Source organism: Electrona antarctica, assembly GCF_951216825.1.
Source record: "Electrona antarctica genome assembly, chromosome: 15".
NCBI classification, from domain to species: Eukaryota; Metazoa; Chordata; class Actinopteri; order Myctophiformes; family Myctophidae; genus Electrona; species Electrona antarctica.
Genome location: NC_136796.1, coordinates 58,061 through 130,149, shown reverse-complemented (window position 1 = coordinate 130,149; position 72,089 = coordinate 58,061). Strand labels below are relative to the sequence as shown.

The window sequence follows — 72,089 nt, the reverse complement described above, 5'->3', positions numbered from 1 at the left end:
TAATGTTGGTGACTAAATACACCTTAAAAAGTAAGAGGGACTGCAAATCGTACCGGCTTCGTGGAATGACTCACACACACACACACACACACACACACACACGCACACACACACATACATACATACATACATACATACATACATACATACATACATACATACATACATACATACATACATACATTAGGACCTAGCCACCACCCTCACCATGCAACATCCCTCTGCACACAGATTTCCCCGTAGACCCACATATGCCCAAGTAGCTAGACCACCCTTCACCAACAGATATCCCCCTATACCCCTGTCTTCACATACCCCTACTACACGACCCCATCACCCTGTACCTAACAGCCAGCCCCCCCTTGGTCACCCTCCCGATGAAGCCACTAGGCAGACAGCCAAACTGTATTTTAAATTAATTCAGGCTGTACACCATGGAGAGGTGGCTGAGAGGGCGCTCCGGACAGGGTCCTTCCCTGTTGGGATGATGAGACAGGTGAATAAACTCACCACCTTCATCAAGCCTGCCTGCCCCACTGAGACCACCACCACGCAGGTGGCCCACAACACACACCACTGGATGAACACAAACATGCATATATTACAAACACACTACACAGACACCATAGACACACTCACACCAGACATACACCCACATAACCCTATGGCCTATACCATAGCCATAGGATGGGCACATAAACGATACACCCAGAGACTGACAAATGCAACCCTAACCCGGGTTAGCAACATACTACAGATACAGACACCCACACAACACACACAGCCAACCACACAACACACACAACACACACAGCAAACCACACAACACACACAGCCAACCACACAACACACACAACACACACAGCAAACCACACAACACACACAGCCAACCACACAACACACACAACACAGACAGCCAACCACACAACAACACACACAACACACACAGCCAACCACACAACACACACAACATAGACAACCAACCGCACAACACAGACAACATGCACCGACACAACTCCATACACAGCAACATTTCACACACACAAACCGTTACAACATACATACACAAGCAAACACATTCTCAACAACACACACCGCCCCCCCCTCCACCTCACTCGAGACCTCCCAGTAGCTCTGCTAGTGCTCGGCCTGGCCTTCTCCCACACCCTAGGACCCCAGCCCAAGTGTTCCCCCCTCCTTTAGGCAGGAACACTTCGCCGCCAGCCTTACTCCCAACGCCTTCCATCCCACCCCTTCTCACCATCCCTACAACCAGGCGGCCGGCCATTCCACCCCTCCTCAGGACCCCCACAGACAAGCGACCTGTCATCCCCAGTGCCCCCCGCCCACTACCCAGACCCATATGCTCGCTGTCCCTGGGGAGGCGTCCGGAGGCCTTTCCTCTGGCGCCCCCCCAGCCACAGAGAGCAAAACCCAATAGGACCAACTCCCGGTTTACCCCTACAACCCCCCTCCCCCCGGTCCCGGAGGACTCTACACTGCCTTCCTCTTCTGCACCCGGACCCCCTAACAGGGTTCGGGAGGTGGAGGTGGCGGGCAGCTCACCCCATCCCCTCCCTTCTGCCTCCTCGACACCCAAGCCTACCCACAGGACCACTGGAACCTCTCCCCGTTTCCAACCCATAGATTACTCCACCTGTGAGGAGTCCACAGCCCCAAGCCCACTCCAACCCACCTCACTGGTCCTTCCCACCACACCCACCACTCCCCAGCACACCCCAACATCAGTCATTTAATTAAATTCCATTTCCCTTTCCCCCACAGGAGGCGCCGGTGTGAAGCGCGAGATCGGTACCCTATCCCGGGTAATGATGAGTAGGCCACTATACGGCAACAACCGTGACCAAACAGGCCCCTCTGAACCCTGTCAGAACCACCCGATCCCGCAGCCTCTCACTACTGGCGCCTCACAGCCACACACGTCACCACCCCCTCCGGCCCCAGCACTTCCCTGCATACCTACATATCACAAGGCCAGGCCTAAGAGAAAGGTGCAGGACTGGAACATTTTGGTCCGAAAGCCGGTGGCCCTCTTGGGGGACTCCAATTTAAATAGAATCCCACCATCACACCACACTATTATGCAAATAGACAGCTACCCTGGGGCGACCTTCAACCACATGACCAAGGTCTTTGAAAAGGCGGAGGTTCACCCCAGGGTGGAAGAAGTGATTCTCTCGGTGGGCATCAACTGCAAGGACAATGATACGGACCAGACCTCCTATAGGCAGCTGAATGGAATGCACAAGGAGGCACAACGGACTTTTCCGAACGCAACCATCCGTATTCCCCTCATCAACTTCTCCCAGTTCCTAACACCCAACCAGAAAAAGAACATCACACTCATGAACCAGTACATATCAACACATTTCCAATACATTCCACCAGTTGACCCCGGCCAGTTTCACACAGAACCCGACAACATACACTGGACACACAGCAGTCACAATTTTTAACCATTGGTGCACACAGTTAAATTTTCCCTAAACAGGAGCCGAAACCTGGATTCCTGTCCTACCTCTCCTCTCCCTTTGGTACCTACCTTGTTCCCAACAGGCTCCCCTCCTCCTCCTCCCTCTCTATCTCCCCCCCTCCCCCCTCCCCCCTCTCCCACACCGCCCATCACCATTCTTCCCCCCTCTTCCTCTTCCTCTCAACCTCCAACAGCCATTCAGTCCCTCCGACTAGCACCTGACCCCCACTCCAATGTGTTGAACCTGTCCAGGTCTGTCCGTCTCACGGCCGCACAGGCCCAGTTGCTGGAGAGGGGCCTCGCCTACATTCCTCGACCTACAAGGACAGACTGGGAGGCACTTCGAAGGGACACCCACAGATACCATAGGAGACTTAAATTAATAGACTTTTTCAAAGACACACAGACAGACGGACATACACCTTTTGTCCTGCCCTCCACCTGGGAGCCAAAACTCTCCCAGGTGGACGGCAGGATACGAGGCCTCATACAGCTAGATAACCATACACTCAATCAGTACCACCCATCACCAGACAGACCTGACAACCTGACCACAGACGAACGGAACAGCATCACAACACTGCGGAACAACACACAAATAGTTATTAAACCAGCTGACAAAGGCTCAAAAATAGTAATTTTAGATAATTTCCAATACACATATGAAGCCAACAGACAACTATCCAACACAAGATACTACACTCACATAGCAGCCAGCATACAACCACAGACTCAGGTCAAATTCAGACAAATCATTACAACACTCTATCACCAAAACTACATCACATCCAAACAACGCGACTTCCTCTATGGACCGGATAACCCCAGACCTAGAATATTCTATTTACTACCCAAAATCCACAAGGATCCCCAGACTTGGACTATTCCCTTCGAGGTGCCTCCCGGCAGACCTATAGTGTCAGACTGCAGCAGTGAATCTTACCACATAGCACAATACATAGACCACTTCCTCAACCCCCTCTCCACTATACACGCCAGTTATTTAAGAGACACATATGATTTCCTAGAAAAAATCAAGCCCATAGCCGTGCCACCACACACATACATTTTCACCATAGACATTGACAGCCTTTACACCAACATACATACAGCCACTGGTTTACAGGCAGTTAGAAATCTTTTCCAGACACACCCGGACAACACTAGACCAGACAATGCCATTTTACAACTATTAGAACTCAGTCTCAATTGCAATGATTTTACCTTTAATAACAAACACTACTTACAGATGGAGGGCACGGCTATGGGCAAGAAATTTGCACCCGCTTATGCCAACATCTACATGAGTGAGTGGGAGAGAGAGGCCTTGGCAAAGTGTCCACTACAACCCACCATGTATTTCAGATTTTTAGATGACATCATAGGGCTCTGGCCACACACCTTACAACAGTTTGATGCATTTTTACAGATTTTGAACACACACCATGCTGCCATAACCATCAAACACATCATTCATCCAACAGAGATTAACTTCCTGGACACCACCGTATTTTTTCATACAATAGATCATACACATAAACGACTACTGACAAAAATATATTTTAAGGACACAGACACACACGCACTACTCCATAAACACAGCTACCACCCAAAGCACACCTTTGCAGGAATCATCAAATCACAAATCATTCGGTTTTTCAGGATTTCATCCAATAGGGAACATTTTAATCAAGCCACACAGACACTTTTCACAGTCCTCAGAAGGAGAGGCTACAGCAAGAGGTTCTTGCGTACAATCAGGAGCAATGCCCTGGCCTCTCTCTCCCCCACCCAGTCACTCTCCACAAACACTCTGCCACCCACCCCTAACCCTCCCACCCCTAATTCTAACCCTAACCTCAGCCCTAGCTTTCCTCCCCAGCAACATCAGAGCATGCAACAGGAGCAGAGGCCTCTCTCTGGCGCGGGGACAGGGACGGACCTGGACGGGGCCCACGCATTACCCTCTCCTCTATGTCCTCCTTTCTCCAACTCTTCTTCTCACTCTATACAGTCCACCGGCTCCTCTACCACTACAACACTAGTCCCATTAATAACTACATTCTCACATACTCTCCAACCACTACACCATAAATTCAAACAGAACTTCGCCACTACACAACAATCCTACCCCCCATTACAAACACATCAGGTCATCTCTGCACTCAGAAGGAACAGGAACCTGGGAGACCTCCTTGTGCATTCCACATTCTCCACTTTACCTCCCAAGCCCCCACAGCCACATACACTCCATTTTAAGCCCCGCAAATTCATCAACAACCCCCATAGTCACACTTCCTCCCCCATTCAGGATCCCCTGTCTCTGACCACCCCCAATATAGTTTATATCATCACCTGCACACAATGTCATAAACATTACATAGGAGAAACCAGTCACACATTAGAAACACGCCTCAAACAACACCTATATCACATCAAACGAGCAGACCTACACACTACCCTGTACACACACTTTCAATCCCATCCCATTGCTAACCTCATCGTTTCAGGTCTGGAATGTGGAGTCCGATGGACCAGTGGACAGCGGAAACTAATGGAGCATAGATGGATTAATAAATTGCAAACAGTAACACCCACTGGTCTAAATGAAAGAAGCTGACTATCAAACACCCACATAGTACACTCACACCTCATTCATTTTTATGTTCATCTTTCTGTTCAATTAAATAAATTGTATCCAGGCCTTGCTGTGAACTTTTACTCTTTTAGGTTGTTTTATTAATGTCCATTTTTTACCAAGTATATCCATTTTACCATTGTGTTTTAGAGGATGGGTTCGGACCATGGTTTAGGTATGCGGTCTAGTCTAACTTGGACTCAGGGGGGTGGACGCCTCTGCCTTGCATAGTCCCCAGTGAATAGGCAGGTTGCCCTTCACTGGTAACCTTACTTTGGATTTTAAATATATTAAGGTATTGTAGGCTGGGATTTTACAAAAAAGCCCCCCTTTTAAATACATACAGACATACAGACATACATACATACTTATAAGGTATGCCATCTGGTGGCTAATGAACCAAACACACATTCTCAGAAGTTGGAGCAGTTTTAGAGGACCCACTTTTAGGCCAGTGCAACAGAGCATGCTTTTGCCTTTTTTAAAACCTTACCCATTTTAACCAAATACATAAGGCCAGTGCCACTGGGGGTCTCTTTTTAACTGTTTTAACAAAACCTGTTTTATTGTGTGGTAGCACTATTTTAGGGATGTGTTTCCGCTGTCCACTGGTCCTATAGTGGACCAGGGGCCCACTGAGGGAATCCTGGAGTCCCCCCGGTTGGACACATAAGGCTGAGGATCAGCCGTCCTCACTGTACACACGGAGCATATTCGGGAGTGTCTCGAGTACCCCCTCTGTCATAACCCTAGATTTTGCCTGTCTCGTTGTCCTACAGGGGGCTCCTCTGATGGGGTGCCCTCAAATAGCCCTCTCTCCAGGTCATAATAATACTCCTGTTCCATGGGTATATACCACTAACCCTCTGCCTTTCTCCATTCCTTCCCTTTATTTTATCCATTATTAATTGCTTTTATCATTATTTTATTATTTTATTATTTTATTATTTTATTATTTTATTATTTTATTATTTTATTATTGTATTATTTTATTTGTTGACTTTATCATCATATCTTATCATTGGGATACAGTACAGCTATACTATAGCCCTTATATTATTTCTTCCCCCATAAACAAACCCCCACCATTCCCCCCCCCCCCCCCCCCCCACTTTCATATCCACCCCCCCATCCTCACTCCCAGACCAACCATACCATGGCACCACCACCTCACCACCTTGGACACCCCCACACTTAGCTCCACCCACAGAACACACCACCCTACTTCTAACTTCCTTAGGGTGTTGGCTCTCTCTTTGCCCCAAACTCCTCTGAAGAAGCTGCAAGACAGCGAAACGTCAGGACCTTTTAGAGTAGACCCTTTTATTGTTTTCTTTGCTTTTAAGTCTTGGTTGCACCTTTTAATCGATAAATTTGATTTTAAATACAATTTTTATATGGGGGGCCCAAACCTGGTCTCAACTACATGCCGTAGTTGAGACGGCTTACCATCTCCACCACTGAGCCCTCAGATCCAGCAGCCGTCAACACCTGCAGGAGCAGCTGTCCAACCCACAGCGGGAGAGGCTCCAGTGTCCAGTCGCATCCAGCGAATTTTTGCACCAATTTTTAACCATTGGTGCACACAGTAAAATTTTCCCTAAACAGGAGCCGAAACCTGGATTCCTGTCCTACCTCTCCTCTCCCTTTGGTACCTACCTTGTTCCCAACAGGCTCCCCTCCTCCTCCTCCCTCTCTATCTCCCCCCCTCCCCCCTCCCCCCTCTCCCACACCGCCCATCACCATTCTTCCCCCCTCTTCCTCTTCCTCTCAACCTCCAACAGCCATTCAGTCCCTCCGACTAGCACCTGACCCCCACTCCAATGTGTTGAACCTGTCCAGGTCTGTCCGTCTCACGGCCGCACAGGCCCAGTTGCTGGAGAGGGGCCTCGCCTACATTCCTCGACCTACAAGGACAGACTGGGAGGCACTTCGAAGGGACACCCACAGATACCATAGGAGACTTAAATTAATAGACTTTTTCAAAGACACACAGACAGACGGACATACACCTTTTGTCCTGCCCTCCACCTGGGAGCCAAAACTCTCCCAGGTGGACGGCAGGATACGAGGCCTCATACAGCTAGATAACCATACACTCAATCAGTACCACCCATCACCAGACAGACCTGACAACCTGACCACAGACGAACGGAACAGCATCACAACACTGCGGAACAACACACAAATAGTTATTAAACCAGCTGACAAAGGCTCAAAAATAGTAATTTTAGATAATTTCCAATACACATATGAAGCCAACAGACAACTATCCAACACAAGATACTACACTCACATAGCAGCCAGCATACAACCACAGACTCAGGTCAAATTCAGACAAATCATTACAACACTCTATCACCAAAACTACATCACATCCAAACAACGCGACTTCCTCTATGGACCGGATAACCCCAGACCTAGAATATTCTATTTACTACCCAAAATCCACAAGGATCCCCAGACTTGGACTATTCCCTTCGAGGTGCCTCCCGGCAGACCTATAGTGTCAGACTGCAGCAGTGAATCTTACCACATAGCACAATACATAGACCACTTCCTCAACCCCCTCTCCACTATACACGCCAGTTATTTAAGAGACACATATGATTTCCTAGAAAAAATCAAGCCCATAGCCGTGCCACCACACGCATACATTTTCACCATAGACATTGACAGCCTTTACACCAACATACATACAGCCACTGGTTTACAGGCAGTTAGAAATCTTTTCCAGACACACCCGGACAACACTAGACCAGACAATGCCATTTTACAACTATTAGAACTCAGTCTCAATTGCAATGATTTCACCTTTAATAACAAACACTACTTACAGATGGAGGGCACGGCTATGGGCAAGAAATTTGCACCCGCTTATGCCAACATCTACATGAGTGAGTGGGAGAGAGAGGCCTTGGCAAAGTGTCCACTACAACCCACCATGTATTTCAGATTTTTAGATGACATCATAGGGCTCTGGCCACACACCTTACAACAGTTTGATGCATTTTTACAGATTTTGAACACACACCATGCTGCCATAACCATCAAACACATCATTCATCCAACAGAGATTAACTTCCTGGACACCACCGTATTTTTTCATACAATAGATCATACACATAAACGACTACTGACAAAAATATATTTTAAGGACACAGACACACACGCACTACTCCATAAACACAGCTACCACCCAAAGCACACCTTTGCAGGAATCATCAAATCACAAATCATTCGGTTTTTCAGGATTTCATCCAATAGGGAACATTTTAATCAAGCCACACAGACACTTTTCACAGTCCTCAGAAGGAGAGGCTACAGCAAGAGGTTCTTGCGTACAATCAGGAGCAATGCCCTGGCCTCTCTCTCCCCCACCCAGTCACTCTCCACAAACACTCTGCCACCCACCCCTAACCCTCCCACCCCTAATTCTAACCCTAACCTCAGCCCTAGCTTTCCTCCCCAGCAACATCAGAGCATGCAACAGGAGCAGAGGCCTCTCTCTGGCGCGGGGACAGGGACGGACCTGGACGGGGCCCACGCATTACCCTCTCCTCTATGTCCTCCTTTCTCCAACTCTTCTTCTCACTCTATACAGTCCACCGGCTCCTCTACCACTACAACACTAGTCCCATTAATAACTACATTCTCACATACTCTCCAACCACTACACCATAAATTCAAACAGAACTTCGCCACTACACAACAATCCTACCCCCCATTACAAACACATCAGGTCATCTCTGCACTCAGAAGGAACAGGAACCTGGGAGACCTCCTTGTGCATTCCACATTCTCCACTTTACCTCCCAAGCCCCCACAGCCACATACACTCCATTTTAAGCCCCGCAAATTCATCAACAACCCCCATAGTCACACTTCCTCCCCCATTCAGGATCCCCTGTCTCTGACCACCCCCAATATAGTTTATATCATCACCTGCACACAATGTCATAAACATTACATAGGAGAAACCAGTCACACATTAGAAACACGCCTCAAACAACACCTATATCACATCAAACGAGCAGACCTACACACTACCCTGTACACACACTTTCAATCCCATCCCATTGCTAACCTCATCGTTTCAGGTCTGGAATGTGGAGTCCGATGGACCAGTGGACAGCGGAAACTAATGGAGCATAGATGGATTAATAAATTGCAAACAGTAACACCCACTGGTCTAAATGAAAGAAGCTGACTATCAAACACCCACATAGTACACTCACACCTCATTCATTTTTATGTTCATCTTTCTGTTCAATTAAATAAATTGTATCCAGGCCTTGCTGTGAACTTTTACTCTTTTAGGTTGTTTTATTAATGTCCATTTTTTACCAAGTATATCCATTTTACCATTGTGTTTTAGAGGATGGGTTCGGACCATGGTTTAGGTATGCGGTCTAGTCTAACTTGGACTCAGGGGGGTGGACGCCTCTGCCTTGCATAGTCCCCAGTGAATAGGCAGGTTGCCCTTCACTGGTAACCTTACTTTGGATTTTAAATATATTAAGGTATTGTAGGCTGGGATTTTACAAAAAAGCCCCCCTTTTAAATACATACAGACATACAGACATACATACATACTTATAAGGTATGCCATCTGGTGGCTAATGAACCAAACACACATTCTCAGAAGTTGGAGCAGTTTTAGAGGACCCACTTTTAGGCCAGTGCAACAGAGCATGCTTTTGCCTTTTTTAAAACCTTACCCATTTTAACCAAATACATAAGGCCAGTGCCACTGGGGGTCTCTTTTTAACTGTTTTAACAAAACCTGTTTTATTGTGTGGTAGCACTATTTTAGGGATGTGTTTCCGCTGTCCACTGGTCCTATAGTGGACCAGGGGCCCACTGAGGGAATCCTGGAGTCCCCCCGGTTGGACACATAAGGCTGAGGATCAGCCGTCCTCACTGTACACACGGAGCATATTCGGGAGTGTCTCGAGTACCCCCTCTGTCATAACCCTAGATTTTGCCTGTCTCGTTGTCCTACAGGGGGCTCCTCTGATGGGGTGCCCTCAAATAGCCCTCTCTCCAGGTCATAATAATACTCCTGTTCCATGGGTATATACCACTAACCCTCTGCCTTTCTCCATTCCTTCCCTTTATTTTATCCATTATTAATTGCTTTTATCATTATTTTATTATTTTATTATTTTATTATTTTATTATTGTATTATTTTATTTGTTGACTTTATCATCATATCTTATCATTGGGATACAGTACAGCTATACTATAGCCCTTATATTATTTCTTCCCCCATAAACAAACCCCCACCATTCCCCCCCCCCCCCCCCCCCCCCACTTTCATATCCACCCCCCCATCCTCACTCCCAGACCAACCATACCATGGCACCACCACCTCACCACCTTGGACACCCCCACACTTAGCTCCACCCACAGAACACACCACCCTACTTCTAACTTCCTTAGGGTGTTGGCTCTCTCTTTGCCCCAAACTCCTCTGAAGAAGCTGCAAGACAGCGAAACGTCAGGACCTTTTAGAGTAGACCCTTTTATTGTTTTCTTTGCTTTTAAGTCTTGGTTGCACCTTTTTAATCGATAAATTTGATTTTAAATACAATTTTTATATGGGGGGCCCAAACCTGGTCTCAACTACATGCCGTAGTTGAGACGGCTTACCATCTCCACCACTGAGCCCTCAGATCCAGCAGCCGTCAACACCTGCAGGAGCAGCTGTCCAACCCACAGCGGGAGAGGCTCCAGTGTCCAGTCGCATCCAGCGAAAGGTGGTAAGGGCCCAACCCTGGGCAGCACACACTACAGCTGCTCACCTCGTATGACATTGTGTTTTTAATTTTAATTTGTTGATTGAAGTGCTTCCTCACTTAACCCCATTCCCTTTTGTTAGGACCTAGCCACCACCCTCACCATGCAACATCCCTCTGCACACAGATTTCCCCGTAGACCCACATATGCCCAAGTAGCTAGACCACCCTTCACCAACAGATATCCCCCTATACCCCTGTCTTCACATACCCCTACTACACGACCCCATCACCCTGTACCTAACAGCCAGCCCCCCCTTGGTCACCCTCCCGATGAAGCCACTAGGCAGACAGCCAAACTGTATTTTAAATTAATTCAGGCTGTACACCATGGAGAGGTGGCTGAGAGGGCGCTCCGGACAGGGTCCTTCCCTGTTGGGATGATGAGACAGGTGAATAAACTCACCACCTTCATCAAGCCTGCCTGCCCCACTGAGACCACCACCACGCAGGTGGCCCACAACACACACCACTGGATGAACACAAACATGCATATATTACAAACACACTACACAGACACCATAGACACACTCACACCAGACATACACCCACATAACCCTATGGCCTATACCATAGCCATAGGATGGGCACATAAACGATACACCCAGAGACTGACAAATGCAACCCTAACCCGGGTTAGCAACATACTACAGATACAGACACCCACACAACACACACAGCCAACCACACAACACACACAACACACACAGCAAACCACACAACACACACAGCCAACCACACAACACACACAACACACACAGCAAACCACACAACACACACAGCCAACCACACAACACACACAACACAGACAGCCAACCACACAACAACACACACAACACACACAGCCAACCACACAACACACACAACATAGACAACCAACCGCACAACACAGACAACATGCACCGACACAACTCCATACACAGCAACATTTCACACACACAAACCGTTACAACATACATACACAAGCAAACACATTCTCAACAACACACACCGCCCCCCCCTCCACCTCACTCGAGACCTCCCAGTAGCTCTGCTAGTGCTCGGCCTGGCCTTCTCCCACACCCTAGGACCCCAGCCCAAGTGTTCCCCCCTCCTTTAGGCAGGAACACTTCGCCGCCAGCCTTACTCCCAACGCCTTCCATCCCACCCCTTCTCACCATCCCTACAACCAGGCGGCCGGCCATTCCACCCCTCCTCAGGACCCCCACAGACAAGCGACCTGTCATCCCCAGTGCCCCCCGCCCACTACCCAGACCCATATGCTCGCTGTCCCTGGGGAGGCGTCCGGAGGCCTTTCCTCTGGCGCCCCCCCAGCCACAGAGAGCAAAACCCAATAGGACCAACTCCCGGTTTACCCCTACAACCCCCCTCCCCCCGGTCCCGGAGGACTCTACACTGCCTTCCTCTTCTGCACCCGGACCCCCTAACAGGGTTCGGGAGGTGGAGGTGGCGGGCAGCTCACCCCATCCCCTCCCTTCTGCCTCCTCGACACCCAAGCCTACCCACAGGACCACTGGAACCTCTCCCCGTTTCCAACCCATAGATTACTCCACCTGTGAGGAGTCCACAGCCCCAAGCCCACTCCAACCCACCTCACTGGTCCTTCCCACCACACCCACCACTCCCCAGCACACCCCAACATCAGTCATTGAATTAAATTCCATTTCCCTTTCCCCCACAGGAGGCGCCGGTGTGAAGCGCGGGATCGGTACCCTATCCCGGGTAATGATGAGTAGGCCACTATACGGCAACAACCGTGACCAAACAGGCCCCTCTGAACCCTGTCAGAACCACCCGATCCCGCAGCCTCTCACTACTGGCGCCTCACAGCCACACACGTCACCACCCCCTCCGGCCCCAGCACTTCCCTGCATACCTACATATCACAAGGCCAGGCCTAAGAGAAAGGTGCAGGACTGGAACATTTTGGTCCGAAAGCCGGTGGCCCTCTTGGGGGACTCCAATTTAAATAGAATCCCACCATCACACCACACTATTATGCAAATAGACAGCTACCCTGGGGCGACCTTCAACCACATGACCAAGGTCTTTGAAAAGGCGGAGGTTCACCCCAGGGTGGAAGAAGTGATTCTCTCGGTGGGCATCAACTGCAAGGACAATGATACGGACCAGACCTCCTATAGGCAGCTGAATGGAATGCACAAGGAGGCACAACAGACTTTTCCGAACGCAACCATCCGTATTCCCCTCATCAACTTCTCCCAGTTCCTAACACCCAACCAGAAAAAGAACATCACACTCATGAACCAGTACATATCAACACATTTCCCATACATTCCACCAGTTGACCCCGGCCAGTTTCACACAGAACCCGACAACATACACTGGACACACACCACAGCAGTCACAATTTTTAACCATTGGTGCACACAGTAAAATTTTCCCTAAACAGGAGCCGAAACCTGGATTCCTGTCCTACCTCTCCTCTCCCTTTGGTACCTACCTTGTTCCCAACAGGCTCCCCTCCTCCTCCTCCCTCTCTATCTCCCCCCCTCCCCCCTCCCCCCTCTCCCACACCGCCCATCACCATTCTTCCCCCCTCTTCCTCTTCCTCTCAACCTCCAACAGCCATTCAGTCCCTCCGACTAGCACCTGACCCCCACTCCAATGTGTTGAACCTGTCCAGGTCTGTCCGTCTCACGGCCGCACAGGCCCAGTTGCTGGAGAGGGGCCTCGCCTACATTCCTCGACCTACAAGGACAGACTGGGAGGCACTTCGAAGGGACACCCACAGATACCATAGGAGACTTAAATTAATAGACTTTTTCAAAGACACACAGACAGACGGACATACACCTTTTGTCCTGCCCTCCACCTGGGAGCCAAAACTCTCCCAGGTGGACGGCAGGATACGAGGCCTCATACAGCTAGATAACCATACACTCAATCAGTACCACCCATCACCAGACAGACCTGACAACCTGACCACAGACGAACGGAACAGCATCACAACACTGCGGAACAACACACAAATAGTTATTAAACCAGCTGACAAAGGCTCAAAAATAGTAATTTTAGATAATTTCCAATACACATATGAAGCCAACAGACAACTATCCAACACAAGATACTACACTCACATAGCAGCCAGCATACAACCACAGACTCAGGTCAAATTCAGACAAATCATTACAACACTCTATCACCAAAACTACATCACATCCAAACAACGCGACTTCCTCTATGGACCGGATAACCCCAGACCTAGAATATTCTATTTACTACCCAAAATCCACAAGGATCCCCAGACTTGGACTATTCCCTTCGAGGTGCCTCCCGGCAGACCTATAGTGTCAGACTGCAGCAGTGAATCTTACCACATAGCACAATACATAGACCACTTCCTCAACCCCCTCTCCACTATACACGCCAGTTATTTAAGAGACACATATGATTTCCTAGAAAAAATCAAGCCCATAGCCGTGCCACCACACACATACATTTTCACCATAGACATTGACAGCCTTTACACCAACATACATACAGCCACTGGTTTACAGGCAGTTAGAAATCTTTTCCAGACACACCCGGACAACACTAGACCAGACAATGCCATTTTACAACTATTAGAACTCAGTCTCAATTGCAATGATTTCACCTTTAATAACAAACACTACTTACAGATGGAGGGCACGGCTATGGGCAAGAAATTTGCACCCGCTTATGCCAACATCTACATGAGTGAGTGGGAGAGAGAGGCCTTGGCAAAGTGTCCACTACAACCCACCATGTATTTCAGATTTTTAGATGACATCATAGGGCTCTGGCCACACACCTTACAACAGTTTGATGCATTTTTACAGATTTTGAACACACACCATGCTGCCATAACCATCAAACACATCATTCATCCAACAGAGATTAACTTCCTGGACACCACCGTATTTTTTCATACAATAGATCATACACATAAACGACTACTGACAAAAATATATTTTAAGGACACAGACACACACGCACTACTCCATAAACACAGCTACCACCCAAAGCACACCTTTGCAGGAATCATCAAATCACAAATCATTCGGTTTTTCAGGATTTCATCCAATAGGGAACATTTTAATCAAGCCACACAGACACTTTTCACAGTCCTCAGAAGGAGAGGCTACAGCAAGAGGTTCTTGCGTACAATCAGGAGCAATGCCCTGGCCTCTCTCTCCCCCACCCAGTCACTCTCCACAAACACTCTGCCACCCACCCCTAACCCTCCCACCCCTAATTCTAACCCTAACCTCAGCCCTAGCTTTCCTCCCCAGCAACATCAGAGCATGCAACAGGAGCAGAGGCCTCTCTCTGGCGCGGGGACAGGGACGGACCTGGACGGGGCCCACGCATTACCCTCTCCTCTATGTCCTCCTTTCTCCAACTCTTCTTCTCACTCTATACAGTCCACCGGCTCCTCTACCACTACAACACTAGTCCCATTAATAACTACATTCTCACATACTCTCCAACCACTACACCATAAATTCAAACAGAACTTCGCCACTACACAACAATCCTACCCCCCATTACAAACACATCAGGTCATCTCTGCACTCAGAAGGAACAGGAACCTGGGAGACCTCCTTGTGCATTCCACATTCTCCACTTTACCTCCCAAGCCCCCACAGCCACATACACTCCATTTTAAGCCCCGCAAATTCATCAACAACCCCCATAGTCACACTTCCTCCCCCATTCAGGATCCCCTGTCTCTGACCACCCCCAATATAGTTTATATCATCACCTGCACACAATGTCATAAACATTACATAGGAGAAACCAGTCACACATTAGAAACACGCCTCAAACAACACCTATATCACATCAAACGAGCAGACCTACACACTACCCTGTACACACACTTTCAATCCCATCCCATTGCTAACCTCATCGTTTCAGGTCTGGAATGTGGAGTCCGATGGACCAGTGGACAGCGGAAACTAATGGAGCATAGATGGATTAATAAATTGCAAACAGTAACACCCACTGGTCTAAATGAAAGAAGCTGACTATCAAACACCCACATAGTACACTCACACCTCATTCATTTTTATGTTCATCTTTCTGTTCAATTAAATAAATTGTATCCAGGCCTTGCTGTGAACTTTTACTCTTTTAGGTTGTTTTATTAATGTCCATTTTTTACCAAGTATATCCATTTTACCATTGTGTTTTAGAGGATGGGTTCGGACCATGGTTTAGGTATGCGGTCTAGTCTAACTTGGACTCAGGGGGGTGGACGCCTCTGCCTTGCATAGTCCCCAGTGAATAGGCAGGTTGCCCTTCACTGGTAACCTTACTTTGGATTTTAAATATATTAAGGTATTGTAGGCTGGGATTTTACAAAAAAGCCCCCCTTTTAAATACATACAGACATACAGACATACATACATACTTATAAGGTATGCCATCTGGTGGCTAATGAACCAAACACACATTCTCAGAAGTTGGAGCAGTTTTAGAGGACCCACTTTTAGGCCAGTGCAACAGAGCATGCTTTTGCCTTTTTTAAAACCTTACCCATTTTAACCAAATACATAAGGCCAGTGCCACTGGGGGTCTCTTTTTAACTGTTTTAACAAAACCTGTTTTATTGTGTGGTAGCACTATTTTAGGGATGTGTTTCCGCTGTCCACTGGTCCTATAGTGGACCAGGGGCCCACTGAGGGAATCCTGGCGTCCCCCCGGTTGGACACATAAGGCTGAGGATCAGCCGTCCTCACTGTACACACGGAGCATATTCGGGAGTGTCTCGAGTACCCCCTCTGTCATAACCCTAGATTTTGCCTGTCTCGTTGTCCTACAGGGGGCTCCTCTGATGGGGTGCCCTCAAATAGCCCTCTCTCCAGGTCATAATAATACTCCTGTTCCATGGGTATATACCACTAACCCTCTGCCTTTCTCCATTCCTTCCCTTTATTTTATCCATTATTAATTGCTTTTATCATTATTTTATTATTTTATTATTTTATTATTTTATTATTTTATTATTGTATTTTATTTGTTGACTTTATCATCATATCTTATCATTGGGATACAGTACAGCTATACTATAGCCCTTATATTATTTCTTCCCCCATAAACAAACCCCCACCATTCCCCCCCCCCCCCCCCCCACTTTCATATCCACCCCCCCATCCTCACTCCCAGACCAACCATACCATGGCACCACCACCTCACCACCTTGGACACCCCCACACTTAGCTCCACCCACAGAACACACCACCCTACTTCTAACTTCCTTAGGGTGTTGGCTCTCTCTTTGCCCCAAACTCCTCTGAAGAAGCTGCAAGACAGCGAAACGTCAGGACCTTTTAGAGTAGACCCTTTTATTGTTTTCTTTGCTTTTAAGTCTTGGTTGCACCTTTTAATCGATAAATTTGATTTTAAATACAATTTTTATATGGGGGGCCCAAACCTGGTCTCAACTACATGCCGTAGTTGAGACGGCTTACCATCTCCACCACTGAGCCCTCAGATCCAGCAGCCGTCAACACCTGCAGGAGCAGCTGTCCAACCCACAGCGGGAGAGGCTCCAGTGTCCAGTCGCATCCAGCGAAAGGTGGTAAGGGCCCAACCCTGGGCAGCACACACTACAGCTGCTCACCTCGTATGACATTGTGTTTTTAATTTTAATTTGTTGATTGAAGTGCTTCCTCACTTAACCCCATTCCCTTTTGTTAGGACCTAGCCACCACCCTCACCATGCAACATCCCTCTGCACACAGATTTCCCCGTAGACCCACATATGCCCAAGTAGCTAGACCACCCTTCACCAACAGATATCCCCCTATACCCCTGTCTTCACATACCCCTACTACACGACCCCATCACCCTGTACCTAACAGCCAGCCCCCCCTTGGTCACCCTCCCGATGAAGCCACTAGGCAGACAGCCAAACTGTATTTTAAATTAATTCAGGCTGTACACCATGGAGAGGTGGCTGAGAGGGCGCTCCGGACAGGGTCCTTCCCTGTTGGGATGATGAGACAGGTGAATAAACTCACCACCTTCATCAAGCCTGCCTGCCCCACTGAGACCACCACCACGCAGGTGGCCCACAACACACACCACTGGATGAACACAAACATGCATATATTACAAACACACTACACAGACACCATAGACACACTCACACCAGACATACACCCACATAACCCTATGGCCTATACCATAGCCATAGGATGGGCACATAAACGATACACCCAGAGACTGACAAATGCAACCCTAACCCGGGTTAGCAACATACTACAGATACAGACACCCACACAACACACACAGCCAACCACACAACACACACAACACACACAGCAAACCACACAACACACACAGCCAACCACACAACACACACAACACACACAGCAAACCACACAACACACACAGCCAACCACACAACACACACAACACAGACAGCCAACCACACAACAACACACACAACACACACAGCCAACCACACAACACACACAACATAGACAACCAACCGCACAACACAGACAACATGCACCGACACAACTCCATACACAGCAACATTTCACACACACAAACCGTTACAACATACATACACAAGCAAACACATTCTCAACAACACACACCGCCCCCCCCTCCACCTCACTCGAGACCTCCCAGTAGCTCTGCTAGTGCTCGGCCTGGCCTTCTCCCACACCCTAGGACCCCAGCCCAAGTGTTCCCCCCTCCTTTAGGCAGGAACACTTCGCCGCCAGCCTTACTCCCAACGCCTTCCATCCCACCCCTTCTCACCATCCCTACAACCAGGCGGCCGGCCATTCCACCCCTCCTCAGGACCCCCACAGACAAGCGACCTGTCATCCCCAGTGCCCCCCGCCCACTACCCAGACCCATATGCTCGCTGTCCCTGGGGAGGCGTCCGGAGGCCTTTCCTCTGGCGCCCCCCCAGCCACAGAGAGCAAAACCCAATAGGACCAACTCCCGGTTTACCCCTACAACCCCCCTCCCCCCGGTCCCGGAGGACTCTACACTGCCTTCCTCTTCTGCACCCGGACCCCCTAACAGGGTTCGGGAGGTGGAGGTGGCGGGCAGCTCACCCCATCCCCTCCCTTCTGCCTCCTCGACACCCAAGCCTACCCACAGGACCACTGGAACCTCTCCCCGTTTCCAACCCATAGATTACTCCACCTGTGAGGAGTCCACAGCCCCAAGCCCACTCCAACCCACCTCACTGGTCCTTCCCACCACACCCACCACTCCCCAGCACACCCCAACATCAGTCATTGAATTAAATTCCATTTCCCTTTCCCCCACAGGAGGCGCCGGTGTGAAGCGCGGGATCGGTACCCTATCCCGGGTAATGATGAGTAGGCCACTATACGGCAACAACCGTGACCAAACAGGCCCCTCTGAACCCTGTCAGAACCACCCGATCCCGCAGCCTCTCACTACTGGCGCCTCACAGCCACACACGTCACCACCCCCTCCGGCTCCAGCACTTCCCTGCATACCTACATATCACAAGGCCAGGCCTAAGAGAAAGGTGCAGGACTGGAACATTTTGGTCCGAAAGCCGGTGGCCCTCTTGGGGGACTCCAATTTAAATAGAATCCCACCATCACACCACACTATTATGCAAATAGACAGCTACCCTGGGGCGACCTTCAACCACATGACCAAGGTCTTTGAAAAGGCGGAGGTTCACCCCAGGGTGGAAGAAGTGATTCTCTCGGTGGGCATCAACTGCAAGGACAATGATACGGACCAGACCTCCTATAGGCAGCTGAATGGAATGCACAAGGAGGCACAACGGACTTTTCCGAACGCAACCATCCGTATTCCCCTCATCAACTTCTCCCAGTTCCTAACACCCAACCAGAAAAAGAACATCACACTCATGAACCAGTACATATCAACACATTTCCCATACATTCCACCAGTTGACCCCGGCCAGTTTCACACAGAACCCGACAACATACACTGGACACACACCACAGCAGTCACAATTTTTAACCATTGGTGCACACAGTTAAATTTTCCCTAAACAGGAGCCGAAACCTGGATTCCTGTCCTACCTCTCCTCTCCCTTTGGTACCTACCTTGTTCCCAACAGGCTCCCCTCCTCCTCCTCCCTCTCTATCTCCCCCCCTCCCCCCTCCCCCCTCTCCCACACCGCCCATCACCATTCTTCCCCCCTCTTCCTCTTCCTCTCAACCTCCAACAGCCATTCAGTCCCTCCGACTAGCACCTGACCCCCACTCCAATGTGTTGAACCTGTCCAGGTCTGTCCGTCTCACGGCCGCACAGGCCCAGTTGCTGGAGAGGGGCCTCGCCTACATTCCTCGACCTACAAGGACAGACTGGGAGGCACTTCGAAGGGACACCCACAGATACCATAGGAGACTTAAATTAATAGACTTTTTCAAAGACACACAGACAGACGGACATACACCTTTTGTCCTGCCCTCCACCTGGGAGCCAAAACTCTCCCAGGTGGACGGCAGGATACGAGGCCTCATACAGCTAGATAACCATACACTCAATCAGTACCACCCATCACCAGACAGACCTGACAACCTGACCACAGACGAACGGAACAGCATCACAACACTGCGGAACAACACACAAATAGTTATTAAACCAGCTGACAAAGGCTCAAAAATAGTAATTTTAGATAATTTCCAATACACATATGAAGCCAACAGACAACTATCCAACACAAGATACTACACTCACATAGCAGCCAGCATACAACCACAGACTCAGGTCAAATTCAGACAAATCATTACAACACTCTATCACCAAAACTACATCACATCCAAACAACGCGACTTCCTCTATGGACCGGATAACCCCAGACCTAGAATATTCTATTTACTACCCAAAATCCACAAGGATCCCCAGACTTGGACTATTCCCTTCGAGGTGCCTCCCGGCAGACCTATAGTGTCAGACTGCAGCAGTGAATCTTACCACATAGCACAATACATAGACCACTTCCTCAACCCCCTCTCCACTATACACGCCAGTTATTTAAGAGACACATATGATTTCCTAGAAAAAATCAAGCCCATAGCCGTGCCACCACACACATACATTTTCACCATAGACATTGACAGCCTTTACACCAACATACATACAGCCACTGGTTTACAGGCAGTTAGAAATCTTTTCCAGACACACCCGGACAACACTAGACCAGACAATGCCATTTTACAACTATTAGAACTCAGTCTCAATTGCAATGATTTCACCTTTAATAACAAACACTACTTACAGATGGAGGGCACGGCTATGGGCAAGAAATTTGCACCCGCTTATGCCAACATCTACATGAGTGAGTGGGAGAGAGAGGCCTTGGCAAAGTGTCCACTACAACCCACCATGTATTTCAGATTTTTAGATGACATCATAGGGCTCTGGCCACACACCTTACAACAGTTTGATGCATTTTTACAGATTTTGAACACACACCATGCTGCCATAACCATCAAACACATCATTCATCCAACAGAGATTAACTTCCTGGACACCACCGTATTTTTTCATACAATAGATCATACACATAAACGACTACTGACAAAAATATATTTTAAGGACACAGACACACACGCACTACTCCATAAACACAGCTACCACCCAAAGCACACCTTTGCAGGAATCATCAAATCACAAATCATTCGGTTTTTCAGGATTTCATCCAATAGGGAACATTTTAATCAAGCCACACAGACACTTTTCACAGTCCTCAGAAGGAGAGGCTACAGCAAGAGGTTCTTGCGTACAATCAGGAGCAATGCCCTGGCCTCTCTCTCCCCCACCCAGTCACTCTCCACAAACACTCTGCCACCCACCCCTAACCCTCCCACCCCTAATTCTAACCCTAACCTCAGCCCTAGCTTTCCTCCCCAGCAACATCAGAGCATGCAACAGGAGCAGAGGCCTCTCTCTGGCGCGGGGACAGGGACGGACCTGGACGGGGCCCACGCATTACCCTCTCCTCTATGTCCTCCTTTCTCCAACTCTTCTTCTCACTCTATACAGTCCACCGGCTCCTCTACCACTACAACACTAGTCCCATTAATAACTACATTCTCACATACTCTCCAACCACTACACCATAAATTCAAACAGAACTTCGCCACTACACAACAATCCTACCCCCCATTACAAACACATCAGGTCATCTCTGCACTCAGAAGGAACAGGAACCTGGGAGACCTCCTTGTGCATTCCACATTCTCCACTTTACCTCCCAAGCCCCCACAGCCACATACACTCCATTTTAAGCCCCGCAAATTCATCAACAACCCCCATAGTCACACTTCCTCCCCCATTCAGGATCCCCTGTCTCTGACCACCCCCAATATAGTTTATAATATAAACGGAAGCGTAGTTATAATATCTCCCGCAGATCGATTGAATAGTCTCACATAATACGTGACGTATTCCAATGTGCATCAGTGCATGCAACTTCTCAATCTATCGTTGCTGAAAAGGCAGAGCTACAAGCTCACAACGCAGTGCAACCAGACGCGGTGTGAGCTTGTAGACTGGCTATTTTTGGTGCGTGACACCAACGTTCGATGATGTATACAATTACGCATTTAAAGTGACGGTACACAATTAACAGTTCCCTCTGTCAAGGTACGTACTGTATAAGGCCCTAGTAAAATGTAGTGCAAAGGGATGCCTTGGTTGGTTAAAATAAAGAGAAGATTATTAAAATATAATAAGCATATATATAATGTGTGTGTGTGTGTGTGTGTGTGTGTGTGTGTGTGTGTGTGTGTGTGTGTGTGTGTGTGTGTGTGTGTGTGTGTGTGTGTGTGTGTGTGTGTGTGTGTGTGTGTGTGTGTGTGTGTGTGTGTGTGTGTGTGTGTGTGTGTGTGTGTGTGCTTGCATGCAAAGTGGAACATCACCAGGGCTAAACTTCACGTTATTCTACGTGATAACGCAACCAACATGAGTACATGTACTTTACACTTTAAAAAAAAAAAAGCACTGGTATCGGTATCGGTATCGGCTAACACATAAATTGTTGGATCGGAATCGGATCGGAAACGAAAAAAGGGTATCGGGACATCCCTAGTTTATATCATCACCTGCACACAATGTCATAAACATTACATAGGAGAAACCAGTCACACATTAGAAACACGCCTCAAACAACACCTATATCACATCAAACGAGCAGACCTACACACTACCCTGTACACACACTTTCAATCCCATCCCATTGCTAACCTCATCGTTTCAGGTCTGGAATGTGGAGTCCGATGGACCAGTGGACAGCGGAAACTAATGGAGCATAGATGGATTAATAAATTGCAAACAGTAACACCCACTGGTCTAAATGAAAGAAGCTGACTATCAAACACCCACATAGTACACTCACACCTCATTCATTTTTATGTTCATCTTTCTGTTCAATTAAATAAATTGTATCCAGGCCTTGCTGTGAACTTTTACTCTTTTAGGTTGTTTTATTAATGTCCATTTTTTACCAAGTATATCCATTTTACCATTGTGTTTTAGAGGATGGGTTCGGACCATGGTTTAGGTATGCGGTCTAGTCTAACTTGGACTCAGGGGGGTGGACGCCTCTGCCTTGCATAGTCCCCAGTGAATAGGCAGGTTGCCCTTCACTGGTAACCTTACTTTGGATTTTAAATATATTAAGGTATTGTAGGCTGGGATTTTACAAAAAAGCCCCCCTTTTAAATACATACAGACATACAGACATACATACATACTTATAAGGTATGCCATCTGGTGGCTAATGAACCAAACACACATTCTCAGAAGTTGGAGCAGTTTTAGAGGACCCACTTTTAGGCCAGTGCAACAGAGCATGCTTTTGCCTTTTTTAAAACCTTACCCATTTTAACCAAATACATACATACATACATACATACATACATACATACATACATACATACATACATACATGCATGTCCGTCCATCCATCCATCTCCAAAATAATCTAATCTGCAGTAACAGTTACACACCTCCACCAGGTGGCGTAGCCATGCTTGAAAACACTTTGACCCGGAAATAAAAGTTAGCGTGTTGTGTTGTTTATTTTGAGCAGGCAGCACACAGTCGCTCCAAGTAGGAACAGAGAGCTTGGTGGAAACTGTAAAGTATCTCCTAAAGGAGGTAAAATGGAGTCTGTACGGCTGTCCATACATGAACACATGACGTCGGTGGGAGAGGAGATATTGCTTGTTTTGGAAAAGCAGCTTGCTGTTGATGTTTGTACCGTGAAGCTTAATGTCAGAGTGTTTGTGTTGGAGCGCCTCAGTGCGGTGGGAGAATTCATGGTCAACCTCTTCCAGAGAGAGATGGAGACACTAGAAACTCTGCTGGAGAAACGGAACAAACTGCTGGACGCGATGCTACAGCCACACATCACTCTACACAGAGCAGGTAGGTTCACGCTTCAAAAAAACACATGTTTTACATACGTTGAACACAGTTTAGCTACAAGCATAGAGGCAAGTAGCTTTAGCTACAAACTTGCTATAGTAGCCCCTTTCATAGCAGTGTTGCCAACTCTTGTGAGAGAAATAAGCCAACCCACCTCCAAAAACAATCTAAATCTTGGGAGAGAAATGAGCCAAATGCCACCTCGAAAAACAAGCCAAATCAAGCCCAATAATATGGCCATATATTCCTAATAATACAATATTATGCATATATCATTACAATTGCTATGTCGGTCTATAATACTAATTCATTTTTTGGTTATTTATTATAACATTACATTACACACATACATTAGCCCAGGGCTTAATGAGTAGAGACACCAGACCCATTCTGCCACTCAATGTGATTCATTTCACACTCCCTCAAACATGGGGAATTATAGATTATACATCAAATAAATGTTGGCTTGTTCGATTTGCCAAAGAAGCCACAGCATTTTTAAAACCAGCCCAAAAAACCTAACCCCTCCTATGTCCAGCTTTGAGGGCTGGTGTAAACACAAACATTGTGTAAACACGACGAAGGTGAGGACGCAAATTGTGATTGGCCGGAATGAGATGATGTATGATGATAATGATAAGCGCACCCTCACTTCACATGGGTGTGATTCTTTTTTATAATGGGATGAATCTATAGTTACTCTCCATTGACAGCCCATTGACCCAAATCGCGTTTCCGATCTGGTTCTGAGCTGTAGGGCAAGCTTGAATTATCCTCTGTACTTGCACAAGCAGAGTGCGGTCAGTACTGCGATCGGCTGGGTATGTATGTATGTATGCCGGTGTCCTCCAACAGCCAATAAGGGACCACCATTCTTGGTTACGTAACTATGGTACATTTCAAGGTTGGTATAGGATCAATAGCGGGTCTAAAGGATTTAGAATGGCTCTAGGACTCCGAGCAGCAGTCGTACCCGGACAGAGAGCTCTATAGAGCGTCACAGTCCCGCCCCCTTTCATGACGACGCCAGGCCCAGGAAATCATTCCCAATGCATTTGTCCCATAGACATTTCAAAACGTATTTATTTAAAGACCTTATAAGCGTCGTACAAAGCCAACTCGAGTTGTGACAAATCATGACAACAAACACAATATTTTGGACCAAACAAATAATTACAAAGAAGAAAAACAAAACAAAAAAAGTGTTGTAACCTGCCGTTTTCTTCTTCTTTCTAATAATTTGTTCGGCCCGAAAAATTGTGTTTGTTGTCATGATTTGTCACGACAAGAGTTGGCTTTGTACGAGGCTTAAAGGTGGTAGGGGGCGGGACTGCAGCGCTCTATTGAGCCTACGGAGTCGTGCTGCTGCCTCCTGCATTATGTGCAAATTCAAAAACAGGTGGTACGCAGGCTAGAGCCGCTCAGTGACTTTGACGAGCGCTTCCTAACTCCAACACTAATAACTAAAAAAATGCATCGCATGGATGCACCTGGGACGTACATAGAGCTATGAAGGATAGAGACCGGAGCGCTAGCCCCGCCCCCAAGCTATTCATTTCAGTGGAAGTTGCTCAGTGGCGTTTTGAAGCACCCGGAAGACTGCCGGAAGGACAACTATAACTCAATGGCTCAAGCGAGCGGAAGTTTAGCCTAGCCTATAGCCAGCCTAGCCTAGCCCCGGGCCTCAAATTTGAGGTCCGGGCTTACGCACGTGACGTCATGAACGTCCGTCCACATCCATTAAAGTGCTGCAATTCCACATTTCGCCAGTAGGTAGTGGCATCTTCAACGTTGGATAGCCTTACTGGGAGCTTGGGGACGTATCCTCAGTGATGTATCCCAAGGTCATCGGGGTCCCTTGAATTGTTAAGCCAAAAGGAAAGTTTTCCTTCATTTCTAAAATGTCTGAGACCGGATACAGCAACGTGCAGGTAGCCAATCGTGGAGCTAGATTTAAAAAATCACACCTGTGTGAAGTGAGGGGCGCTAATATATTAAAGTCTAACTCATGTTGATTAGGTGATGTAATGGTCATGTAAAACAAACGGTGCCAACACAAACATTAAACACCATTAACAATAAAGAGACGATATGACATAATGAGGCACATTATGACTTAAATGTTCCCTTCATTGTCAACGGCGTTTACAAAACAAACATTGAACTAAAGACAAACATTAAACCTGTGTATAGGAGGGGCTGACGCCCCTCAAACATAGATAAAAAACACACCTGTGTGAAGTGAGGGGCGCTCTTATCATCATACATCATCACATTCCAGCAAATCACAATTGGCTTCTTCACTTTTCTGTCCTCAATACATTAATTTCTCAGCCAATCAAAGTATTGCGTGCATGGTGGTACTCATTACCCATGCTGCGACCGAGGCTAGGATAGATCTATGGTTTTTAAATGGAGCACTAATTTACAGCATACGTTACTCCAACTACCACACCTATGAAATTGAGTTAGTTAGCACTTCAGAAACCTTTCATGGTTTGCTGTCATTTGATCTTTTCTCTAGGCCTCCTGCACCTCACTGTGTGTAAAGAGGAGGTTTCCCCTGAAGAGGAGAGGAGCCCCTGTCGAGTCAAGGAGGAACCAGAGCCTGCACAGATTAAAGAGGAACAGGAGGAACCAGAGCCTGCACAGATTAAAGAGGAACAGGAGGAACCAGAGGCTGCACAGATTAAAGAGGAACAGGAGGAACCAGAGCCTGCACAGATTAAAGAGGAACAGGAGGAACCAGAGGCTGCACAGATTAAAGAGGAACAGGAGGAACCAGAGGCTGCACAGATTAAAGAGGAACAGGAGGAACCAGAGGCTGCACAGATTAAAGACGAGCAGGAGGAGCCAGAAGAGGTTAATAGGCCAATGTTGACATTATTAGCAGTGAAAAGTGAAAATGCTGATGGCGAAAACAGAGACACAGAGCCTGTAGCCGGCACCTCAACTGAACTTGTGAAAACACAAGCTGATGTAGAGGACTGTGGAACATCACAACCAACCAGGGATGACCAGCACCTCTCTTCACACTGTTCTGAATCTGACATTACTGAAGACAGTGATGAGTGGGATGAGACCATGGACGACCAGCCAGGTTTAACCACACTGAAATCGCACAGTACACAACACATGGGAGGAAATGGTATATCTTTGAGCAACAAGCTGCTCCATGACCTCAAATCACCAAAACAAAGTCACTCCATGAGGAGTCACACAGGGAAAAAATGTTTTCGTTGTGCAGATTGTGGCAAAATGTTTAATTATGAGGGACATCTGAAGATGCACACAATGATTCATTCTGGAGAAAAGCCATTTGCTTGCACAGTGTGCGGAAAAGGCTGTCGGACAAAAGGTAATCTAAAATCACATATGAGGACTCATACAGGGGATAAACCCTTTACATGTACAGTTTGTGGCAAGGGCTGTAGTCGTAATTCGGTATTAAAATTACACATGATGACTCATACAGGTGAAATGCCCTTAACTTGTACTATTTGTGGCAAAGGCTTTAGTCAGAAGGGTCATCTAAATGTACACATGAGGTCTCATACGGGAGAAAAACCCTTTACGTGTACAATTTGTGGCAAGGGCTATAGTCGTAATTTTCTATTAAAATTACACATGAGGACTCATACAGGGGAAAACCCTTTACATGTACAGTTTGTGGCAAGGGCTTCGGTCAAAATGGGGAATTAAAAGTACACATGAGGACTCACACAAAGGAAAAAGGCTTCGAGTGCAAAGTTTGTGAAAAAGGTTTTAGTCAAATTGGTAGACTAAAAAGACACATGAAGACTCACGAAGAGTAAAAAGCTGTTAAATGATGAGTGCTTTATTTGAGAGGCGCTGATACTGATGTAAAAATACACTGATTCTTCTCAGTGTTTGTCCATATTTGTCAGGAATTAAAATGTCATATTTTATTCATTAATATTCATGTGCAAGTGTATCTCGTCCATGTGTGTTGTTTGGACTATCATATTATCATAGTGTGTTTTAACGACTTAGTTGGATCATTTGTTTAGATTCTCTGTAGTATGTTGTCTTCATAGAATGCCTTGTAACGGAAAAATCACACCCGTGTGAACTGAGTGGTGTAAGGTATTATATAGCCTGATCAGGCTATAATGTCTGACGTAATGAAATCACACCCGTGTGAACCGGGTGACCATAGCAACCATGCTCATTTTTTGAGCACAGACAGACTAACAAAGCCAGTTGTAGGAGTGGTTTACACCACTCAAAAATATATACCAGTTAAAACACTGTCCGTAATGTCTTCTTCAAATAAAGGTTTGACAGCTACAGATCCTTTGTGTCTGTTCATTACAGAAAGCACGTGTTTCACCTCCTTTAAGTATGGACATCTTGTACTTTGATCAATACAGTGACAATTAAGAACTGCCTAATCTTACATCCTGCATACCAAACTGTTACTAAAAGGAACAGGATAGGAGTATTAATGTAATTAATTCCTACACACCTTGTACTCAAACTATTGCTACATTGAGCATGACAGGAGTAAGTGGTACACTGCTTATTAGCATGTTAGCATATTAACATGTCCCAGTCAGCTTATCATGACAGGAGTAAGTGGTACACTGCTTATTAGCATGTTAGCATATTAACATGTCCCAGTCAGCTTATCATGACAGGAGTAAGTGGTACACTGCTTATTAGCATGTTAGCATATTAACATGTCCCAGTCAGCTTATCATGACAGGAGTAAGTGGTACACTGCATATTAGCATGTTAGCATATTAACATGTCCCAGTCAGCTTATCATGACAGGAGTAAGTGGTACACTGCATATTAGCATGTCCCAGTCAGTAAGTGGTACACTGCATATTAGCATGTTAGCATGTCCCAGTCAGTAAGTGGTACACTGCATATTAGCATGTTAGCATGTCCCAGTCAGTAAGTGGTACACTGCATATTAACATGTCCCAGTCAGTAAGTGGTACACTGCATATTAGCATGTCCCCCAAGTTGTCCTTTAAGCACGACCCAATTACTACTTTGTCTTATGAATAGTCAAACTAGCAGATCTACAACCTCACAATGTGATGCATCGCAACATACTGTGTCTGTGAACAGGTAGATATGCTACTTTCGCTATATATTATAGGCTATAGGCTATATATATGTTTTGAAAATGTAAAAAGAAAAAAAATAGCGACACTATATCGAAAGTGTTTAAAAGCATAGCATCATGTACCTGTAAACTTTGCTGCGTGTTACCATTTTGTTTACATAACAAAACAACATATAATGTACATTTTTAGCCATGGTTTGAGCTATGGACCAGAGCTAGGTTTGGCTGTAAGGTATTATATAGCCTGATCAGGCTATAATGTCTGACGTAATGAAATCACACCCGTGTGAACCGGGTGACCATAGCAACCATGCTCATTTTTTGAGCACAGACAGACTAACAAAGCCAGTTGTAGGAGTGGTTTACACCACTCAAAAATATATACCAGTTAAAACACTGTCCGTAATGTCTTCTTCAAATAAAGGTTTGACAGCTACAGATCCTTTGTGTCTGTTCATTACAGAAAGCACGTGTTTCACCTCCTTTAAGTATGGACATCTTGTACTTTGATCAATACAGTGACAATTAAGAACTGCCTAATCTTACATCCTGCATACCAAACTGTTACTAAAAGGAACAGGATAGGAGTATTAATTTAATTAATTCTTACACACCTTGTACTCAAACTATTGCTACATTGAGCATGACAGGAGTAAGTGGTACACTGCTTATTAGCATGTTAGCATATTAACATGTCCCAGTCAGCTTATCATGACAGGAGTAAGTGGTACACTGCTTATTAGCATGTTAGCATATTAACATGTCCCAGTCAGCTTATCATGACAGGAGTAAGTGGTACACTGCTTATTAGCATGTTAGCATATTAACATGTCCCAGTCAGCTTATCATGACAGGAGTAAGTGGTACACTGCATATTAGCATGTTAGCATATTAACATGTCCCAGTCAGCTTATCATGACAGGAGTAAGTGGTACACTGCATATTAGCATGTCCCAGTCAGTAAGTGGTACACTGCATATTAGCATGTTAGCATGTCCCAGTCAGTAAGTGGTACACTGCATATTAGCATGTTAGCATGTCCCAGTCAGTAAGTGGTACACTGCATATTAACATGTCCCAGTCAGTAAGTGGTACACTGCATATTAGCATGTCCCCCAAGTTGTCCTTTAAGCACGACCCAATTACTACTTTGTCTTATGAATAGTCAAACTAGCAGATCTACAACCTCACAATGTGATGCATCGCAACATACTGTGTCTGTGAACAGGTAGATATGCTACTTTCGCTATATATTATAGGCTATAGGCTATATATATGTTTTGAAAATGTAAAAAGAAAAAAAATAGCGACACTATATCGAAAGTGTTTAAAAGCATAGCATCATGTACCTGTAAACTTTGCTGCGTGTTACCATTTTGTTTACATAACAAAACAACATATAATGTACATTTTTAGCCATGGTTTGAGCTATGGACCAGAGCTAGGTTTGGCTGTATACCAGCAGTTGTTATCAGCCACTGGAGTAGTGTGGTGTTTGTTTTGGTGGTCCAAAAACATCCCCGTCTACCAAAACAAAAGGGGAAAACTAAAACACCTAAATGCGGTGATGAATGATAGGGCAGTGTCTGCAGGTAAAACACTCCTTTGGCTGATGAATGCTGGTGTAAACATACATGTATTTAGTGTTTTGTTATGTAACACGGGTTCACAGGTTTGTTTTTGGCCCCTTGGAGGGGAGAAACGGAAACCCCCTCATCCTCGCAACCCGATAAGCATATATACATTTACAATATTACATTTTTAGATGCCATTGGAACTATTTGTAAAATCCTTTCAATCTCAAAGGCATTTCATAGTCAAACAGAAACACTTACAGAAAAAGAAAAGAAAAAAAGAAAATCTGAATTACTTCGTGGACCCCCTGGCTATGCGTTTTTTGAGAACCGTGGTTGTATCATACAGGGAGAATTTACTATACTGTTCAGGGGTAGAGTGGCTGGATGGTAACCGCAAGGTTGCCAGTTCGAACCCGGGCTCGCCCAGAGTTAGTGTCGAAGTGTCCTTGAGCAAGACTCTGAACCCCTAATTGCTCCTGATGTGCTGGTTGGTGCCTTGCCTTGTAAAGGTGTGTGAATGTAATGCACAATCTATGTAAAGGTGTGTGAATGGGTGAATGTAATGCACAGTCTATGTAAAGGTGTGTGAATGGGTGAATGTAATGCATAATCTATGTAAAGGTGTGTGAATGTGTGTGTGAATGGGTGAATGTAATGCACAGTCTATGTAAAGCGCCTTGGATAAAGGCGCTATATAAATGCACCATTTACCATTTCCTTTAAAGGTGTGCTTTTGCACATTTTTTTAATGTGTAAAAAACAAGTGGAATGTCCTGCCTCCAATAGAACACATGGGCCTGTTAGGGCAGTGGAATGTCCTCCAATAGAACACATGGGCCTGTTAGGGCAGTGGAATGTCCTCCAATAGAACACATGGGCCTGTTAGGGCAGTGGAATGTCCTCCAATAGAACACATGGGCCTGTTGGGGCAGTGGAATGTCCTCCAATAGAACACATGGGCCTGTTGGGGCAGTGGAATGTCCTCCAATAGAACACATGGGCCTGTTGGGGCAGTGGAATGTCCTCCAATAGAACACATGGGCCTGTTAGGGCAGTGGAATGTCCTCCAATAGAACACATGGGCCTGTTAGGGCAGTGGAATGTCCTCCAATAGAACACATGGGCCTGTTGGGGCAGTGGAATGTCCTCCAATAGAACACATGGGCCTGTTAGGGCAGTGGAATGTCCTCCAATAGAACACATGGGCCTGTTGGGGCAGTGGAATGTCCTCCAATAGAACACATGGGCCTGTTAGGGCAGTGGAATGTCCTCCAATAGAACACATGGGCCTGTTAGGGCAGTGGAATGTCCTCTAATAGAACACATGGGCCTGTTGGGTCAGTGGTTCCCAAACAAACAAGGCATCAGGACCCGGGGGGGGGGGGGGGGGGGGGGTCCACAAAAGATGTTGAGGGGGAGGGGAGGGGGGGGTCCCCAGATGATGTGCAACATGCACTCAACAGTAAAACAAAACAACAAGCTTGTTTTTCCCCGCTGTAGTTTCAGTAGCACCGAAGAGCCGACTTTAGGACGGTACCCCCCCCCCCCCCCCCCCCCCCCCGGACCTCATATTACATCACATTGTAGGTGAGTATGAAGTCGCGCCTTAGACTGTCGGGGCCGGTTCCGAGTACAGAGTATGAGTACTTGAGGGTGGTATCGGCCCGAGGGAACAACTCTACATGGAACTGACTCATGAGTCAAACAAAATTAAATGCCTCAACTCAATTCCAAGTTGCTTGCCAGGGTAGGGAGTCCCCAGATAAATTAGGATTGTTTTTTTTCGGGGGGTCTGAGAAGTTCGGGACGTGCTAGTGTTAATGCCCTAGCTATAGGGTCCAGTGTTTCTCAAACGTTTTCATGTCATGGACCCCCAAATTGATTTATATTTGGCCGCGGCGGACCCCCCCATCTGAAAATGTTTTGTGCCAGGGAGGGAGGACCCCCAGAAGAAAAGATGTGTTAAAAAATTAAAACATTTCAGAATACGTGGAACAGGGTCCGTGGCCCAATAGAGATAATTCTGGGAGTCCTTGACATGAAAATGGTTGAGCACCACTGACATAGAAACATGGGGTGTTCAGAAAAATGTTAGGATTTAGAAGCCTTTTTTTTTAACCGACCTCAGTCCAAAATGGGTTAAAGATTTTTCAAAATATATATAAATATATATAAACTCAGCACAAAACGTTCGGAAACTCAACTTTAGTCGGTTACTTGTCCCCTTTAGTAATACCAATTGGTATTGTATTTTATATTGTTTTCATTGTTGATTAGCCACCATCACGACGAGGTATAGTTTGTGAGGATCGGGCGTTCGTGGAACAAGCAACGCAGCTAAACGTGGGTGTAGCGCCTCCAAGAAATGTGCCAAAATGGTTGGTATTCAACCTTTGCTTTGAGCTGCTTTAGTGGATTGGATGATTGCACTCTCCCACAGTAATAATGGAAAAAACAACACGTATCGGCCATTTTTACACTTTATTAATTTTACACTCTGTGTTAGGGAACTCAGTAGTGTGTGGAAGATCCATACACAGTCGACCAGTGTCCCAAACCTTTTTTTGCTGAGTTTATCCCATTTTGACCTGAGATCAGATTCTAAAAATGTCTTCTACATCCTGACAGTTTTCTGAAAAAAGCTATGTTTCTATGTCAGTGGTTCTTCGATTTTTCAAAAATAGCAGACCTACAAGCTCGTAGCGCGCCACTCGGTGGCGCGCTACGAGCTTGTAGATCTGCTATTTTTCAATAGCTAAAGCATAACATAATGCTAACACCAAAAGGGGTTCCCGCCCAGAATGGGTTATATACACATCAGATGTACAAGCTCACAGCTAGCCTGTGCATCTGCTATTTTTGAATAGTCAATGTACCTATAAATATAAATTAGGGGTGCACGATGATGAAATTATGACCGATATCCGATTATTTGCAGGGTCATATCTGTCGGTACCGATTCTGACCGATTCCCATATTATCGGAGCCTATAGGCCCTATCGGGGCTTGGCCCAAAGTCTGTTAAAAGTATTAAATCAATCAATAAATTGCCTATACTCTGTGTCTGTTTTCATACACCACTCCTGAATGGAGTGCCTGGTGCTGGGAGTCTGGTGCAACGCACAGGTCCTGGGCCTGGTGAGAGCAGGAGTGGACCTGGTGAGACGTATAGGAGGGGCCCGGACAGGAGTCAACCCACAGAGCCTAGTCCTTCCACGCGCCAGAATTTGGTTCTCCCAGTACCGGCAGAGTAGTTCCGGAGCAACGGATTGTGTGGCCTTGCTCATTCCCTGATGGACTGATCGAGGGTAGCTACTGGGACGTAAGTCGGGATTTGATCAACCCCGGCTGGGTCGCCTGAGTGAGGGGTATGATGTTGGTAGACCCGAAACCCTGTTGACCTCAGGACACATCACTGAAGATACGTCCCAGGTGATGACCTCAGGATACATCACTGAGGATACGTCCCATGTGATGACCTCAGGATACATCACTGAGGATACGTCCCAGGTGATGACCTCAGGATACATCACTGAGGATACGTCCCAGGTGATGACCTCAGGATACATCACTGAGGATACGTCCCAGGTGATGACCTCAGGATACATCACTGAGGATACGTCCCAGGTGATGACCTCAGGATACATCACTGAGGATACGTCCCAGGTGATGACCTCAGGATACATCACTGATGATACGTCCCAGGTGATGACCTCAGGATACATCACTGAGGATACGTCCCAGGTGATGACCTTGGGATACATCACTGAGGATACGTCCCAGGTGATGACCTCAGGATACATCACTGAGGATACGTCCCAGGTGATGACCTTGGGATACATCACTGAGGATACGTCCCAGGTGATGACCTCAGGATACATCACTGAGGATACGTCCCAGGTGATGACCTCAGGATACATCACTGAGGATACGTCCCAGGAGATGACCTCAGGATACATCACTGAGGATACGTCCCAGGTGCATCCATGCAATGTATTTTTAGTTCTAACTAAATGAGATGAGTACACAAATTAAATGTAGAAAATGTTAAAGTTTATTACATCATATTTGATTTGGCTTTTGTTCTAGACTAGAGGTACTAGACACTTTTGATTTATATTGAACTCATTGATGATTTCTTTTACAATTTTCAATTGAAAACATTTTTGCTGGTGAAAACAGACATAATCTGTATTATTTTAAGACCGCTCCGATACCGATATGGCCTATTATGCTACCGATTCATCGTGCATTCCTACTATAAATGGATGCTGTATTACCCCAATTAGCTGGGGACCCCCTGGAACCCCTGGCCCCAAGGACCCCCCCTTTGAGAACCACTGACCCAAGGACACCCCCCCCCCCCCTCCCCTCTTCCTCCTCACGCCTCCTCCTCCTCCTCCTCACTCATCAGGAGCTCGAACCTGTTGTTCAACTGCTCATCCCCTCCCCCCCTCCCTCCTCCTCCTCTTCCTCTCCCTCCTCCACCTCCCCGCCTCTTCCTCCCGGACCCGGGCGGCTGCGCAGAAGCCGGATGCTGCTGCTGCTGGGTCCTATTGCTGCTGCAGTTCCTCACGGCGTCCAGTAGAGAGCGGTAGAGCTGCCCGGAGAGAGGTCCGCTGGGTCCGGGCAGGAGGGAGTCGGCGGGTCCGCCCCCTTTCAGAGAGCGGTACAGGCCGTGCACCAAGGAGCCACTGAACAGCCTGGAGAGAGAGAGAGAGAGAGAGAGAGAGAGAGAGAGAGAGAGAGAGAGAGAGAGAGAGAGAGAGAGAGAGAGAGAGAGAGAGAGAGAGAGAGAGAGAGAGAGAGAGACAGAGACAGAGACAGAGACAGAGACAGAGACAGAGACAGAGACAGAGAGAGAGAGAGATTCCACAAACGTTATAGGATACACCTGCCTTTACCTGTGTTGTTGGCTTACTGGCAGGCATAGTTTTACTGAGGTTAAGGTTAGGTTTAAGCATAGTTTTACTGAAGTTAGGTTTAAGCATAGTTTTACTGAAGTTAGGTTTAAGCATAGTTTTACTGAGGTTAGGTCTAGGCATAGTTTTACTGAGGTTAAGGTTAGGTTTAGTCTGTTGACTAATTTAGTTTAACCCAAGACCCGAATCTTCTCTTCTTCTTGATATATAGATCTACTGCATTAAGGGCCTTGCAAGGGCAGCGAGGAACGCAGGCGTTGTTGCCCCTGGATCAACACAGGTCTCCTCCAGGTCTGGATCAACACAGGTCTCCTCCAGGTCTGGATCAACACAGGTCTCCTCCAGGTCTGGATCAACACAGGTCTCCTCCAGGTCTGGATCAACACAGGTCTCCTCCAGGCCTGGATCAACACAGGTCTCCTCCAGGTCTGGATCAACACAGGTCTCCTCCAGGTCTGGATCAACACAGGTCTCCTCCAGGCCTGGATCAACACAGGTCTCCTCCAGGTCTGGATCAACACAGGTCTCCTCCAGGCCTGGATCAACACAGGTCTCCTCCAGGTCTGGATCAACACAGGTCTCCTCCAGGCCTGGATCAACCCAGGTCTCCTCCAGGTCTGGATCAACACAGGTCTCCTCCAGGCCTGGATCAACACAGGTCTCCTCCAGGTCTGGATCAACACAGGTCTCCTCCAGGTCTGGATCAACACAGGTCTCCTCCAGGTCTGTTGAAGAGCGGCGCAACAACGCAAGCGTAAAAAAGTTGTGTGTTACGTGAGTTACGTGTGCACACAACAAATTCACGGGATCGTGCTCACGTAAATATACGCTTGCGTTGTCGCACCGCGACTTCTCCGCGCAAAGACGCAGGTCTCATTGAAGATAAAATGGTGCATTTATAAAGCGCCTTTATCCAAGGCGCTTTACATAGATTGTGCATTACATTCACCCATTCACACACACATTCATACACCGATTGCGGCGGAAGCCATGCAAGGTACCAACCAGCACATCGGGAGCAATTTGGGGTTCAGTGTCTTGCCCAAGGACACTTCAACATGTAGACAGGAGGAGCCGGGATTCGAACCGCCGACCCATGGATCATTGGACGACCTGCTCTACCTCCTGAGCCACAGATGAACTATCGCTCAGCGTTTGAAAGGCCCGTTAGACGTGTAGTGAGAAGCATTCTTACCATGACAGCTGCGGTGCAGGCAGGGGCGTCAGGAGCAGCTGGTTGAGACAGAGCGCGCTCCAGAGGCAGGCCTGCCATTGGCTGAGGCAGTGAGCCACGCCCACGTCCAGCCCTCTTCTCTCCCCGGGCCTGACGCGCAGTCGGTCCAGTCCGCTCCACTGCAGGGTCCGCTCCGGGCCACATTTTCTCTGTGGAACTGTTGGGGGTAAAACATGTCATGGAATCCGTATTTAGGTGGATGGAGCCCACAGCCACGCAGCAACACACTTCATTACAACGTGTCGCTGCCGCGTGGAAACTGAAATGTCCAAAACTATTACGGTACTATTTACAACAACGCGTTGTGAGCTTGTAGATTGGTTATTTCCCCTACTTTGTAAATCAAACTTTGTTTGATTTTCCCTACTTTGTAGGGAAAATAGAGGCATTAATTTAAAAACATAAAAATGTTGAAATATGGAGATACAAGGTTTCTGCCCGACACAGATGAGTCAGTCAGTTAGTTAGTTAGTTAGTTACAGATACAAGGTTTCTGCCCGACACAGATGAGTCAGTCAGTCAGTTAGTTAGTTAGTTACAGATACAAGGTTTCTGCCTGACACAGATGAGTCAGTCAGTCAGTTAGTTAGTTACAGATACAAGGTTTCTGCCCGACACAGATGAGTCAGTCAGTTAGTTACAGATACAAGGTTTCTGCCCGACACAGATGAGTCAGTCAGTTAGTTAGTTAGTTACAGATACAAGGTTTCTGCCCGACACAGATGAGTCAGTCAGTCAGTTAGTTAGTTAGTTACAGATACAAGGTTTCTGCCTGACACAGATGAGTCAGTCAGTCAGTTAGTTAGTTACAGATACAAGGTTTCTGCCCGACACAGATGAGTCAGTCAGTTAGTTACAGATACAAGGTTTCTGCCCGACACAGATGAGTCAGTCAGTTAGTTAGTTAGTTACAGATACAAGGTTTCTGCCCGACACAGATGAGTCAGTCAGTTAGTTACAGATACAAGGTTTCTGCCCGACACAGATGAGTCAGTCAGTTAGTTAGTTAGTTACAGATACAAGGTTTCTGCCCGACACAGATGAGTCAGTCAGTTAGTTACAGATACAAGGTTTCTGCCCGACACAGATGAGTCAGTCAGTTAGTTAGTTAGTTACAGATACAAGGTTTCTGCCTGACACAGATGAGTCAGTCAGTCAGTTAGTTAGTTAGTTACAGATACAAGGTTTCTGCCTGACACAGATGAGTCAGTCAGTCAGTTAGTTAGTTACAGATACAAGGTTTCTGCCCGACACAGATGAGTCAGTCAGTTAGTTACAGATACAAGGTTTCTGCCCGACACAGATGAGTCAGTCAGTTAGTTAGTTAGTTACAGATACAAGGTTTCTGCCCGACACAGATGAGTCAGTCAGTTAGTTAGTTAGTTACAGATACAAGGTTTCTGCCCGACACAGATGAGTCAGTCAGTCAGTTAGTTAGTTAGTTACAGATACAAGGTTTCTGCCCGACACAGATGAGTCAGTCAGTCAGTTAGTTAGTTAGTTACAGATACAAGGTTTCTGCCCGACACAGATGAGTCAGTCAGTCAGTTAGTTAGTTACAGATACAAGGTTTCTGCCCGACACAGATGAGTCAGTCAGTTAGTTAGTTAGTTAGATACAAGGTTTCTGCCCGACACAGATGAGTCAGTCAGTTAGTTAGTTAGTTAGTTACAGATACAAGGTTTCTGCCCGACACAGATGAGTCAGTCAGTCAGTTAGTTAGTTAGTTAGATACAAGGTTTCTGCCCAACATAGATGAGTCAGTCAGTTAGTTAGTTAGTTACAGATACAAGGTTTCTGCCCGACACAGATGAGTCAGTCAGTTAGTTAGTTAGTTACAGATACAAGGTTTCTGCCCGACACAGATGAGTCAGTCAGTTAGTTAGTTAGTTACAGATACAAGGTTTCTGCCCGACACAGATGAGTCAGTCAGTTAGTTAGTTAGTTAGTTACAGATACAAGGTTTCTGCCCGACACAGATGAGTCAGTCAGTCAGTTAGTTAGTTACAGATACAAGGTTTCTGCCCGACACAGATGAGTCAGTCAGTTAGTTAGTTAGTTACAGATACAAGGTTTCTGCCTGACACAGATGAGTCAGTCAGTCAGTTAGTTAGTTACAGATACAAGGTTTCTGCCCGACACAGATGAGTCAGTCAGTTAGTTAGTTAGTTACAGATACAAGGTTTCTGCCCGACACAGATGAGTCAGTCAGTCAGTTAGTTAGTTAGTTACAGATACAAGGTTTCTGCCCGACACAGATGAGTCAGTCAGTTAGTTAGTTAGTTACAGATACAAGGTTTCTGCCCGACACAGATGAGTCAGTCAGTTAGTTAGTTAGATACAAGGTTTCTGCCCGACACAGATGAGTCAGTCAGTCAGTTAGTTAGTTAGTTACAGATACAAGGTTTCTGCCCGACACAGATGAGTCAGTCAGTCAGTTAGTTAGTTAGTTACAGATACAAGGTTTCTGCCCGACACAGATGAGTCAGTTAGTCAGTTAGTTAGTTACAGATACAAGGTTTCTGCCCGACACAGATGAGTCAGTCAGTTAGTTAGTTAGTTAGTTACAGATACAAGGTTTCTGCCCCGACACAGATGAGTCAGTCAGTTAGTTAGTTAGTTACAGATACAAGGTTTCTGCCCGACACAGATGAGTCAGTCAGTCAGTCAGTTAGTTACAGATACAAGGTTTCTGCCCGACACAGATGAGTCAGTCAGTCAGTTAGTTAGTTACAGATACAAGGTTTCTGCCCGACACAGATGAGTCAGTCAGTTAGTTAGTTAGTTAGTTACAGATACAAGGTTTCTGCCCGACACAGATGAGTCAGTCAGTCAGTCAGTTAGTTAGTTACAGATACAAGGTTTCTGCCCGACACAGATGAGTCAGTCAGTTAGTTAGTTAGTTACAGATACAAGGTTTCTGCCCGACACAGATGAGTCAGTCAGTTAGTTAGTTAGTTAGTTACAGATACAAGGTTTCTGCCCGACACAGATGAGTCAGTCAGTTAGTTAGTTAGTTACAGATACAAGGTTTCTGCCCGACACAGATGAGTCAGTTAGTTAGTTAGTTAGTTACAGATACAAGGTTTCTGCCCGACACAGATGAGTCAGTCAGTCAGTCAGTTAGTTACAGATACAAGGTTTCTGCCCGACACAGATGAGTCAGTCAGTCAGTCAGTTAGTTACAGATACAAGGTTTCTGCCCGACACAGATGAGTCAGTCAGTCAGTTAGTTAGTTAGTTACAGATACAAGGTTTCTGCCCGACACAGATGAGTCAGTCAGTCAGTCAGTTAGTTACAGATACAAGGTTTCTGCCCGACACAGATGAGTCAGTCAGTCAGTCAGTCAGTTAGTTACAGATACAAGGTTTCTGCCCGACACAGATGAGTCAGTCAGTCAGTCAGTTAGTTACAGATACAAGGTTTCTGCCCGACACAGATGAGTCAGTCAGTCAGTCAGTTAGTTAGTTACAGATACAAGGTTTCTGCCCGACACAGATGAGTCAGTCAGTCAGTTAGTCAGTTAGTTACAGATACAAGGTTTCTGCCCGACACAGATGAGTCAGTCAGTCAGTTAGTTAGTTAGTTAGTTACAGATACAAGGTTTCTGCCCGACACAGATGAGTCAGTCAGTCAGTTAGTTAGTTAGTTACAGATACAAGGTTTCTGCCCGACACAGATGAGTCAGTCAGTCAGTTAGTTAGTTAGTTACAGATACAAGGTTTCTGCCCGACACAGATGAGTCAGTTAGTTAGTTAGTTAGTTACAGATACAAGGTTTCTGCCCGACACAGATGAGTCAGTCAGTTAGTTAGTTAGTTACAGATACAAGGTTTCTGCCCGACACAGATGAGTCAGTCAGTCAGTCAGTTAGTTACAGATACAAGGTTTCTGCCCGACACAGATGAGTCAGTCAGTCAGTTAGTTAGTTAGTTACAGATACAAGGTTTCTGCCCGACACAGATGAGTCAGTCAGTCAGTTAGTTAGTTAGTTACAGATACAAGGTTTCTGCCCGACACAGATGAGTCAGTCAGTCAGTCAGTTAGTTACAGATACAAGGTTTCTGCCCGACACAGATGAGTCAGTCAGTCAGTCAGTCAGTTAGTTACAGATACAAGGTTTCTGCCCGACACAGATGAGTCAGTCAGTCAGTCAGTTAGTTAGTTACAGATACAAGGTTTCTGCCCGACACAGATGAGTCAGTCAGTCAGTTAGTTAGTTAGTTACAGATACAAGGTTTCTGCCCGACACAGATGAGTCAGTCAGTCAGTTAGTTAGTTACAGATACAAGGTTTCTGCCCGACACAGATGAGTCAGTCAGTCAGTTAGTTAGTTACAGATACAAGGTTTCTGCCCGACACAGATGAGTCAGTCAGTCAGTTAGTTAGTTACAGATACAAGGTTTCTGCCCGACACAGATGAGTCAGTCAGTCAGTTAGTTAGTTAGTTACAGATACAAGGTTTCTGCCCGACACAGATGAGTCAGTCAGTTAGTTAGTTAGTTACAGATACAAGGTTTCTGCCCGACACAGATGAGTCAGTCAGTTAGTTAGTTAGTTACAGATACAAGGTTTCTGCCCGACACAGATGAGTCAGTCAGTCAGTTAGTTAGTTAGTTACAGATACAAGGTTTCTGCCCGACACAGATGAGTCAGTCAGTTGGTTAGTTAGTTACAGATACAAGGTTTCTGCCCGACACAGATGAGTCAGTCAGTCAGTTAGTTAGTTAGTTACAGATACAAGGTTTCTGCCCGACACAGATGAGTCAGTCAGTTAGTTAGTTAGTTACAGATACAAGGTTTCTGCCCGACACAGATGAGTCAGTCAGTTAGTTAGTTAGTTACAGATACAAGGTTTCTGCCCGACACAGATGAGTCAGTCAGTCAGTTAGTTAGTTACAGATACAAGGTTTCTGCCCGACACAGATGAGTCAGTCAGTTAGTTAGTTAGTTAGTTACAGATACAAGGTTTCTGCCCGACACAGATGAGTCAGTCAGTCAGTTAGTTAGTTACAGATACAAGGTTTCTGCCCGACACAGATGAGTCAGTCAGTCAGTTAGTTAGTTACAGATACAAGGTTTCTGCCCCGACACAGATGAGTCAGTCAGTCAGTTAGTTAGTTACAGATACAAGGTTTCTGCCCGACACAGATGAGTCAGTCAGTTAGTTAGTTAGTTAGTTACAGATACAAGGTTTCTGCCCGACACAGATGAGTCAGTCAGTCAGTTAGTTAGTTACAGATACAAGGTTTCTGCCCGACACAGATGAGTCAGTCAGTCAGTTAGTTAGTTAGTTACAGATACAAGGTTTCTGCCCGACACAGATGAGTCAGTCAGTCAGTCAGTTAGTTAGTTACAGATACAAGGTTTCTGCCCGACACAGATGAGTCAGTCAGTCAGTTAGTTAGTTAGTTACAGATACAAGGTTTCTGCCCGACACAGATGAGTCAGTCAGTCAGTTAGTTAGTTACAGATACAAGGTTTCTGCCCGACACAGATGAGTCAGTCAGTCAGTTAGTTAGTTACAGATACAAGGTTTCTGCCCGACACAGATGAGTCAGTCAGTCAGTTAGTTAGTTACAGATACAAGGTTTCTGCCCGACACAGATGAGTCAGTCAGTCAGTTAGTTAGTTAGTTATAGATACAAGGTTTCTGCCCGACACAGATGAGTCAGTCAGTCAGTTAGTTAGTTAGTTACAGATACAAGGTTTCTGCCCGACACAGATGAGTCAGTCAGTTAGTTAGTTAGTTACAGATACAAGGTTTCTGCCCGACACAGATGAGTCAGTCAGTTAGTTAGTTAGTTACAGATACAAGGTTTCTGCCCGACACAGATGAGTCAGTCAGTCAGTTAGTTAGTTAGTTACAGATACAAGGTTTCTGCCCGACACAGATGAGTCAGTCAGTTGGTTAGTTAGTTACAGATACAAGGTTTCTGCCCGACACAGATGAGTCAGTCAGTCAGTTAGTTAGTTAGTTACAGATACAAGGTTTCTGCCCGACACAGATGAGTCAGTCAGTTAGTTAGTTAGTTACAGATACAAGGTTTCTGCCCGACACAGATGAGTCAGTCAGTCAGTTAGTTAGTTACAGATACAAGGTTTCTGCCCGACACAGATGAGTCAGTCAGTTAGTTAGTTAGTTAGTTACAGATACAAGGTTTCTGCCCGACACAGATGAGTCAGTCAGTCAGTTAGTTAGTTAGTTACAGATACAAGGTTTCTGCCCGACACAGATGAGTCAGTCAGTTAGTTAGTTAGTTAGTTACAGATACAAGGTTTCTGCCCGACACAGATGAGTCAGTCAGTCAGTTAGTTAGTTAGTTACAGATACAAGGTTTCTGCCCGACACAGATGAGTCAGTCAGTTAGTTAGTTAGTTAGTTACAGATACAAGGTTTCTGCCCGACACAGATGAGTCAGTCAGTCAGTCAGTTAGTTAGTTACAGATACAAGGTTTCTGCCCGACACAGATGAGTCAGTCAGTCAGTTAGTTAGTTAGTTACAGATACAAGGTTTCTGCCCGACACAGATGAGTCAGTCAGTCAGTTAGTTAGTTAGTTACAGATACAAGGTTTCTGCCCGACACAGATGAGTCAGTCAGTCAGTTAGTTAGTTAGTTATAGATACAAGGTTTCTGCCCGACACAGATGAGTCAGTCAGTCAGTTAGTTAGTTAGTTATAGATACAAGGTTTCTGCCCGACACAGATGAGTCAGTCAGTCAGTTAGTTAGTTAGTTACAGATACAAGGTTTCTGCCCGACACAGATGAGTCAGTCAGTCAGTTAGTTAGTTAGTTACAGATACAAGGTTTCTGCCCGACACAGATGAGTCAGTCAGTCAGTTAGTTAGTTAGTTATAGATACAAGGTTTCTGCCCGACACAGATGAGTCAGTCAGTTAGTTAGTTAGTTACAGATACAAGGTTTCTGCCCGACACAGATGAGTCAGTCAGTTAGTTAGTTAGTTACAGATACAAGGTTTCTGCCCGACACAGATGAGTCAGTCAGTCAGTTAGTTAGTTACAGATACAAGGTTTCTGCCCGACACAGATGAGTCAGTCAGTTAGTTAGTTAGTTAGTTACAGATACAAGGTTTCTGCCCTGACACAGATGAGTCAGTCAGTCAGTCAGTTAGTTAGTTACAGATACAAGGTTTCTGCCCGACACAGATGAGTCAGTCAGTCAGTTAGTTAGTTAGATACAGATACAAGGTTTCTGCCCCGACACAGATGAGTCAGTCAGTCAGTTAGTTAGTTAGTTACAGATACAAGGTTTCTGCCCGACACAGATGAGTCAGTCAGTCAGTTAGTTAGTTAGTTACAGATACAAGGTTTCTGCCCGACACAGATGAGTCAGTCAGTCAGTTAGTTAGTTAGTTACAGATACAAGGTTTCTGCCCGACACAGATGAGTCAGTCAGTCAGTTAGTTAGTTAGTTACAGATACAAGGTTTCTGCCCGACACAGATGAGTCAGTCAGTTAGTTAGTTAGTTAGTTACAGATACAAGGTTTCTGCCCGACACAGATGAGTCAGTCAGTCAGTTAGTTAGTTAGTTACAGATACAAGGTTTCTGCCCGACACAGATGAGTCAGTCAGTCAGTCAGTTAGTTACAGATACAAGGTTTCTGCCCGACACAGATGAGTCAGTCAGTCAGTTAGTTAGTTACAGATACAAGGTTTCTGCCCGACACAGATGAGTCAGTCAGTTAGTTAGTTAGTTAGTTACAGATACAAGGTTTCTGCCCGACACAGATGAGTCAGTCAGTCAGTTAGTTAGTTAGTTACAGATACAAGGTTTCTGCCCGACACAGATGAGTCAGTCAGTTAGTTAGTTAGTTAGTTACAGATACAAGGTTTCTGCCCGACACAGATGAGTCAGTCAGTTAGTTAGTTAGTTAGTTACAGATACAAGGTTTCTGCCCGACACAGATGAGTCAGTCAGTCAGTTAGTTAGTTAGTTACAGATACAAGGTTTCTGCCCGACACAGATGAGTCAGTCAGTCAGTCAGTTAGTTAGTTACAGATACAAGGTTTCTGCCTGACACAGATGAGTCAGTCAGTCAGTTAGTTAGTTACAGATACAAGGTTTCTGCCCGACACAGATGAGTCAGTCAGTTAGTTAGTTAGTTACAGATACAAGGTTTCTGCCCGACACAGATGAGTCAGTTAGTCAGTTAGTTAGTTAGTTACAGATACAAGGTTTCTGCCCGACACAGATGAGTCAGTCAGTCAGTTAGTTAGTTAGTTACAGATACAAGGTTTCTGCCCGACACAGATGAGTCAGTCAGTTAGTTAGTTAGTTACAGATACAAGGTTTCTGCCCGACACAGATGAGTCAGTCAGTTAGTTAGTTAGTTACAGATACAAGGTTTCTGCCCGACACAGATGAGTCAGTCAGTCAGTTAGTTAGTTAGTTACAGATACAAGGTTTCTGCCCGACACAGATGAGTCAGTCAGTCAGTTAGTTAGTTAGTTACAGATACAAGGTTTCTGCCCGACACAGATGAGTCAGTCAGTTAGTTAGTTAGTTAGTTACAGATACAAGGTTTCTGCCCGACACAGATGAGTCAGTCAGTTGGTTAGTTAGTTACAGATACAAGGTTTCTGCCCGACACAGATGAGTCAGTCAGTCAGTTAGTTAGTTAGTTACAGATACAAGGTTTCTGCCCGACACAGATGAGTCAGTCAGTCAGTTAGTTAGTTACAGATACAAGGTTTCTGCCCGACACAGATGAGTCAGTCAGTCAGTCAGTTAGTTAGTTACAGATACAAGGTTTCTGCCCGACACAGATGAGTCAGTCAGTCAGTTAGTTAGTTAGTTACAGATACAAGGTTTCTGCCCGACACAGATGAGTCAGTCAGTTAGTTAGTTAGTTACAGATACAAGGTTTCTGCCCGACACAGATGAGTCAGTTAGTTAGTTAGTTAGTTACAGATACAAGGTTTCTGCCCGACACAGATGAGTCAGTTAGTCAGTTAGTTAGTTACAGATACAAGGTTTCTGCCCGACACAGATGAGTCAGTCAGTTAGTTAGTTACAGATACAAGGTTTCTGCCCGACACAGATGAGTCAGTTAGTCAGTTAGTTAGTTACAGATACAAGGTTTCTGCCCGACACAGATGAGTCAGTCAGTTAGTTAGTTACAGATACAAGGTTTCTGCCCGACACAGATGAGTCAGTCAGTTAGTTAGTTAGTTACAGATACAAGGTTTCTGCCCGACACAGATGAGTCAGTCAGTTAGTTAGTTAGTTAGTTACAGATACAAGGTTTCTGCCCGACACAGATGAGTCAGTTAGTTAGTTAGTTAGTTACAGATACAAGGTTTCTGCCCGACACAGATGAGTCAGTCAGTCAGTTAGTTAGTTACAGATACAAGGTTTCTGCCCGACACAGATGAGTCAGTCAGTCAGTTAGTTAGTTACAGATACAAGGTTTCTGCCCGACACAGATGAGTCAGTCAGTCAGTTAGTTAGTTAGTTACAGATACAAGGTTTCTGCCCGACACAGATGAGTCAGTCAGTTAGTTAGTTAGTTAGTTACAGATACCAGGTTTCTGCCCGACACAGATGAGTCAGTCAGTTAGTTAGTTAGTTACAGATACAAGGTTTCTGCCCGACACAGATGAGTCAGTCAGTCAGTTAGTTAGTTACAGATACAAGGTTTCTGCCCGACACAGATGAGTCAGTCAGTCAGTTAGTTAGTTACAGATACAAGGTTTCTGCCCGACACAGATGAGTCAGTCAGTTAGTTAGTTAGTTACAGATACAAGGTTTCTGCCCGACACAGATGAGTCAGTCAGTCAGTTAGTTAGTTACAGATACAAGGTTTCTGCCTGACACAGATGAGTCAGTCAGTTAGTTAGTTAGTTAGTTAGTTACAGATACAAGGTTTCTGCCCGACACAGATGAGTCACTTAGTTAGTTAGTTAGTTAGTTACAGATACAAGGTTTCTGCCCGACACAGATGAGTCAGTCAGTTAGTTAGTTAGTTAGTTAGTTACAGATACAAGGTTTCTGCCCGACACAGATGAGTCAGTCAGTTAGTTAGTTAGTTAGTTAGTTACAGATACAAGGTTTCTGCCCGACACAGATGAGTCAGTCAGTTAGTTAGTTAGTTACAGATACAAGGTTTCTGCCCGACACAGATGAGTCAGTCAGTCAGTTAGTTAGTTAGTTACAGATACAAGGTTTCTGCCTGACACAGATGAGTCAGTCAGTTAGTTAGTTAGTTAGTTAGTTACAGATACAAGGTTTCTGCCCGACACAGATGAGTCACTTAGTTAGTTAGTTAGTTAGTTACAGATACAAGGTTTCTGCCCGACACAGATGAGTCAGTCAGTTAGTTAGTTAGTTAGTTAGTTACAGATACAAGGTTTCTGCCCGACACAGATGAGTCAGTCAGTCAGTTAGTTAGTTACAGATACAAGGTTTCTGCCCGACACAGATGAGTCAGTCAGTCAGTTAGTTAGTTACAGATACAAGGTTTCTGCCCGACACAGATGAGTCAGTCAGTTAGTTAGTTAGTTAGTTACAGATACAAGGTTTCTGCCCGACACAGATGAGTCAGTCAGTTAGTTAGTTAGTTAGTTAGTTACAGATACAAGGTTTCTGCCCGACACAGATGAGTCAGTCAGTCAGTTAGTTAGTTACAGATACAAGGTTTCTGCCTGACACAGATGAGTCAGTCAGTCAGTTAGTTAGTTAGTTACAGATACAAGGTTTCTGCCTGACACAGATGAGTCAGTCAGTCAGTCAGTTAGTTAGTTACAGATACAAGGTTTCTGCCCGACACAGATGAGTCAGTCAGTCAGTCAGTTAGTTAGTTACAGATACAAGGTTTCTGCCTGACACAGATGAGTCAGTCAGTTAGTTAGTTAGTTACAGATACAAGGTTTCTGCCCGACACAGATGAGTCAGTCAGTCAGTCAGTTAGTTAGTTACAGATACAAGGTTTCTGCCCGACACAGATGAGTCAGTCAGTCAGTTAGTTAGTTAGTTACAGATACAAGGTTTCTGCCCGACACAGATGAGTCAGTCAGTTAGTTAGTTAGTTACAGATACAAGGTTTCTGCCCGACACAGATGAGTCAGTCAGTTAGTTAGTTAGTTACAGATACAAGGTTTCTGCCCGACACAGATGAGTCAGTCAGTTAGTCAGTTAGTTAGTTACAGATACAAGGTTTCTGCCCGACACAGATGAGTCAGTCAGTCAGTTAGTTAGTTAGTTACAGATACAAGGTTTCTGCCTGACACAGATGAGTCAGTCAGTTAGTTAGTTAGTTACAGATACAAGGTTTCTGCCCGACACAGATGAGTCAGTCAGTCAGTTAGTTAGTTACAGATACAAGGTTTCTGCCTGACACAGATGAGTCAGTCAGTCAGTTAGTTAGTTACAGATACAAGGTTTCTGCCCGACACAGATGAGTCAGTCAGTTAGTTAGTTAGTTACAGATACAAGGTTTCTGCCCGACACAGATGAGTCAGTCAGTCAGTTAGTTAGTTACAGATACAAGGTTTCTGCCCGACACAGATGAGTCAGTCAGTCAGTTAGTTAGTTAGTTACAGATACAAGGTTTCTGCCCGACACAGATGAGTCAGTCAGTTAGTTAGTTAGTTACAGATACAAGGTTTCTGCCCGACACAGATGAGTCAGTCAGTCAGTTAGTTAGTTACAGATACAAGGTTTCTGCCCGACACAGATGAGTCAGTCAGTTAGTTAGTTAGTTACAGATACAAGGTTTCTGCCCGACACAGATGAGTCAGTCAGTCAGTTAGTTAGTTACAGATACAAGGTTTCTGCCCGACACAGATGAGTCAGTCAGTTAGTTAGTTAGTTAGTTAGTTACAGATACAAGGTTTCTGCCCGACACAGATGAGTCAGTCAGTTAGTCAGTTAGTTAGTTACAGATACAAGGTTTCTGCCCGACACAGATGAGTCAGTCAGTTAGTTAGTTAGTTACAGATACAAGGTTTCTGCCCGACACAGATGAGTCAGTCAGTCAGTTAGTTAGTTACAGATACAAGGTTTCTGCCTGACACAGATGAGTCAGTCAGTCAGTTAGTTAGTTACAGATACAAGGTTTCTGCCCGACACAGATGAGTCAGTCAGTCAGTTAGTTAGTTACAGATACAAGGTTTCTGCCCGACACAGATGAGTCAGTCAGTCAGTCAGTTAGTTAGTTAGTTACAGATACAAGGTTTCTGCCCGACACAGATGAGTCAGTCAGTTAGTTAGTTAGTTACAGATACAAGGTTTCTGCCCGACACAGATGAGTCAGTCAGTCAGTTAGTTAGTTACAGATACAAGGTTTCTGCCCGACACAGATGAGTCAGTCAGTTAGTTAGTTAGTTACAGATACAAGGTTTCTGCCTGACACAGATGAGTCAGTCAGTCAGTTAGTTAGTTACAGATACAAGGTTTCTGCCTGACACAGATGAGTCAGTCAGTCAGTTAGTTAGTTACAGATACAAGGTTTCTGCCCGACACAGATGAGTCAGTCAGTCAGTTAGTTAGTTAGTTACAGATACAAGGTTTCTGCCTGACACAGATGAGTCAGTCAGTCAGTTAGTTAGTTACAGATACAAGGTTTCTGCCCGACACAGATGAGTCAGTCAGTCAGTCAGTTAGTTACAGATACAAGGTTTCTGCCCGACACAGATGAGTCAGTCAGTCAGTCAGTTAGTTACAGATACAAGGTTTCTGCCCGACACAGATGAGTCAGTCAGTCAGTTAGTTAGTTACAGATACAAGGTTTCTGCCCGACACAGATGAGTCAGTCAGTCAGTCAGTTAGTTAGTTACAGATACAAGGTTTCTGCCCGACACAGATGAGTCAGTCAGTCAGTTAGTTAGTTAGTTACAGATACAAGGTTTCTGCCCGACACAGATGAGTCAGTCAGTTAGTTAGTTAGTTACAGATACAAGGTTTCTGCCCGACACAGATGAGTCAGTCAGTTAGTTAGTTAGTTACAGATACAAGGTTTCTGCCCGACACAGATGAGTCAGTCAGTTAGTTAGTTAGTTACAGATACAATTGTATAAAACATTGGGTCCAAACAATTATCCATGAATAAAAACTGGTACAACATTAAAATATACAATAGACAACACTAAATCCCTTTACAACAGGAGCTTTCTATTGCTCCAAAAGTGACAGGCAGGCATGTAGCATGTGGCATGATGAATTCCTGTTCTCTATGATGAATTCCTGTTCTGTCTATAGAAGTGTCTATTTGTACGTCTCTAAATGTTTTGATGATTTGAACATGGTGGACCCTATTGGAAACAAGTGTAATGCTTAATTGGGTCGTCCACTCACAGTTAACAGCCTTTGTATTGAGTTTGTGCTTGAAATGTACTGTAATTCTGCAAACTGTTAATAAATTCTTCAATCAATCAAGCATGCCATAATGACGTACCGTTGTGTTGGTCGGCCCCGGGCCGGGTGTTGCAGGAGGACAGGGACAGATCTCCGTAGACCATGCCCAGCAGCAGAGCTTGGAGCTGGGGCTGGGAGGGGCGCGGGCTGGCCTCTCGCAGCCAGAAGCCTGTGACGGCTGCAGCCAGCTGGAGGTGGGGGGGGATGGGAGCCAAGACCGCCTCCTTCACGCCCAGGATGTCCAACAGCACGCCGAGACGCACCGCCAGAGGAGCCTATAGAGTTAATAAATAACCCATTATAACCTGAGGCCGGTTCGATTCTACAAATGCCTTTTAAAAACTTGTTTGTGCCAAGGACCCCACAAATGGATTGAATTGTATTTGACCGCGATCACACTTTGTTTGAGAATTGGATGCACCTGTCTGTCAGCTCACTAATGAGAGGACTGCATGTATGTCCCTATGTTTCCTTTTCATAGTTTTGACAACTGTTTGGAGGAGTTGGAAAGTGCAAAGTAAAATCGAGAAAATGTATGATGGACAATTTGGACATGGACATGGACATTCCTTTGAACCTGTGGCTTGTGGTTAAACTGAGGCTTTTAGACGGTGACCGTCTCCAGATAAAATGTCAAAGTCCCGTTGCGTTCTCATTTTTTATTGACCCTTTACACGAGAACGCACACTTTATGAAAACGCTATAATGTCGCTAGGTGGCGGTAACGGGCTGCCAAATAGACCCACGTACAAGAAGAAGAACCAGGTAGCTCCTCCCCCTTCACGCAACCCTATCGGGGTTTTGAATGATGCTTCCAGAACCACGACGGGGTCGTGGCCGTCACTCGCTGCCTGCGTTCTACTAACGCATCGAGGTGACAGACAGGCAGACAGACAGGCAGACAGGCAGCACAGAGCATGCAGGCAGAGACAGACAGGCAGACAGGCAGCCCAGAGCATGCAGGCAGAGAGACAGACAGGCAGCCCAGAGCATGCAGGCAGACAGGCAGACAGACAGACAGACAGGCAGCCCAGAGCATGCAGGCAGAGAGACAGACAGGCAGCCCAGAGCATGCAGGCAGAGAGACAGACAGGCAGACAGGCAGCCCAGAGCATGCAGGCAGAGAGACAGACAGGCAGACAGACAGACAGACAGGCAGCCCAGAGCATGCAGGCAGAGAGACAGACAGGCAGCCCAGAGCATGCAGGCAGAGAGACAGACAGGCAGGCAGACAGACAGAGCATGCAGGCAGAGCCACGGGATGGTTATATATTTTATAATGGATTAGGCTATAAACGCTGCTGCCACCTATCACAGGGCATCTCATTTACATCATTTCATTTACATTCACCATCGCTGATGAGCGGCGCTTGTTAGGAGGGAGGCTTGTTCATTGTATGAACTCCATATGGCTCTGCATCAATGTAATAAACATATGCGCTGTGAGCCAACGTGAGCCATGATGTCATAAGTTTTGCGGATTTTTCCGTTTTGCCTGTTTACATGGAGACTCGAGGAAACGGCGTTCTCAAACATTTCCACTCTGGGAGGTGGTTTCACTTTGTTGCGTTTTCAGCTCCCCAAAACGCCGTTCTCGTCTAAAGGGACACCAGCAAACCATACTTTATTTTGCCGTTTCCTATGAACAACGTTCTGGTGTAAAGACCACCTGAGCCTCTAATCTTTAAAGGACCACTTCACCACTTTTGAACTTCTCTTCCTATAATTGGTCCTAACTAATGTTCATGATAAAATACCACAATTTTTTCCTACTCAGTTTGTGTCTCATAGGAAGGCTGTGGGCAGTTCAGAAACCCGTCCACCAGTGACATCATCGATGGTGAATCCAAGCTAATAGAAACGGCAGGCTTTCTTTTCCTGAAAAGTTGCAATGCAACTTTGAAGCCATCGTTCTCACAGAAACAGGAGATAGGCTCCTGCCCCTATGGGCCTCATGGCTCCTGCCCCTATGGGCCCCATGGCTCCTGCCCCTATATGGGCCTCATGGCTCCTGCCCCTATGGGCCTCATGGCTCCTGCCCCTATGGGCCTCATGGCTCCTGCCCCTATGGGCCCCATGGCTCCTGCCCCTATGGGCCCCATGGCTCCTGCCCCTATGGGCCTCATGGCTCCTGCCCCTATGGGCCCCATGGCTCCTGCCCCTATGGGCCTCATGGCTCCTGCCCCTATGGGCCTCATGGCTCCTGCCCCTATGGGCCTCATGGCTCCTGCCCCTATGGGCCCCATGGCTCCTGCCCCTATGGGCCCCATGGCTCCTGCCCCTATGGGCCCCATGGCTCCTGCCCCTATGGGCCTCATGGCTCCTGCCCCTATGGGCCTCATGGCTCCTGCCCCTATATGGGCCCCATGGCTCCTGCCCCTATGGGCCCCATGGCTCCTGCCCCTATGGGCCCCATGGCTCCTGCCCCTATATGGGCCTCATGGCTCCTGCCCCTATGGGCCCCATGGCTCCTGCCCCTATGGGCCTCATGGCTCCTGCCCCTATGGGCCCCATGGCTCCTGCCCCTATATGGGCCTCATGGCTCCTGCCCCTATGGGCCTCATGGCTCCTGCCCCTATGGGCCCCATGGCTCCTGCCCCTATGTGCCTCATGGCTCCTGCCCCTATGGGCCTCATGGCTCCTGCCCCTATATGGGCCTCATGGCTCCTGCCCCTATGGGCCCCATGGCTCCTGCCCCTATGGGCCTCATGGCTCCTGCCCCTATGGGCCCCATGGCTCCTGCCCCTATATGGGCCTCATGGCTCCTGCCCCTATGGGCCTCATGGCTCCTGCCCCTATGGGCCCCATGGCTCCTGCCCCTATGGGCCCCATGGCTCCTGCCCCTATGGGCCTCATGGCTCCTGCCCCTATGGGCCCCATGGCTCCTGCCCCTATGGGCCCCATGGCTCCTGCCCCTATGGGCCCCATGGCTCCTGCCCCTATATGGGCCCCATGGCTCCTGCCCCTATGGGCCTCATGGCTCCTGCCCCTATGGGCCTCATGGCTCCTGCCCCTATGGGCCCCATGGCTCCTGCCCCTATGGGCCTCATGGCTCCTGCCCCTATGGGCCCCATGGCTCCTGCCCCTATGGGCCCCATGGCTCCTGCCCCTATGGGCCCCATGGCTCCTGCCCCTATGGGCCTCATGGCTCCTGCCCCTATGGGCCTCATGGCTCCTGCCCCTATGGGCCCCATGGCTCCTGCCCCTATGGGCCTCATGGCTCCTGCCCCTATGGGCCCCATGGCTCCTGCCCCTATATGGGCCCCATGGCTCCTGCCCCTATGGGCCTCATGGCTCCTGCCCCTATGGGCCTCATGGCTCCTGCCCCTATGGGCCCCATGGCTCCTGCCCCTATGGGCCCCATGGCTCCTGCCCCTATGGGCCCCATGGCTCCTGCCCCTATGGGCCTCATGGCTCCTGCCCCTATGGGCCTCATGGCTCCTGCCCCTATGGGCCTCATGGCTCCTGCCCCTATGGGCCTCATGGCTCCTGCCCCTATGGGCCCCATGGCTCCTGCCCCTATGGGCCTCATGGCTCCTGCCCCTATGGGCCTCATGGCTCCTGCCCCTATGGGCCTCATGGCTCCTGCCCCTATGGGCCCCATGGCTCCTGCCCCTATGGGCCTCATGGCTCCTGCCCCTATGGGCCTCATGGCTCCTGCCCCTATGGGCCCCATGGCTCCTGCCCTATGGGCCTCATGGCTCCTGCCCCTATGGGCCTCATGGCTCCTGCCCCTATGGGCCTCATGGCTCCTGCCCCTATATGGGCCCCATGGCTCCTGCCCCTATGGGCCTCATGGCTCCTGCCCCTATGGGCCCCATGGCTCCTGCCCCTATGGGCCTCATGGCTCCTGCCCCTATGGGCCCCATGGCTCCTGCCCTATGGGCCTCATGGCTCCTGCCCCTATGGGCCTCATGGCTCCTGCCCCTATGGGCCCCATGGCTCCTGCCCCTATGGGCCTCATGGCTCCTGCCCCTATGGGCCTCATGGCTCCTGCCCCTATGGGCCCCATGGCTCCTGCCCCTATGGGCCCCATGGCTCCTGCCCCTATATGGGCCTCATGGCTCCTGCCCCTATGGGCCTCATGGCTCCTGCCCCTATGGGCCTCATGGCTCCTGCCCCTATGGGCCTCATGGCTCCTGCCCCTATGGGCCCCATGGCTCCTGCCCCTATGGGCCCCATGGCTCCTGCCCCTATGGGCCTCATGGCTCCTGCCCCTATGGGCCTCATGGCTCCTGCCCCTATGGGCCCCATGGCTCCTGCCCCTATGGGCCCCATGGCTCCTGCCCCTATGGGCCTCATGGCTCCTGCCCCTATGGGCCCCATGGCTCCTGCCCTATGGGCCTCATGGCTCCTGCCCCTATGGGCCTCATGGCTCCTGCCCCTATGGGCCTCATGGCTCCTGCCCCTATGGGCCCCATGGCTCCTGCCCCTATGGGCCCCATGGCTCCTGCCCCTATGGGCCTCATGGCTCCTGCCCCTATGGGCCTCATGGCTCCTGCCCCTATGGGCCTCATGGCTCCTGCCCCTATGGGCCTCATGGCTCCTGCCCCTATGGGCCCCATGGCTCCTGCCCTATGTGCCTCATGGCTCCTGCCCCTATGGGCCTCATGGCTCCTGCCCCTATGGGCCCCATGGCTCCTGCCCCTATGGGCCTCATGGCTCCTGCCCCTATGGGCCCCATGGCTCCTAGGGGCAGGAGCCATGGGGCCCATAGGGGCAGGAGCCATGGGGCCCATAGGGGCAGGAGCCATGAGGCACCTGCCCTATGGGCCCCATGGCTCCTGCCCCTATGGGCCTCATGGCTCCTGCCCCTATGGGCCTCATGGCTCCTGCCCCTATGGGCCCCATGGCTCCTGCCCCTATGGGCCCCATGGCTCCTGCCCCTATGGGCCCCATGGCTCCTGCCCCTATGGGCCCCATGGCTCCTGCCCCTATGTGCCTCATGGCTCCTGCCCCTATGGGCCTCATGGCTCCTGCCCCTATGGGCCTCATGGCTCCTGCCCCTATGGGCCTCATGGCTCCTGCCCCTATGGGCCTCATGGCTCCTGCCCCTATGTGCCTCATGGCTCCTGCCCCTATGGGCCTCATGGCTCCTGCCCCTATGTGCCTCATGGCTCCTGCCCCTATGTGCCTCATGGCTCCTGCCCCTATGGGCCTCATGGCTCCTGCCCCTATGTGCCTCATGGCTCCTGCCCCTATGTGCCTCATGGCTCCTGCCCCTATGGGCCCCATGGCTCCTGCCCCTATGGGCCTCATGGCTCCTGCCCCTATATGGGCCTCATGGCTCCTGCCCCTATATGGGCCCCATGGCTCCTGCCCCTATGGGCCCCATGGCTCCTGCCCCTATGGGCCTCATGGCTCCTGCCCCTATGTGCCTCATGGCTCCTGCCCCTATGTGCCTCATGGCTCCTGCCCCTATATGGGCCCCATGGCTCCTGCCCCTATGGGCCCCATGGCTCCTGCCCCTATGGGCCCCATGGCTCCTGCCCCTATGTGCCTCATGGCTCCTGCCCCTATGTGCCTCATGGCTCCTGCCCCTATGTGCCTCATGGCTCCTGCCCCTATGTGCCTCATGGCTCCTGCCCCTATGGGCCCCATGGCTCCTGCCCCTATGGGCCCCATGGCTCCTGCCCCTATGGGCCCCATGGCTCCTGCCCCTATGGGCCTCATGGCTCCTGCCCCTATGGGCCTCATGGCTCCTGCCCCTATGGGCCCCATGGCTCCTGCCCCTATGGGCCCCATGGCTCCTGCCCCTATGGGCCCCATGGCTCCTGCCCCTATGGGCCTCATGGCTCCTGCCCCTATGGGCCCCATGGCTCCTGCCCCTATGGGCCCCATGGCTCCTGCCCCTATGGGCCCCATGGCTCCTGCCCCTATGGGCCTCATGGCTCCTGCCCCTATGGGCCTCATGGCTCCTGCCCCTATGGGCCCCATGGCTCCTGCCCCTATGGGCCCCATGGCTCCTGCCCCTATGTGCCTCATGGCTCCTGCCCCTATGGGCCCCATGGCTCCTGCCCTATGGGCCTCATGGCTCCTGCCCCTATGGGCCTCATGGCTCCTGCCCCTATGGGCCTCATGGCTCCTGCCCCTATGGGCCCCATGGCTCGGCAAGGCTACTTACTTACTTGTATAAAAGCTCACAGCGCGTCACATCTCGCCGTACTGCAAGATTGTACTGCTATTTTTTGCTATTTTTGCAACATTTTGAAAAATCTCAAAAGTGTGAGAACTACAAATTTAGAATGTATTGTGTAGAATTGACCTTGGGTCTAAATGGGGTTCTGCGACATGCCATACCTGGCCCAGTGTGTCCAGCCGTAGGGGGGTTCCGGGCGGGCGTGCTTCCACCTGGTTCCTCTTCAGCTGGAGGTCCAGACGGTCGTATTCCTCCACACACCGCACGGTCTGTGCTTCTCCTGCGCCGACCGCACGCCCACCGCCGGCGCTGACCTGCCCCGCTGTTTGGTCCTGCTGAGCGGGCGAACTCCGGCCATCATCATCGTGACCCCTACCCTGATGGCCACCGTGGCCCCTCGCCCCCCGCCGCCCCCCTCCCGGAGCCTCTCCCGCCCTGGCCGACGACGTTCTCCTCCCCCTCCTCCATCCGCCGCGGGCCTCCTCCTCCTCCTGCGCTCGTCCCCCGTCCCGCCGGTCCCCCTCCTCCTTCTCCTGCGCTCGTTCCCCGCCCCTGTGCGACGCCTGCGCCCGCCGCCGGTCCCCCCTCCTCCTCCTGCGCTCGTCCCCCGCCCCACCGGTCCTCCTCCTCCTCCTCCCCCTCCTCCTCCTCCCCCCCCCACCTCCTCCTCCCCCTCCTCCTCCCCCTCCTCCTCCTCCTGCGCTCGTCCCCCGCCCCACCGGTCCTCCTCCTCCCCCTCCCCCTCCTCCTCCTCCTCCTCCTCCTCCTCCTCCGTGCAGCAACAGGCCGTACACCGCCTGGCGTATGGCCCGCGCGCTGCAGTGGCCGCTCGCCAGCCTGCTGTTCTCCACCTGCGGGATCAGGAGCGTCCGCCGCATCACCAGGACGTCCAGCACCAGCGGGGGCAGCAGCGCCCGCGCCACGGCCCGGGACAGCTCCTCCGGCAGCGGGCCGAGCTGCCCGGGCGGCAGCTGACCGCCGTCGCCACCGCCGGAGAACCAGCCGGCCAGGGAGCTCTGTGGCGCCACGTCGTACTCTCGCATGCCGGCCCGCAGCTGGGCGCTGAGGCTCGGGACCGCCTCTCCTCCTCCTCCTCTTCTTCTGCCCCTCCCTCCTCCTCCTCCTCCTCCTCCTCCCCTCCCCCCGTCCGCCTCCTCCCCCACCAGGCTGCTCACCTCCCGCAGGGCCTCCCCGGGGTCCCGAAACGACGAGAGCCAGAGGAGGACGCGCTCGACGCGCGACTGGGCGGCTCCGTTGCCCCTCCCCCCGCCCCCCGGCCTGCTGGCGTTCAACAGGGCGAGGAGGGAGTCGGTGCCTTTGGGCGAGTGGTAGTCGTTCCCGGCCAGCACGGCGCACAGCGGCAGCAGCTCGCGGTTCATGCCGCCGTACAGCCGGCACAGCGTGCTGGTGTTGTAGCGCCTCGCCGAGATGTGATGGTGGGGGTCTCGACCGCTCAGGGTGGTCCACTGGAAGAAGCGGAACGGCAGGTAACCACCTTGGAGGGGGGGAGGGGGGGGGGGAGATAAGGTTTAATTCAAATTCACGAATAATTATAATACATTAAAGGACCACTGCACCACTATTCAACCTATCTACATATAATAGGTCCTCACTGATAATCATGATAAAATGGCACCATTTCTTTCTACTCAGTCTGTGTCTCATAAGAGGGCTGTGGGCAGTTCAGAAACACGTCCACCAGTGACATCATCGATTTTTTTTTAAAGGTTTTTTTTACAAAAAGCAATGCAGCTTTTCAGGAAAGCCTGCAGAATATAGGTTGAAAAGTGGTGAAGTGGTCCTTAATAAAAATAAAACAGTAAAATGGGACATAGCCTACTGCACTTTTACTTTAGATATGTACTTTCTGATGCCAATGCTTTTGTACTTTTACTCGAGTACATATTGAATCACGGCCACACAGCCAACTCAAGGTACGGCCACGGAGCCGACTTGGGGACCCAACGCAGCTCCTCCAAGGAAAACAAACAAATGAACGGAGCTGAACGTGAATCCCCCCCACCGCCAGGCTATAACCAACCAGGGCCCAGTATGCAAATATGGTGGCGGGACGTTGCAGGAAAAAAATCGAATACTGAGAGGCACAAGACCAAAATATACACACAGTGATATTAGTATCGCTATGCGAGGCTAGAGTATTCCTACTTTGCAGTATTGCTACTTTTACTTAAAGGAGCATTCAGTGATTTGGGTGATTTGGGAAAAAAAACCCGGTCTGCCCCGGTAACAAGATGTGCACATACATGCACTACAGTGGGGGGCGACGCAGCGACAGGCCAATAGCACACACACACACTCATGATTGGCGGAATGCCCTTCATCTATCCTGATTGGATGAAGGCTGGGCCACCTAGCCAAAAATGAAACCTAAGGTGTTTTGACCCCCAGGGGTTAACTTGGGACAGGGAGAAACTCCTTATATGGTCAGCGCACTCTATAGTAGGGGGGATTATCACAACAAAAATAAACAAAAAACAAAACAAAAAATACCTACCCTAGGGGACACGGGGGAGAACATGTGAGGGTACCTACCCTAGGGGACACGGGGAGAACATGTGAGGGTACCTACCCTAGGGGACACGGGGAGAACATGTGAGGGTACCTACCCTAGGGGACACGGGGAGAACATGTGAGGGTACCTACCCTAGGGGACACGGGGAGAACATGTGAGGGTACCTACCCTAGGGGACACGGGGAGAACATGTGAGGGTACCTACCCTAGGGGACACAGGGAGAACATGTGAGGGTACCTACCCTAGGGGACACGGGGAGAACATGTGAGGGTACCTACCCTAGGGGACACAGGGAGAACATGTGAAGGTACCTACCCTAGGGGACACGAGGGAGAACATGCAAAGTCCACACTCACCTGGCAAGTTGAAGATGTAGAAGTCACTGTCATTGGACAGAACCGGGCAGCCCCACTGGCGCGCCAAACAGGCGATCTCCCCGTCGGCCTCGGCCGGGCACTGGACCAGCGGGACGCCGCGCTGGGCGAGGACCTGGACGAACACGTCCCGCGTGAGGAGAGGGAGGACGGAGCCGTGGCGGCCACGACACAGAGACTCCGCCTCCTTGATCCTGGACTGCAGGCGCTGCCGCAACGTGGAGAACTTCTTGTCACTGGGATCCATGCCTGGGAAGGCAGATTCCACAGGATTAAACAGGTTAAGGATCCATGCCTGGGAAGGCAGATTCCACAGGATTGAACAGGTTAAGGTTCCATGCCTGGGAAGGCAGATTCCACAGGATTGAACAGGTTAAGGATCCATGCCTGGGAAGGCAGATTCCACGGGATTTAACAGGTTAAAATTCAAGTTCAATTCAGACACATGTCAACTTCATCCTGATCCATGTCTTGGAAACAGACGGGACTGTGGCGATTACAAATTCACGTTGACGATTAATTAATCTTACGTACAGTATAATTGTACATTTCAGATAGCCTTTAACCCATTTTGGGCGGGAACCCCTTTTTGGTGTTAGCATCATGTTATGCTTTAGCTATTGAAAAATAGCAGATCTACAAGCTCATAGCGCGCTACGAGCTTGTAGGTCTGCTATTTTTGAAAAATCGAAGAACGATGAATGACATAGAAACATAGCTTTTTCAGAAAACTCTCGGAGATTAATAAAGTATATCTCTCTCTCTCTCTCAGGATGTAGAAGACATTTTTAGAATCTGATCTCAGGTCAAAATGGGTTAAGACCTCTTAACAGTTCTACTGCGTAACCCGTGTTCCTCGCTATTTAATCCATGTGTCGGTGCTTTACGTAATACGCTAAACCCGCTATTTGTTTATTTTTTAATAATTTAAAAGAAAGAGCTGATTTGTCGCGGTGACCTGGTGACGAGGCCGCCGCGTTATGATGACGAAACCGGAAATCAAGCCATGCTCTGGGCCGCTAGGGCTTCTGGGAAAATGAGTTCAATGCAAGTGAACGGGGGCGGTTTGTTTGGACTACAACATGCTGTGGAGGCTGTTTGTTTGGACTACAACATGCTTTGGAGGCTGTTTGTTTGGACTACAACATGCTGTGGAGGCTGTTTGTTTGGACTACAACATGCTGTGGAGGCTGTTTGTTTGGACTACAACATGCTGTGGAGGCTGTTTGTTTGGACTACAACATGCTGTGGAGGCTGTTTGTTTGGACTACAACATGCTGTGGAGGCTGTTTGTTTGGACTACAACATGCTGTGGAGGCTGTTTGTTTGGACTACAACATGCTGTGGAGGCTGTTTGTTTGGACTACAACATGCTGTGGAGGCTGTTTGTTTGGACTACAACATGCTGTGGAGGCTGTTTGTTTGGACTACAACATGCTGTGGAGGCTGTTTGTTTGGACTACAACATGCTGTGGAGGCTGTTTGTTTGGACTACAACATGCTGTGGAGGCTGTTTGTTTGGACTACAACATGCTGTGGAGGCGGTTTGTTTGGACTACAACATGCTGTGGAGGCTGTTTGTTTGGACTACAACATGCTGTGGAGGCTGTTTGGACTACAACATGCTGTGGAGGCTGTTTGTTTGGACTACAACATGCTGTGGAGGCTGTTTGGACTACAACATGCTGTGGAGGCTGTTTGTTTGGACTACAACATGCTGTGGAGGCTGTTTGTTTGGACTACAACATGTTGTGGAGGCTGTTTGTTTGGACTACAACATGCTGTGGAGGCTGTTTGGACTACAACATGCTGTGGAGGCTGTTTGGACTACAACATGCTGTGGAGGCTGTTTGTTTGGACTACAACATGCTGTGGAGGCTGTTTGTTTGGACTACAACATGCTGTGGAGGCTGTTTGTTTGGACTACAACATGCTGTGGAGGCTGTTTTCGTTTAGCCTTATTAGAGTCTAACATCTGTATCGCAGGGCAGCGGTGGCCTAAGGGTTAGAGGAGCCTCCTTGTTGCCGGTTCGATTCCCCGGAGGGGCAGGAAAAATCTGGGTGGGGAAGTGATTGTCATCACTCACCCCAACACCGCTGAAGTGCCCTTGAGCAAGGCACTGAACCCCCAACTGCTCCAGTGAAGCTGCTTAGTGGCCAACAGTATAAGACTGTGGTTGTACTGGTCAACTCCCAGGTTTTAATGTGCGTGTGCGTGTGTTTCTATGTGCAGGGCGTTGCTGAAAATGAGCACCTTCTTCCCTGGGTAAATAAAGGATAAAAATAAAAATCGCTATTTGCCCAGAATATCCATATCGGTGCATCCCTAATGTTGTCATCACAACTTCACTGTGATGGAGATCAATTTGCCATATTAGGAGATCAACGGTCATCGGCTTCCTAGATTGGCTGACCCGACTCATGGGCCTTGCCGATTGGTCAAAGCTTTGGGTGACATTTGCACCACTGAACCAATAAGAGACGGCGAGCACAGCAGAAGGACTGCATTGTGTTACAGAGCGAGATGTGATCAATCTGTTAAACCCGTCTAAGTTTTGATAAATGCTCCGCTGGATGCTACACCTGGATGGAGCTCCAACGCTCTACTGGAACAAGGCTGTTTCAATCGGACGCCAGGTTTACGTACTCTGTGGTACCGCTTACGGAAAGCAGATTGACGTGAACGTCTTCAACCCAGTGTCTTTGTCCTGGAGGAAGTTGACCCCGGTGACCCCTGGGACAGGAGAACCTCAACTTGAGGTTCCCTCCTGGCTTTGGAGACGCACAGCTGTGCTGATAGAAGATACTCTCTACGTCTGGGGAGGCAGCACTTACTGCAATGTGCTTTATACATTTGACGTCGACGCCCACAGGTGGTTCAAACCACAGGTTTCTGGGACGGTCCCCGAGGGGAGGGCGTACCACTCAGCCTGTGTCTTGGGGAAGGTCGTGTATATTCATGGAGGACAAATCTGGCAGACTGGAAGCACTAATGAAACATACAAGTTGGACACCAGCAAAATGGTCTGGTCTTTAATTAACACCGGAGGAACTCCACCACCTGCTTTATACCGTCACTCTGCCACCATCATCGGGACAAAGATGTTTGTATTTGGGGGATGGGGGATGGATCAGTACCAGAACACCATCAGAGTGTTTGACACAGAGACCAACCTCTGGCTGAACACAACATCTACACAGCCTCTTCCAGAAGGACGCTGGAACCATTCAACCTTTACCTACAATGGGGAGCTGTACGTATTTGGTGGCTGCACAGGGAACCAGGACCTCAAGGATCTGTGGAGATTCAGTCCAGAGAGCTTCTCCTGGACGATGGTTGAGCCCAAGGGGAGAGGCCCGCGTTCTGCAATGTCTAACTGGTGCGGTTGCATGGCGGGAGATCGCCTCATCCTCTTTGGAGGAGGAGACAAATCCACCGACCTGTATGTCTTAGACCTCAGTCCTAGCCTCAAGACGTTGTGCAAACTAGCGGTTATTCAGTATGGTCTGGAGCAGTCTGGACTCCCACACAACATCAGGTGGGAACTGGCAGCCATGACTAGCAACAGCAAATGAAAAGAAAAAAATCACACCCGTGTGAAGTGGTGCAACTCCGTGTGGGGGTCCCCGGGGGGGGGGGGGGGGGGGGGGGCTGGTTCTAGACCCACAGGAACGCACCCAGGGTGCCGGCCCGATTCCGGCGAGCCGCCCCACGTCTGAAACGGTTGAGAAATGACAGTTACCGTGTGGGGGTCCCTCTACTGTACCCTCTACTGTACCCTGTACTGTACTGTACTGTACTGTACTGTACTGTACTGTACTGTACTGTACTGGCACACCTGAAATCACCATATATACAGTTAATATGTGCGTGTGTGTTTGTGTGTGTGTTAGGTTGCGCACAGGTTGTGAAAAACAACCATGCTGTTTTCGTGCTCAGACATACCCAGGCAGCCAGCCAGCCACCCACACACAGTCACTTAAGGAAGTGGTTTGCACCACTTAAAACAAGCAACCACACTGAAAAGAATAATGCTTCCTGTTGCATTTATAGATGAGCACTCACTGCAACTAGGCATCCAGAAGAAGCACTCACTGCAACTAGGCATCCAGAAGAAGCACTCACTGCAACTAGGCATCCAGAAGAAGCACTCACTGCAACTAGGCATCCAGAAGAAGCACTCACTGCAACTAGGCATCCAGAAGAACACTCACTGCAACTAGGCATCCAGAAGAACACTCACTGCAACTAGGCATCCAGAAGAAGCACTCACTGCAACTAGGCATCCAGAAGAAGCACTCACTGCAACTAGGCATCCAGAAGAAGCACTCACTGCTAGGGTTTAATATTTTCCCGGATTTGGCTCATTTTAATTCCCGGGAATTTGCGGACCTTTTCCCGGGCTCCCGCGGGAATTCCCGTCAGAAAAAAAAGAAAAAAAGTGCCCACCAAAATGCATTTATATGTATAGATACTTCATATGTTCAATAGAATAGTGATATTTTTTGGTTTAAAACGTTTTATTTGAACGAAATATGAACATATAGCCTACAATAAAAGTATTACATTAAAATATTAATAATGTATTAGGCCTACTACGCTATTCAGAAAAAGGGACACAGGAGTTTGCACTAATGTGACTAAGCACGGGGAAAAAAATAAACGACCTCACGTCTTTCACATAGATACCTTAGCTATGGTCTTTCACCCTTTGAGCATGCAGTGGGTCCCCTTCTCCGCTGCAGAGAATGTGATCATCCCGCTTTGTACTTTATGAAAAGTCCGATTGGGTGTTAAATTAGCCAGCACGTCCAGTGCACAGCACACTGATTATTAGAGAGAGAGAGCGAGAGAGGGAGAGAGAGAGAGAGAGAGAGAGAGAGGGAGAGGGAGAGAGAGAGAGAGAGAGAGAGACGCTGCGTGCTGGTGGTTATTATAAAACAAAGTGTAGCCTACTCATCTTTGTTTGTGTTCCGTTTCACGTTATTGCTGCACACATGCAGGCAAAAGCAAAAAGTGACAATGTCCATCACAGAGAAAGGAAACTCCTCGCTCCGTCCGTAAAACACACAATTCTCACAGAGTGACTGATTAGGCTAATGATTGACAGGTGCAGCAGCTTTGGGAGCGTGCCTGAAGATGTCTGACTGTCAGACATTCATATTTTGCTAAAGTGTATATAAACTCTGTAGGCCCTATCTGATTAATTGCGGGAGGATGCAGGATTTGCGGGGTCCCACTGATTTCATCTTGACCGGCCGTGCCTGCCCGTCCGCAGGTAGGCTATTTAAATACCGCCTGCGCCGCCAACATTTACGTTGGGTCCCGCTGGCTCCAGTTCCCATTGCAGCCCTCGAGTGTAATCCATAATTCCATATAAATATCATCAAACATGTTTGAAAATGATGGGAGGGTTCAGATTGGACCTTTGATCACTCATAGATAAGGGGAAAGAACGCGCACTGTGTGAAAACCCCTTTAGTGTAATTTCCCTACAAGAAAAAAAAAAACTCCGGGACGACGGGTCCCGAAGAAATTTCCGGGCGGGAAATTGCGTGCCCTATGCCCGGGAGACCCGAAATCCCGGGATCCCGGCATTAAACCCTACTCACTGCAACTAGGCATCCAGAAGAACACTCACTGCAACTAGGCATCCAGAAGAAGCACTCACTGCAACTAGGCATCCAGAAGAACACTCACTGCAACTAGGCATCCAGAAGAAGATGAGCACTCACTGCAACTAGGCATCCAGAAGAAGATGAGCACTCACTGCAACTAGGCATCCAGAAGAAGCACTCACTGCAACTAGGAATCCAGAAGAAGACTCACTGCAACTAGGCATCCAGAAGAAGATGAGCACTCACTGCAACTAGGCATCCAGAAGAAGATGAGCACTCACTGCAACTAGGCATCCAGAAGAAGCACTCACTGCAACTAGGCATCCAGAAGAAGACTCACTGCAACTAGGCATCCAGAAGAAGATGAGCACTCACTGCAACTAGGCATCCAGAAGAAGATGAGGACTCACTGCAACTAGGCATCCAGAAGAAGATGAGCACTCACTGCAACTAGGCATCCAGAAGAAGATGAGCACTCACTGCAACTAGGCATCCAGAAGAAGACTCACTGCAACTAGGCATCCAGAAGAAGATGAGCACTCACTGCAACTAGGCATCCAGAAGAAGCACTCACTGCAACTAGGCATCCAGAAGAAGACTCACTGCAACTAGGCATCCAGAAGAAGTACTCACTGCAACTAGGCATCCAGAAGAAGTACTCACTGCAACTAGGCATCCAGAAGAAGCACTCACTGCAACTAGGCATCCAGAAGAAGCACTCACTGCAACTAGGCATCCAGAAGAAGTACTCACTGCAACTAGGCATCCAGAAGAAGTACTCACTGCAACTAGGCATCCAGAAGAAGCACTCACTGCAACTAGGCATCCAGAAGAAGCACTCACTGCAACTAGGCATCCAGAAGAAGCACTCACTGCAACTAGGCATCCAGAAGAAGCACTCACTGCACCTAGGCATCCAGAAGAAGATGAGCACTCACTGCAACTAGGCATCCAGAAGAAGATGAGCACTCACTGCAACTAGGCATCCAGAAGAAGCGCGCCTGCTTTTTGTCTTGCTTCTTGTTTGGTTCCTGCACCAAATCATCACCTTTTGATTGATGTTTGTGATCAATACGGAGACCCAGTCAGAGTGAGATGTTCCAATATAATAACTGTATAGAGCACTGAAGTCTGATCAATACCAGAGACCCAGTTAGAGTGTGATGTTCCAATATAATAACTGTATAGTCACTGAAGTCTGACAAAATGTACACATCCTACATGGGTTGCATTTTCCCCCCATCCTGAACTCCCATAGACTTTTCTTTAATCGCGTCTCATGAGAACTGTTCCAAAAAATAAACAAAATTGAGCAGCTGAGACAAATAACAGTCTAAGTCCATACTAATGGGGTTTCCACATGAATGAAGTGAATGGCAAAATTTAGTGGCAAAATGAGTTTAACGTCTTTTAACGTCGTTTAATACAATCAGATAGGACTTTTCTGTTTGGATGTATAGGGCTGTTAAGGCCAGACAGTTTTTTAGTTTTTGCCACGCAGTAGGCATTCCCGCATAACCTCCAGGTATGATGATGTCACGTGCATACCCTCTATTATCCATAATGTGTAAATGATGGATAAGGTGCCTTTTCGGAGAGGGGTCAGAATAGATTATGGATTTAAGGCTCATTCATAGTCTGGATTTCCGGTGGTGAGGTGACCACCGCTCCGGTGGTGAGGTGACCACCGCTCCGGTGGTGGTGAGGTGACCACCGCTCCGGTGGTGGTGAGGTGCCCACCGCTCCGGTGGTGAGGTGACCACCGCTCCGGTGGTGAGGTGACCACCAGAGCTGAAATAACGGTGAGCGGTGGTGAGTAAAAACAGAGAGAAGGGCAGGGGCGGTGGCGGTGGTTTGCTCTTCACCGCGGCTCAGTGACGTCATGTTGTAGTTCGGTGGGCACCTCACCACCGAAAATTCAGACTATGAATAACGCTTTGGACTGTTATTCGTCTCAACTGCTCATGATCCCGGCAGTTTCACTCATACGTATATGAACCATCAACTGAAAAATCACACCCGTGTGAACTGAGTGGTGCAACTTCCCTCAAGTTTGGCTAGAAACAGACTGTATCAGCAAATATGACTGACTGACTATCGTAAACGATCGTCGTTCCACGACGATATTGTCCAGACTGCCAAATACGAAAAAGACGAGGGATGGGCCTGGGCCGGCCTAGCGGTCCGGGCACCTAGGACCGGACGAACTCCTTTGACCAGATGAAGAGCCTCGGCTCGAAACGTCGTCAATACATTTGTGACTGGAGCAGAGGAGTTGATGAGGTTTATTCTGGAGCAGAGGAGTTGATGAGGTTTATTCTGGAGCAGAGGAGTTGATGAGGTTTATTCTGGAGCAGAGGAGTTGATGAGGTTTATTCTGGAGCAGAGGAGTTGATGAGGTTTATTCTTCTGGAGCAGAGGAGTTGATGAGGTTTATTCTGGAGCAGAGGAGTTGATGAGGTTTATTCTGGAGCAGAGGAGTTGATGAGGTTTATTCTTCTGGAGCAGAGGAGTTGATGAGGTTTATTCTGGAGCAGAGGAGTTGATGAGGTTTATTCTGGAGCAGAGGAGTTGATGAGGTTTATTCTGGAGCAGAGGAGTTGATGAGGTTTATTCTGGAGCAGAGGAGTTGATGAGGTTTATTCTGGAGCAGAGGAGTTGATGAGGTTTATTCTTCTGGAGCAGAGGAGTTGATGAGGTTTATTCTGGAGCAGAGGAGTTGATGAGGTTTATTCTTCTGGAGCAGAGGAGTTGATGAGGTTTATTCTGGAGCAGAGGAGTTGATGAGGTTTATTCTTCTGGAGCAGATGAGTTGATGAGGTTTATTCTTCTGGAGCAGAGGAGTTGATGAGGTTTATTCTGGAGCAGAGGAGTTGATGAGGTTTATTCTGGAGCAGAGGAGTTGATGAGGTTTATTCTTCTTTTTCTGATTATAAAGCCTAAAAACCAATTCACATGTTCCGATGTCCAGCGACAAAAACACAATAAAATCGTTAATCGTAATTATTTGTGTGACAATCGTTACACAATTTGTACCGTATCGTGACAGTCCTGCCCCTAACTGCACCAGATGAGTGTGCGTGCGTGCGTGCGTGCGTGTGTGCGTGCGTGCGTGCGTGCGTGCATGCGTGTGTGACCTACAAAATAACCTACAAAGCACTGAACGGACTGGCCCCCTCCTACATCACCTCCTATCATATGCCCCCCCTCCATTAGGACCCTCAGGTCAGCAGACAGACGACTCCTAGCAAGCGACGAAGAAGGGGCTCAGGGGTCACCGTGCCTTTGCTGTCGCGGCCCCTACGCTATGGAACAGCATCCCCCTTGCTGTTACGTAGGTCTGCCCCCTCTGTTTAAGTCCAGACTCAAAACATTCTTATATTCACAAGCCTTTGAATCCCCCTGATGCTCCTGCATTGTATCCTGTTGCTCTTAATTAACTGCTTTTAAGTTTTATTTTTTGAGTGGTGTAAACCACTCCTACAACTGGCTTTGTTAGTCTGTCTGTCTGTCTGTCTGTGCTCAAAAAATGAGCATGGTTGCTACGGTCACCCAGTTCACACGGGTGTGATTTCATTACGTCAGACATTACGTCAGACCACAGCTGATCAGTCTATATAAGACCTTACACCACCCAGTTCACACGGGTGTGATTCTTTTTATTTTTTACTGTACCATAACATGTGCATTGTTTTTATATTTGTCTTATACTGGTGTATTGTATATTGCACTGTATTGTATTGTTTTCTCTGACCTGTGAAGCACGTTGTTGGTACAATGAGAGTTGTTTTTAAAAGTGCTATACAAATAAATTTGATTTGATTTGATTTGATTTGAAGCACCCTTACCTCCATCCAACACCACGTAGGGCTGGATGTGGCAGGCTGCCAGCGTGGAGAGGAACTGGGACAGCAGGGAGGAGAAGGCGTCGTAGTCTCCTCCGTGCTGCTGGTCCAGGCCGTGGTTGAAGTAGAGGCGGAAGTACAGGCTGCAGCCGTCGATGACCAGCCGGCTGTCCCTGAACTTGACATCCTGGAAGAAGTGCCTGTTGCCCTCCACGTAGCTGGTCAGTCCCTGCACGCCCATATATGGTACACGGTCACAGGGTCCCCCTAGAACGACACGAGGCAGAAGAACGGTTCAATGTTTGTCTTTAGTTCAATGTTTGTTTTAAAAACGCCATTGGCCCGGACGGTTAGCTCAACCGTCTGGGCACCTCTAGGCTGCTGAGCCAGCCTGACGGCGTGCCGCGGGTTCGACTCCCGATCCCGACGGCCTCCGCGTGTCACCCCCCCCCCCCACCCCCCCCCCCACCCCTCCATCTCTCTCCCCGCTTCCTGTCAGTCTACTTCCATCCTATCAATAAAGGCAGAAAAAGCCAAAAAATGTCTTAAAAAAGAAGGAAAAAAAACGCCATTGACAATGAAGGGAAACTTTACGTCATCTTGTCCCCAAACATTAAATGCCATTAACAATAAATAGAATTTAATAGTTTGTTTTGTCACCGTTTGTTTTACAAATCACCATTACATCACCTGTTTAGCGCCCCTCACTTCACACAGGTGTGATTGTTTGTGTGTTATATATACAATCCCAATAACATTTTGCTGCTCGTACCCTGTATACGTCAGTGACAAATACAACTTCTTGAATCTCCAATCAAAACCAATAATAAAGTGTGAGGTGGAATTTAGACTTACCAGTGGGTTCCGAGTAATGTAGGCCTATAGTTTAATGTATAGATATAGTAGGCCTATAGTTTGAGGGGAAAGCAAAAACACAAGATAGATTCTTTCCTAAGTATTTTCTTAAAAGTCTTCAGTGAACTACAACTGCAGTCTGGTGACATACAGGGAATGACTAACTGTTGGGCAATACAAACTAAAGCTGCCTTGTGAAACACAGACTTGTGTGCAGCTCCTCCCATGGTCTGGATACTCTGGAACCCAGTGTATACATGTATATTAGATTTAATACATGTTTACGTTTGTATACATATACATATTGTCTTTTCAGAGTTCTCTGATAGCATCTCTCCGGCCTCAACAAAGCCAATCAAACAACTCACACTGATTTGGATCATAAGTTGTTCCACTACTAGGATAATTGTGAGATTTGAGAATACAGAGATTTACAGGAAATACAGAGATTTACAGGAAATACAAACCACGACTGACTCATCCGATTCAACATTGCCATGGATACTGAGGTGGTGACCAACCGAGTTGATCAAAAACAACAATTCCGTCCCGGACAGTTAGCTCAACCGTCTGGGCACCTAGGCTGCTAAGCCTTTGCCGCGTGTCATCCCCCCCCCCCCCCCCCCCCCCCAACTCTCTCCCCATTTCCTGTCAGTCTACTTTCAACCTTTCAAATCAATAAAGGCAGAAAAAGCCAAAACATATCTTAAAAAAAACAAAAAAAAACAATTCCGGTCCCTGGAACAACATATTTTCAGATGGGGGGTCGGCGGCCATATACATATAATCTTGGGGGTCCTTGACATGAACATTTTGAGAACGACTGACATAGAAACATGGGGTTTTTCAGAAAACTGTCAGGATTTAGAAGACATTTGTAGAAGGTCTATGGTTTAAAAACCCAGAAGTGATGCGTGCAGCGTGCTTGTAGCATCTTGCACCTTGTTGAAGCGACTGTCTGGATAGGCTACAGACTTTTTAAATCCTCAATATGTACTTTGCTAAGCCAATCAAATAATCGTGTTTCAGACAAAGCTGGGCATAAGAGGGCTAGCGCCCCTCGAAAACCTGGAATCGAACTTGCAGTTTTGCACTATTTTTTCCCCCCATCCTTTATTTACCCAGGGAAGTAGCTGAGCACAGGTGCTCATTTTCAGCAACGCCCTGCACATAGAAACACACACACACACACACACACACACACACACACACACACACACACACACACACACACACACACACACACACACACACACACACACACACACACACACACACACACACACACACACACACACACACACACACACACACACACACACACACACACCCCCACACACACACACACACACACACACACACACACACACACACACACACACACACACACACACACACACACACACACACACACACACACACACACACACACACACACACACACACACACACATTAAAACCTGGGAGTTGACCAGTACAACCACAGTCTAATAGTCAAAACTTGACTATTGTAACTCCCTCCTCACTGGCCTACCGGCATGTGCACTTAAGCCTCTCCAACTGATCCAAAATGCTGCAGCTCGCTTGGTCTTCAACCAGCCAAAATTCTCACATGTCTCCCCCCTGCTCCGCTCCCTGCACTGGCTCCCGGTCGCTGCCCGCACATTATATAGATATGTTCTAGTTACGTTCTTAGCTTACGCATGTTTCTTGATAAAATGCTTTTTATGTGATGTATTCCCATGCTTTTTGTTCTTGCTTAATGTAAGTCGCTCTGGATTAAGAGCGTCTGCTAAATGCCTAAATTGTAAATTGTATACTGTTGGCCACTAAGCAGCTCCAGGGGGAGCAGTTGGGGGTTCAGTGCCTTGCTCAAGGGCACTTCAGCGGTGTTGGGTGAGTGATGACAATCACTTCCCCGCCCAGATTTTTCATGCCCGTCCGGGGAATCGAACCGGCAACCTTTCGGCAACAAGGGCGCTCCTCTAACCCTTAGGCCACCGCTGCCCCCAAACCTATCCTATCCTATATAGGCCTATATGTCTAGTTAAATGAGTTAATACAACCAAACATAAATGATACATTTAAGGACAGTTCCAGCCGACTCTCTCGAATGAGTTAATACAACCAAACATAAATGATACATTTAAGGACAGTTGCAGCCGACTCTCTC

General features: G+C 47.9%; 1 protein-coding gene across 1 annotated transcript; it reads right to left on the bottom strand.

Moving 5' to 3' along the window:
* Positions 1 to 35,397: 35,397 nt before the first annotated feature.
* LOC306938678 (single-strand DNA endonuclease ASTE1-like) lies at positions 35,398 to 69,323 on the bottom strand (the record flags this gene model as incomplete). Its single annotated transcript, XM_079522944.1, has 8 exons — positions 69,065 to 69,323; positions 59,580 to 59,846; positions 57,841 to 58,184; positions 57,467 to 57,786; positions 56,851 to 57,241; positions 50,591 to 50,825; positions 37,134 to 37,329; positions 35,398 to 35,719 (listed from the first exon to the last, which is right to left on the bottom strand). Exons 1-8 carry the CDS (start codon positions 69,300 to 69,302, stop codon positions 35,398 to 35,400), a joined length of 2,313 nt encoding a protein of 770 aa, XP_079379070.1. The 5' UTR covers positions 69,303 to 69,323.
* Positions 69,324 to 72,089: the final 2,766 nt, after the last annotated feature.